This window comes from Coregonus clupeaformis, chromosome 25, assembly GCF_020615455.1.
Source record: "Coregonus clupeaformis isolate EN_2021a chromosome 25, ASM2061545v1, whole genome shotgun sequence".
Classification (NCBI taxonomy): Eukaryota; Metazoa; Chordata; class Actinopteri; order Salmoniformes; family Salmonidae; genus Coregonus; species Coregonus clupeaformis.
In genome coordinates, this window is record NC_059216.1 from 26,784,959 (window position 1) to 26,857,047 (window position 72,089).

A 72,089-nucleotide genomic window follows, 5' to 3' on the forward strand; every position below is an offset into this window, starting at 1 on the left:
AGGTAGGGGGGTATACAGAAGATAGCCCTATTTGGTAAAAGACCAAGTCCATATTATGGCAAGAACAGCTCAAATAAGCAAAGAGAAACGACAGTCCATCATTACTTTAAGACATGAAGGTCAGTCAATACTGAACATTTCAAGAACTTTGAAAGTTCCTTCAAGTGCAGTCGCAAAAACCATCAAGCGCTATGATGAAACTGGCTCTCATGAGGACCACCACAGGAATGGAAGTCCCAGAGTTACCTCTGCTGCAGAGGATACGTTCATTAGAGTTACCAGCCTCAGAAATTGCAGCCCAAATAAATGTTTCACAGAGTAACAGACACATCTCAACATCAACTGTTCAGAGGAGACTGTGTGAATCAGGCCTTCATGGTCGAATTGCTGCAAAGAAACCACTACTAAAGGACACCAATAAGAAGAAGAGAACTGCTTGGGCCAAGAAACATGAGCAATGGACATTATACCGGTGGAAATGTGTCCTTTGGTCTGGAGTCCAAATTTGAGATTTTTTGTTCAAACCGCTGTGTCTTTGTGAGGCGCGGTGTGGGTGAATGGATGATCTCTGCATGTGTAGTTCTCACCGTAAAGCATGGAGGAGGAGGTGTTATGGTGTGGGGGTGCTTTGCTGGTGACACTGTCTGTGATTAATTTAGAATTCAAGGCACACTTAACCAGCATGGCTACCAAAGCATTCTGCAGTGACACGCCATCCCATCTGGTTTGGGCTTAGTGGGACTATCATTTTGTTTTTCAACAGGACAATGACCCAACACACCTCCAGGCTGTGTAAGGGCTATTTTACCAAGAAGGAGACTGATGGAGTGCTGCATCAGATGACCTGGCCTCCACAATCCCCCGACCTCAACCAAATTGAGATGGTTTGGGATGAGTCGGATGGCAGAGTGAAGGAAAAGCAGCCAACAAATGCTCAGCATATGTGGGAACTCCTTCAAGACTGTTGGAAAAGTATTCCAGGTGAAGCTGGTTGAGGGAATACCAAGAGTGTGCCTAGCTGTCATCAAGGCAAAGGGTGGCTATTTGAAGAATCTCAAATATAAAATATATTTAGATTTGTTTAACACTGTTTTGGTTACTACATGATTCCATATGTGTTTTTTTTGTAGTTTTGATGTCTTCACTATTATTCTACAATGTAAAAATAGTAAAAATAAAGAAAAACCCTTGGAATGAGTAGGTGTGTCCAAACATTTGACTGGCACTGTGTATATATATATATATTTTATTTTTATTTTATATATATATATATATATATATATATCTCAAATGAATATGCAACCATTTAAACAACTGCATTAGAATGAGAAACAAAAACGTATTTTATTTACTGATCTAAAAGTGGATATTTTCCTTCCAAAAACATTTATTCTGCGCTGGAATCAAAACTGTGCTCCCTCAGAGAGTCCTCATCCATTCGTTCTGTGTCACTCTCCCGGTCAGTTTCTGTAATAATCTCATCCAAATTTGTATACTTAGACTTCGATTTAGCTTTTCCACTCTTAGTAGCCATGTTTTACTTTTTCCGTTTTGATAAATGTTTGTACAAGAGAACGAATCACTGCGTAACGTAAACTACTGTGCTTCCTGTTTCCTTTCACCCTTAGAATGAACACTGTTGTGCACAGCTCTAGCATGATGGCTGTTTGTCGTACAAAGGGCGTTCACATACTGCTGGCTAGCTAGGTGGTCATTGGACCAAGAAATTGTCAATCAAGTGAAGGCCGCTCGTTTCATTTGTGCGTAATGATGGCTGACCTTCATGGGCTAATGTAGAATGATGAAACACATTTGGCTGCCTTCTAAAGTGTCAGAGGATTGCACAGCAACCGAATTTGACTGGGTTAAACAACGTTTTTCCAATTACATTTCATAAATTGTTTTGTTGCAAGTTGAAAGAGTCGGAATTCATGCAAAACGCTGTATACAACATGGATCGTGTTAGGATATAAAAATGGATTTTATCATACAAAACTATGCTCCATTTTATCTCTGGGACCCTCAGGATGACAAATCAGAGCAAGATTACTGAATGTAGGTACATTATTTACCGTCAGAGGTGAATGTATCAAACCAGTTGCCTTTTGATAAAACAATAGCATGGTATTTTTCCGCTGTAATAGCTACTGTAAATTGGACACTGCAGTTAGATTAACAATCATTTAAGTGTTCTGATGATATAAGACATGTCTATGTCCCGGAAAGTTGGCTGTTCTAGTCACATATCGCATATTGAGCAGCAACTGTCCCGATTTAACTTATAAAATATTAAACTTAATTAGATTTTGGATCACAGGTAAAATGCAGCAATTACATTAACTTGTATTACTCATCAAAAGAAGGAAAGGAGGTAGGAGGAAAGGGAGTTCCGTCAACCAAACCCATCTAGACCCATCTATCCACTCTCTCCCCCCATGCCTACATCCCTCCATACAAGTGCCATTGTCATCTGTCAATAAAAACAACACTTGAAGCAAATTTTAAACATTGAATTAAACAGATTTAATAAAAGAGCAGTTTAACATGAGTGAGAAAAGTTTAGGAGGAGGGGGATGAAGTAGTTGATTTTGTCTTAGTTGACAGCATTGGACTGGTGCCAACAACAAAACAATTTCCCCTAATTTATCCTGGAGAGAAAGAGAGAGAGAACACAGGGCAGTTGAGGGATCATTCAAATTCTGTGAGAGGGATGCAGTATTTAATCACACAGGTAACAAGTAAATAGCCTGATGTGGACAACCATTCACAGGCAAACAATTTGAAAGTGTCTAGGGGTCATCTAATACCACACGACATGAGAGAGATGGAGAGACACACCTTGAGAGCATCATGCCTAACAGGAAGTGTAAAGAAGGGGCTTTCCTTGACTGATGGGGAAGGAACTGAGGGCCTCAGCTGAGGTCAAAGCATTATGATATCGTCTGTCCAGTTGTCCCTCAAACAGGCCTGCAGGTGCCATCAACCAGCCTAGATACCATCTGAGTGAGTGAACTGTGAGGATGGTCAAGCCAGAGAGAGAAAGGGAGAAAGAGAGGTATCAATAATCACTGTTGAGCATTTAATTCAAAATAGTGTAAAATTGTTCTAGAGTCATATTGTCTCAGCACAGTAAGGTACAGCTGGGTTAGAGAGATACAGTGAGGGAAAAAAGTATTTGATCCCCTGCTGATTTTGTACGTTTGCCCACTGACAAAGAAATAATCAGTCAATAATTTTAATGGTAGGTTTATTTGAACAGTGAGAGACAGAATAACAACAAAAAAATCCAGAAAAACGCATGTCAAAAATGTTATAAATTGATTTGCATTTTAATGAGGGAAATAAGTATTTGACCCCTCTGCAAAACATGACTTAGTACTAGGTGGCAAAACCCTTGTTGGCAATCACAGAGGTCAGACGTTTCTTGTAGTTGGCCACCAGGTTTGCACACATCTCAGGAGGGATTTTGTTCCACTCCTCTTTGCAGATCTTCTCCAAGTCATTAAGGTTTCGAGGCTGACGTTTGGCAACTCGAACCTTCAGCTCCCTCCACAGATTTTCTATGGGATTAAGGTCTGGAGACTGGCTAGGCCACTCCAGGACCTTAATGTGCTTCTTCTTGAGCCACTCCTTTGTTGCCTTGGCCGTGTGTTTTGGGTCATTGTCATGCTGGAATACCCATCCACGACCCATTTTCAATGCCCTGGCTGAGGGAAGGAGGTTCTCACAAAAGATTTGACGGTACATGGCCCCGTCCATCGTCCCTTTGATGCGGTGAAGTTGTCCTGTCCCCTTAGCAGAAAAACACCCCCAAAGCATAATGTTTCCACCTCCATGTTTGACGGTGGGGATGGTGTTCTTGGGGTCATAGGCAGCATTCCTCCTCCTCCAAACACGGCGAGTTGAGTTGATGCCAAAGAGCTCGATTTTGGTCTCATCTGACCACAACACTTTCACCCAGTTCTCCTCTGAATCATTCAGATGTTCTTTGGCAAACTTCAGACGGCCCTGTATATGTGCTTTCTTGAGCCGGGGGACCTTGCGGGCGCTGCAGGATTTCAGTCCTTCACGGCGTAGTGTGTTACCAATTGTTTTCTTGGTGACTATGGTCCCAGCTGCCTTGAGATCATTGACAAGATCCTCCCGTGTAGTTCTGGGCTGATTCCTCACCATTCTCATGATCATTTTAACTCCACGAGGTGAGATCTTGCATGGAGCCCCAGGCCGAGGGAGATTGACAGGTCTTTTGTGTTTCTTCCATTTGCTTTGTGTAGGTCTACAATCTTGTCCCTGACATCCTTGGAGAGCTCTTTGGTCTTGGCCATGGTGGAGAGTTTGGAATCTGATTGATTGATTGCTTCTGTGGACAGGTGTCTTTTATACAGGTAACAAGCTGAGATTAGGAGCACTCCCTTTAAGAGTGTGCTCCTAATCTCAGCTCGTTACCTGTATAAAAGACACCTGGGAGCCAGAAATCTTTCTGATTGAGAGGGGGTCAAAACGTATTTCCCTCATTAAAATGCAAATCAATTTAACATTTTTGACATGCGTTTTTCTGGATTATTTTGTTGTTATTCTGTCTCTCACTATTCAAATAAACCTACCATTCAAATTATAGACTGATCATTTCTTTGTCAGTGGGCAAACGTACAAAATCAGCAGGGGATCAAATACTTTTTTCCCTCACTGTATGCAGACCTACAGTCATGGTGCCAGGCTTATTGCTTCTCATCAGGGTGTTGTAGGAGGCGGTAGTGCAGGACCTTGAGAGCATCATGTCCACACTGTGTGTGTGTGTGTGTGAGAGAGAGAATGTGAGAGTGTGAGTGTGAGTGAGAGAGGGAGAGAGGGAGAAAGAGAGAAAAGAGGAAAGGGACAGAGGAGAGAGAGAGAGGGAGTGTGAGGGCCGTGGTATCAATAATCAAGTAATATCAGACTGGCTCCGTATCATTGATCCTCGGCCCCCCAGACAAATAAAATAAAATGTTATTTGCCACATGCGAATACAACAGGGTAGACCTTACAGTGAAATGCTTACTTACAAGCCCTTAACCAACAATGCAGTTTTTAAGAAAATAAGTTAATATGTTAAGTAAAAAATAAAACATAGCAAAGAATTAAAGAGCAGCAGTACAATAAAATAACAGTAGGGAGGCTACAGTGCCTTGCAAAAGTATTCATTCCCCTTGGCGTTTTTCCTATGTTGTTGGATTACAACCTGTAACTTAAATTTAAATTGATTTTTATTTGGATTTCATGTAATGGACATACACAAAATAGTCAAAATTGGTGAAGTGAAATGAAAAAAATTACTTCTTTCAAATAAATCTAAAAAATAAATAATGGAAAAGTGGTGCGTGCATATGTATTCACCCCCTTTGCTATGAAGCCCCTAAATAAGATCTGGTGCAACCAATTACCACCAGAAGTCACATAATTAGTTAAATAAAGTCCACCTGTGTGCAATCTAAGTGTCACATGATTTGTCACATGATCTCAGTATATACAGTGGGGAGAACAAGTATTTGATACACTGCCGATTTTGCAGGTTTTCCTACTTATAAAGCATGTAGAGGTCTGTAATTTTTATCATAGGTACACTTCAACTGCTAGAGACAGAATCTAAAACAAAAATCCATAAAATCACATTGTATGATTTTTAAGTAATTCATTTGCATTTTATTGCATGACATAAGTATTTGATCACCTACCAACCAGTAAGAATTCCGGCTCTCACAGACCTGTTAGTTTTTCTTTAAGAAGCCCTCCTGTTCTCCACTCATTACCTGTATTAACTGCACCTGTTTGAACTCGTTACCTGTATAAAAGACACCTGTCCACACACTTAATCAAACAGACTCCAACCTCTCCACAATGGCCAAGACCAGAGAGCTGTGTAAGGACATCAGGGATAAAATTGTAGACCTGCACAAGGCTGGGATGGGCTACAGGACAATAGGCAAGCAGCTTGGTGAGAAGGCAACAACTGTTGGCGCAATTATTAGAAAATGGAAGAATTTCAAGATGACGGTCAATCACCCTCGGTCTGGGGCTCCATGCAAGATCTCACCTCGTGGGGCATCAATGATCATGAGGAAGGTGAGGGATCAGCCCAGAACTACACGGCAGGACCTGGTCAATGACCTGAAGAGAGCTGGGACCACAGTCTCAAAGAAAACCATTAGTAACACACTACGCCGTCATGGATTAAAATCCTGCAGCGCACGCAAGGTCCCCCTGCTCAAGCCAGCGCATGTCCAGGCCCGTCTGAAGTTTGCCAATGACCATCTGGATGATCCAGAGGAGGAATGGGAGAAGGTCATGTGGTCTGATGAGACACAAATAGAGCTTTTTGGTCTAAACTCCACTCGCTGTGTTTGGAGCAAGAAGAAGGATGAGTACAACCCCAAGAACACCATCCCAACCGTGAAGCATGGAGGTGGAAACATCATTCTTTGGGGATGCTTTTCTGCAAAGGGGACAGGACGACTGCACCGTAGTGAGGGGAGGATGGATGGGGCCATGTATCGTGAGATCTTGGCCAACAACCTCCTTCCCTCAGTAAGAGCATTGAAGATGGGTCGTGGCTGGGTCTTCCAGCATGACAACGACCCGAAACACACAGCCAGGGCAACTAAGGAGTGGCTCTGTAAGAAGCATCTCAAGGTCCTGGAGTGGCCTAGCCAGTCTCCAGACCTGAACCCAATAGAAAATCTTTGGAGGGAACTGAAAGTCCTTATTGCCCAGCGACAGCCCCGAAACCTGAAGGATCTGGAGAAGGTCTGTATGGAGGAGTGGGCCAAAATCCTTGCTGCAGTGTGTGCAAACCTGGTCAAGACCTACAGGAAACGTATGATCTCTGTATTTGCAAACAAAGGTTTCTGTACCAAATATTAAGTTCTGCTTTTCTGATGTATCAAATACTTATGTCATGCAATAAAATACAAATTAATTACTTAAAAATCATACAATGTGATTTTCTGGATTTTTGTTTTAGATTCCGTCTCTCACAGTTGAAGTGTACCTATGATAAAAATTATAGACCTCTACATGCTTTCTAAGTAGGAAAACCTGCAAAATCGGAAGTGTATCAAATACTTGTATATATACACACACACTACCGTTCAAACGTTTGGGGTCACTTAGAAATGTCCTTGTTTTCCATGAAAACATACATGAAATTAGTTTGAATAGGAAATATAGCAAAATCGGCAGTGTATCAAATACTTGTTCTCCCCACTGTATTTGGATGAACAAAGTGCACACCAGCACCATCCTGACACACAGGCACCTTTCCAAACTGACTGACCCAGCATGCCCCAGCATAATCACATAAAGCAACTAATTTGAAAAACACTGTGTGAAAGACAGACACACGCACATCTGTTTGATATGATAGCTAGCTAGCTTTAGCCTTAATAGTATAAGTTGTCAAAGTGAATAGATGGGAGCAGCTTGGAATTGACAGAGGCAGGGAAAGGAGCACCACTTTATCATATCCTCCTTCAGAGTCACATGCAGGTAAAACATGTTGATTTCTATATAGTATCAGAAAGAGTATATTCTGCAGTTTCTAAGACACTTACTTTTCTCAAATAACTCTCAAAATTCAAGAGGTGCAGCTCTATTTACAAATATAACTTTTTTCAAGAATAACCACAATGTCCATGAGTTCAGCACATGAGCACTCCCGCAGCAGCATTGCTCAGACTACTAAGCAAAGACTAGTAACATAATAAACTTAAAATAAGCTATTCTGTTTTTTAAAATACATGTTCTTATTTCCACAATGTTCCTTTAGATACATTAAAATAAATTATAATGGAATTCTTTGTGATGGATTTAACTCGTTTTCATTTATAGCCTATAGACAGACCTCAAACTCAACTCTGGACCTCGAAGCCAGTTCCACTGCATTTTTTCATTGTTCCCATCTAATCAGGGACTGATTTAGACCTAGGACACCAGGTGGGTGCAATTAATTATCAGGTACAATAGAAAACCAGCAGGCTCCGGACCACGTAGGGTAAGAGTTGAATACCCCTGCATAAAAAACAGAGAAACATAAACTAATGAAAATGCTGTTATGTTCTTTGAAATAATAATGTATTTTCGTATTCTAATGGTACCTAAGACTTTCATAAACACAACCTTTTTACATTTAGCAGACGCCCTTATCCAGAGCAACTTACAGGAGCAATTAGGGTTAAGTGCCTTGCTTAAGGGCACATCTACAGATTTTTTACCTAGTCGGCTCAGGGATTAGAACCAGCGACCTTTCGGTTACGGGCACAATGCTCTTACCCACTAAGCTATCTAATTGTTCTTCCGATAGCATATAGGACATGTATTTATTAATGTTGACCCATCATTGGCTGGAAGGAGGGGTCCATCGAGGCCATGAGTATGCTAATGGAGCCGCCCTACAATGTTCTCTGGCCGATACTTATAGGCTGAAAGGCCCGGCCATTCTAGTGTTAAGTTTGGATATTAATTGAACAAACAGATCTATACACAGATCTGATCTGATATGTACAGTGAGGGAAAAAAGTATTTGATCCCCTGCTGATTTTGTACGTTTGCCCTCTGACAAAGAAATTATCAGTCTATAATTTTAATGGTAGGTTTATTTGAACAGTGAGAGACAGAATAACAACAAAAAAATCCAGAAAAACGCATGTCAAAAATGTTATAAATTGATTTGCATTTTAATGAGGGAAATAAGTATTTGACCCCTCTGCAAAACATGACTTAGAACTTGGTGGCAAAACCCTTGTTGGCAATCACAGAGGTCAGACATTTCTTGTAGTTGGCCACCAGGTTTGCACACATCTCAGGAGGGATTTTGTTCCACTCCTCTTTGCAGATCTTCTCCAAGTCATCAAGGTTTCGAGGGTGACGTTTGGTAACTCGAACCTTCAGCTCCCTCCACAGATTTTCTATGGGATTAATATCTGGAGACTGGCTAGGCCACTCCAGGACCTTAATGTGCTTCTTCTTGAGCCACTCCTTTGTTGCCTTGACTGTGTGTTTTGGGTCATTGTCATGCTGGAATACCCATCCATGACCCATTTTCAATGCCCTGGCTGAGGGAAGGAGGTTCTCACCCAAGATTTGATGGTACATGGCCCCGTCCATTGTCCCTTTGATGCGGTGAAGTTGTCCTGTCCCCTTAGCAGAAAAACACCCCCAAAGCGTAATGTTTCCACCTCCATGTTTGACGGTGGGGATGTCCCTGACATCCTTGGAGAGCTCTTTGGTCTTGGCCATGGTGGAGAGTTTGGAATCTGATTGATTGATTGCTTCTGTGGACAGGTGTCTTTTATACAGGTAACAAACTGAGTTTAGGAGCACTCCCTTTAAGAGTGTGCTCCTAATCTCAGCTCGTTACCTGTATAAAAGACACCTGGGAGCCAGAAATCTTTCTGATTGAGAGGTGGTCAAATACTTATTTCTCTCATTAAAATGCAAATCAATTTATAACATTTTTGACATGCGTTTTTCTGGATTTTGTTGTTGTTATTCTGTCTCTCACTGTTCAAATAAACCTACCATTAAAATTATAGACTGATCATTTCTTTGTCAGTGGGCAAACGTACAAAATCAGCAGGGGATCAAATACTTTTTTCCCTCACTGTATAATTGAATGTATATACAGTGTATATACAACTTGGATGCTGGATGTAACTCTGAGCTGAATGATGGATGCTGGATGTAACTCTGAGCTGGATGCTGGATGTAACTCAGAGCTGGATGATGGATTCTCTCCTCAAGACGTCCAGCTTGCTCTGCCTTCCGTCCGGCTCGTTTCACTTCCGCATCCAGTTCAACATACACTCGAAGGCTCCTCCTGGTGGGGACGTCCAGGTGAGACTCTACCGTCCGTCTGCGTCTTCCTGAGTGTTACAGCTTCCTCTCTGCAGAAGGCCGACATCGGCGTATGCGGTGGATTGGGGATTTATTATTATGCTAATTAGATTTCCATTAGGGGGGTGGATATCGACTCTTAAAAAATACTGTGAATGCTAAAATATTGTTATCCTAACTTGACGACAGCATATATGTGCAGGTCATGAAGAATTTGTCTACCTGACTCAAAAGACCCAGCTTCTGTCTCCCAGACTTGTATCTTCTTTGAGAACTTCTCCTTCATCATCCTTCAACCTTTCAATAGAAATCATACTTTGTCTGAGTGGCTAAAGGAAATGGACCAAGTGAAGGAACATTGTTTAGTATTATGTACAAATGATTGCAGTCTTTTCCTATAGTTTGTGCTGCATACACTTGATTCTATTTGCACATCTGTCAGCAGTTCAATTTACCAATCTGATATCCGCCACAAGTATTTTTTTGGTAGTCTGAATGTCATCCCGCAGCCAATTTAAGAGGAATCCCATTTTAAGCTGTAGCTGAATTACAAGTTCCTATTATATATATATATATTTTTTTTAAATCCACAAGCCTAACAATTTACTTAACAGAAAGATCTACTCGACCAAAACCAGGCTAGTAAGCAGCTGTTGATGCAACTGACACACAACAATGAACAAAGGCTCTTTTAGAAAATGTCCTGAGAAATAAAAAGTGATTTCCTAAAACCATCGACTATAGCATTAATCTTTACTCTGCCCTTAAAGAAGTGTTATGTGCAGGAGCGTGGCACATTGGTAGTGCTGCAGTCTACCAAACACATATTGTCCATGAGCTGTCAGGGGTGCTGAAGGTGGGTGTGGTGCAGGAATCAAGCGCAGGACGCAGAAGCTTAGTCCAAAAGACTTTAGTGAGTTATTCACGTAGTACACGAGAACCATAAGCCGGGAGGCGAAATAAAGGCGCACACAGGCGTCAAACAAAAGGCGCACAAACATGTGCGAAAACCTCTCCAAACAACGGAGGGAAGATACGTAGCTCAGAACACCAAACAGAGGAGCAATCACACACAACACACACAACGAGAACTAAATAGGACACTAACAAGGACTAACTAGACACAGGTGTACAACATCAAGACAAAACCAAACGAACATGAAACATAGATCGGTGGCAGCTAGTACTCCGGGGACGACGACCGCCGAAACCTGCCCGAACAAGGAGGAGGAGCAGCCTCGGCCGAAACCGTGACAGTACCCCCCCCTTGACGCGCGGCTCCAGCCGTGCGCCGACCCCGGCCTCGGGGACGACCAGGAGGACGCGGAGCAGGGCGCGCGGGATGGTCCCGGTGGAACTCCGACAGGAGAGATGGGTCTAGGATGTCCCTCCGCTGCACCCAGCACCGCTCCTCCGGGCCGTACCCCTCCACGAGATACTGGAGACCCCCCATCCGGCGTCTTGAGTCCAAGATGGACCGAACGGTGTACGCCGGAGCCCCCTCGATGTCCAGTGGGGGCGGAGGAGTCTCTCCTATCTCACCTTCCTGGAGTGGACCAGCTACCACCGGCCTGAGAAGAGACACATGGAACGAGGGGTTAATATTCTTATATTCAACAGGCAGATGTAACCTATAACACACCTTGTTCAGTCTTCTCAGGACTTTAAAAGGCCCCACAAACCGCCGACCCAGCTTCCGGCAGGGCAGGCGGAGGGGTAGGTTTCTGGTAGAGAGCCAGACTCGATCTCCGGGTGCGTACACCGGCCCCTCACTGCGGTGGAGATCGGCGCTCGCCTTGTGACGACGGATGGCCCGCTGCAGGTGGACATGTGCAGCGTTCCACGTCTCCTCCGAGCGCCTCATCCAATCATCCACTGCAGGGGCCTCGATCTGGCTCTGCTGCCAAGGTGCCAGAACCGGCTGGTAACCTAACACACATTGGTTGGGGGTTAGGTTGGTAGAGGAGTGGCGGAGAGAGTTCTGGGCCATCTCGGCCCAGGGAATGTACCGAGCCCACTCCTCAGGCCGGTCCTGGCAATACGACCTCAGAAACCTACCCACATCCTGGTTGACTCGTTCTACCTGCCCGTTACTCTCCGGGTGGTACCCTGAGGTAAGGCTCACCGAGACCCCCAAACGCTCCATGAACGCTCTCCATACTCGGGAGGTAAACTGGGGGCCTCAAACAGACACTATATCCTCGGGTACCCCGTAATGCCGGAAGACGTGGGTAAATAGGGCCTCTGCGGTTTGTAGGGCAGTAGGAAGACCCGACATAGGGAGAAGACGACAGGCCTTAGAGAACCGGTCCACAACGACCAGGATGGTGGTATTCCCCTGAGAGAGGGGAAGGTCTGTCACAAAATCCACCGAGAGGTGGCACCATGGTCGTTGTGGAACGGGCAGGGGTTGTAACTTACCCCTGGGCAGGTGTCTGGGCGCCTTACACTGGGCGCACACCGAGCAGGAGGAGACATAAACCCTCACATCCCTGGCTAACGAGGGCCACCAGTATTTAGTGCTAAGACAATGCACTGTCCGGCCAATACCCGGATGTCCAGAGGAGGGTGACGTGTGAGCCCAGTAAATGAGTCGCTCCCGAATCTCGAGCGGAACGTACTTCCGACCCTCAGGACACTGTGGAGGGCTGGGGTCGGTACGCAACGCTCGCTCGATTTTGGCATCGACCTCCCACACCACCGGTGCCACAAGACAAGACTCCGGTAGTATGGGAGTAGGCTCAACGGACCTCTCCTCCGTGTCATACCGCCGGGACAGCGCATCTGCCTTACCATTCTGGGACCCAGGGATGTACGTGATTTTAAATACGAACCTGGTGAGAAACATACTCCATCGAGCCTGGCGAGGGTTCAGTCTCCTCGCTGCCCGGATGTACTCCAGGTTCCGATGGTCAGTCAAAATGAGGAAAGGGTGTTGAGCCCCCTCAAGCCAATGCCTCCACACCTTAAGGGCCTGAACTACAGCTAACAGCTCCCTGTCCCCGACGTCATAATTACGCTCCGCCGGGCTGAGCTTTTTAGAGTAAAAAGAACAGGGGCGGAGTTTAGGTGGCGTGCCGGACCGTTGAGAGAGAACGGCCCCTATACCGGCCTCAGACGCGTCCACCTCGACCTGAAAGGGTAATGCGGGGTCCGGATGCGCCAGCACCGGAGCCGACGTAAACAGGTCCTTCAGTCTCCTAAAGGCCCTGTCCGCATCAGCTGACCACTGCAGGCGCACCGGACCCCCTTTCAGAAGGGACGTGATGGGAGCTGCCACCTGTCCAAAACCCCGGATAAACCTCTGGTAGTAATTTGCAAAGCCCAAGATCTGCTGCACCTCTTTGACAGTGGTTGGGGTTTGCCAATTACGCACAGCGGACACACGATCTCCATTCTCACCCCTGACGCGGACAACCGATAACCCAAAAAGGAGACCGACTCCTGGAAAAACAGACATTTCTCTGCCTTGACATATAGATCGCGCTCCAACAGCCTCCTCAATACACGACGCACCAGGGCTATATGCTCGGCTCGGGTAGACGAGTACACTAGAATGTCATCAATGTACACGACCACCCCTTGCCCCTGCATATCCCGGAAAATGTCATCTACGAAGGATTGGAAGACTGATGGAGCATTCATCAACCCATATGGCATGACGAGATACTCGAAATGACCTGACGTGGTACTAAACGCTGTTTTCCATTCGTCACCCTCCCTAATGCGCACCAAGTTATACGCGCTCCTGAGATCCAGTTTTGTGAAAAACCGCGCTCCATGCAATGACTCCGTCATGGTCGCAATCAGAGGGAGTGGATAACTGTATTTCACAGTAATCTGATTGAGACCACGGTAATCGATGCACGGGGGCAACCCTCCATCTTTTTTCTTCATAAAAAAGAAGCTCGAGGAGGCGGGAGAAGTGGAGGGCCGTATGTATCCCTGTCTCAAAGATTTGGCTATGTACGTTTCCATAGCTTTACTCTCCTCTTGAGACAAAGGATACACGTGGCTCCGTGGGAGCGCTGCTCCTGCCTGGAGATCAATCGCACAATCCCCCTGTCTATGAGGAGGCAACTGCGTCGCCCTAGCTTTACTAAACACGAGAGCTAAATCCCCATATTCAGGCGGAATGTGCAGTGCGGGCACTTGGTTTGGACTTTCCACCGAAGTCGCCCCTACGGAAACACCAAGACATCGCCCCTCACACTGAGCAGACCACCCATTGAGAGCCCTCTGTTGCCACGAAATAGCAGGGTTATGGGTGCTTAACCAGGGAATTCCCAGCACCACCAGGTACGCAGGAGAGTCGATCAGATACAACTGTATAGTCTCTTCATGACCCCCCTGCGCACACATCCTAAGTGGCGCTGTGACTTCCCTAATCAACCCCGACCCCAACGGGCGGCTATCTAAAGCATGAACGGGAAAAGGTTTGTCAACAGGTAGGAGAGGGATCCCTAAATCTAAACAAAACTTCCGATCAACAAAATTCCCAGCTGCGCCTGAATCTACTAGCGCCTTATGCTGGGAATGAGGTGCAATCTGTGGAAAACAAACAGGTATACAAAAGTGCGCAACAGAGAGCTCTGGGTAAGTGGGGCGTCTACTCACCTGGGAGGGCTCCCCAGTGCGTGGCCTGTTGTCTCCTCCCTCGGGGAACCCTCCCCAGCACCTGGCCGCAGTGTGCCCTCCACGACCGCACTTGGTGCAGGGGACAGGCCCCCTCGGGCTCCTCCTCCTCCTTTCTCTAGCGCCAGCACCCCCGAGCTCCATAGGGCTCGGCTCGGAGGTGCCGGAGGGTGGAATAGACGGACCCCACTCGGGACGTCCACGGGTGGCCAGCAGGGTGTCCAGACGGATGGACATATCGACCAACTGGTCGAAGGTGAAATTGGTATCCCTGCAGGCCAACTCACGTTGAACGTCCTCCCGTAGGCTACATCGAAAATGGTCGATGAGGGCCCGTTCATTCCACCCTGCGTCTGCCGCTAGAGTCCGGAACTCCAGCGCGAACGCCTGTGCGCTCCTCCTCCCCTGTCTCAGGTGGACTAGACGCTCCCCCGCCGCTTTGCCCTCAGGTGGATGGTCGAACACGGCCTTGAAGCGACGGGAGAACTCGGCGTAGGAGATGGTGGTGGCGTCCATCCTCCTCCACTCGGCGTTGGCCCATTCCAACACCTTGCCCGTGAGACAGGAGATGAGGGCGGAAACGCTCTCGTGTCCCGAGGGCACCGGGTGTACAGTGGCCAGGTAGAGCTCCACCTGCAGGAGGAACCCCTGACACCCGGCAGCTGTTCCGTCATATGCCCTCGGGAGCGAGAGCCGAATCCCACTGGGTTCCGGACCTGGGACTGGTGGACCGGCCGATGGGGGTGGCAGGGTAGGTGGAGGTGTGGGTACCCCTCTGGACTCCCATCGGTGCAGGGTGTTGATGACGTCCTGTAGAGCGGTCCCCAGTTGTCGTATCTGGTCATCCTGGCCGCGGACATGCTCCTCCAGCGACTCAGGCGTGACTGTTGCTCCTGCTGATTCCATTCATTAAGGTGTGTGATTCTGTCAGGGGTGCTGAAGGTGGGTGTGGTGCAGGAATCAAGCGCAGGATGCAGAAGCTTAGTCCAAAAGACTTTAGTGAGTTATTCACGTAGTACACGAGAACCATAAGCCCGGAGGCGAAATAAAGGCGCACACAGGCGTCAAACAAAAGGCGCACAAACATGTGCGAAAACCTCTCCAAACAACGGAGGGAAGATACGTAGCTCAGAACACCAAACAGAGGAGAAATCACACACAACACCCAACACACACAACGAGAACTAAATAGGACACTAACGAGGACTAACTAGACACAGGTGTACAACATCAAGACAAAACCAAACGAACATGAAACATAGATCGGTGGCAGCTAGTACTCCGGGGACGACGACCGCCGAAACCTGCCCGAACAAGGAGGAGGAGCAGCCTCGGCCGAAACCGTGACATGAGCGACAATTTGAATTTCCACTCCTGACACTTGGAAACTTTCTCTGTGCCCCATTCTTTATATTCCAAACTGTCTGTATAAAATAAAAAATACGTAAAGAGCACGAGTCCTCCTGCTCTTCCTTCAAAAAATATAACTTACTGTAGCTGCTGCTACTTACAACGTACTCTGAGTTGTTTAGAGAACGGTTTCGTCTGGATCATGAAACAAATAATGGATCTAAGTTGTAAAAGTTTCTCTGAACTGCCAGATCCAAGTTTGATGTAGAGTGTGATTTTTTCAGAGAGTAAGTGACGTGTCTCTGAGCAATGAAATTATGTTGAACGCGTACGGTACAGTTTTTTTTGTGAAGCGACTTTAAAATAAACAGTCAGGCCTGAGTTATACTGCCTGAGGACAAACAGAAAACCAACATCATGTCAAGAAGACATTTGGTTCTGCTCACCTTAGAGCTCTTCTTCTCAATGAAAAAACTATTTAAAGGACCAATGACGTTTTGCTTACGTTCAACTCTACCCACACAGTCACACATACTACACTGACACTGCAACACACACACACGCACATTGACACCAAACACATACTCACATATTCACACTCTTCACATATGCTGCTGCTACTCTTTTTATTATCTATCCTGATTGCCTAGTCACTTTTAACCATACCTACATGTACATATTAACCCAATTACCTAAATTACCTCGTACACCTCTCTGCACAGCACATTGACTCGGTACCGGTACTCCTTGTATATAGCCTCATTATTGTTATTTTATTGTGTTACTATTTCTTTTTTTTATTTTGCAAATTTGTCTAACTTTTTAACTCTGCATTATTTGGAAAGGGCTCGTAAGTAAGCATTTCAAGGTATAGTCTACACCTGTTGTCTTCGGTGCATGTGACAAATAAAAGTAGGTTTTTACATGCTATGTGCACACCTTTTTTTTAATGCAAAGTCAAAGACGCATGTCTGTCCTCTTATAAAGACACATTATCAAGCAAAATAACTCAACAATACAATTTAAAAAATGTTTATTTAATGAGAACAGTTCAGTCACAGGCATTCAGGTGTGAGAGAGAGAGACAGAGAGACAGAGAGAGAGAGAGAGAGAGAGAGAGAGAGAGAGAGAGAGAGAGAGAGAGAGAGAGAGAGAGAGATGGGGGAAAGAACATCACAATAAGATCACATTTCATATGTGCCTGACAATAACCTTTTAAAATGGGCCAGTTTTTTATCTTAATCTTTTAGAAGATGTGAAACTCGAAACTCTCGACTCAGAACCCCAAAGCGGTTTTTGCCGCCACTCCAGTGTGAAATAAGACTGTATTACCTTCAGTGAGAAAATCCTCATACATGCAAACAACAGTTTGTTCCCCTCAACAGTAGGCTGTCTGTGAAAAGACAGCCATGGAGATGGAGCAATGGAATGTGTCCTAAATGCCACCTTATTCCCTAATAGTGCACTGTTTTCGACCAGGGCCAATCTGTGGTCAAAAGTAGTGCACTATTATAGGGAATAGGGTGCCATGTAGGACGCAGATATGAAGATGAATTCTCGGCAGTGAAAGGCAGGATGGGAGCGGAGAGGCAGGCTGAGGCGGGATGTGTTTGTGTGAAGGTGTCGCTTCAGCACATCCTGTATGTTTCAGTAATGACCTCCAGAGTTTCTGACGATCCCAGCGTGTTAATCAATTTCTTCTCGTCTCAGATACTCCCCCTTGTGTTTTTTTCTCTATGCAGAGGAGCAGAATTCCTCAAAGTCATCTTTGCATCGCTTTTTCAATTAGTCAATCGTTTCTCCATGACACCTGGCACTGGTCCTTCAGGGTGGAAGGACCCTGTCTGTTTCTCAGTGTGTGTGTGTGTGTGTGTGTGTGTGTGTGTGTGTGTGTGTGTGTGTGTGTGTGTGTGTGTGTGTGTGTGTGTGTGTGTGTGTGTGTGTGTGTGTGTGTGTGTGTATATATATATATATATACAGTGAGGGAAAAAAGTATTTGATCCCCTGCTGATTTTGTACGTTTGCCCACTGACAAAGACATGATCAGTCTATAATTTTAATGGTAGGTTTATTTGAACAGTGAGAGACAGAATAACAACAAAAAAATCCAGAAAAACGCATGTCAAAAATGTTATGAATTGATTTGCATTTTAATGAGGGAAATAAGTATTTGACCCCTCTGCAAAACATGACTTAGTACTTGGTGGCAAAACCCTTGTTGGCAATCACAGAGGTCAGACGTTTCTTGTAGTTGGCCACCAGGTTTGCACACATCTCAGGAGGGATTTTGTCCCACTCCTCTTTGCAGACCTTCTCCAAGCCATTAAGGTTTCGAGGCTGACGTTTGGTAACTCGAACCTTCAGCTCCCTCCACAGATTTTCTATGGGATTAAGGTCTGGAGACTGGCTAGGCCACTCCAGGACCTTAATGTGCTTCTTCTTGAGCCACTCATTTGTTGCCTTGGCCGTGTGTTTTGGGTCATTGTCATGCTGGAATACCCATCCACGACCCATTTTCAATGCCCTGGCTGAGGGAAGGAGGTTCTCACCCAAGATTTTACGGTACATGGCCCCGTCGATTGTCCCTTTGATGCGGTGAAGTTGTCCTGTCCCCTTAGAAGAAAAACACCCCCAAAGCATAATGTTTCCCCCTCCATGTTTGACGGTGGGGATGGTGTTCTTGGGGTCATAGGCAGCATTCCTCGTCCTCCAAACACGGCGAGTTGAGTTGATGCCAAAGAGCTCGATTTTGGTCTCATCTGACCACAACACTTTCACCTGAGAAGAAGGTCATTCAGATGTTCATTGGCAAACTTCAGACGGCCCTGTATATGTGCTTTCTTGAGCAGGGGGATCTTGCGGGCGCTGCAGGATTTCAGTCCTTCACGACGTAGTGTGTTACCAATTGTTTTCTTGGTGACTATGGTCCCAGCTGCCTTGAGATCATTGACAAGATCCTCCCATGTAGTTCTGGGATGATTCCTCACCGTTCTCATGATCATTGCAACTCCACGAGGTGGAGCCCCAGGCCGAGGGAGATTGACAATTATTTTGTGTTTCTTCCATTTGCGAATAATCGCACCAACTGTTGTCACCTTCTCACCAAGCTGCTTGGCGATGGTCTTATAGCCCATTCCAGCCTTGTGTAGGTCTACAATCTTGTCCCTGACATCCTTGGAGAGCTCTTTGGTCTTGGCCATAGTGGAGAGTTTGGAATCTGATTGATTGATTGCTTCTGTGGACAGGTGTCTTTTATACAGGTAACAAACTGAGATTAGGAGCACTCCCTTTAAGAGTGTGCTCCTAATCTTAGCTCGTTACCTGTATAAAAGACACCTGGGAGCCAGAAATCTTTCTGATTGAGAGGGGGTCAAATACTTATTTCCCTCATTAAAATGCAAATCAATTTATAACATTTTTGACATGCGTTTTTCTGGATTTTTTCATTGTTATTCTGTCTCTCACTGTTCAAATAAACCTACCATTAAAATTATAGACTGATCATGTCTTTGTCAGTGGGCAAACGTACAAAATCAGCAGGGGATCAAATACTTTTTTCCCTCACTGTATATATATATATATATATATATATATATATATATATATATATATATATATATATATATATATATATATATTACTTGCTGCAGATGGCACGGAACCACTTCATTATCTGTAACATCACACCAAGTTTCCATACGGACGATTTTGCTCAACCCTTTGTTGTTCTATGAACATTTGAGTAGGACCCATCTAGCATCTAGATGCACAGTTCTCCCTTTCATCTTTGGCTTATTGAAGAGCATTTAAGGCCCTTGGCCAGTATTATATATGAGATGTCTGTGGAAGTGCGAATTACAGGGGGCCCAGGGGGGTCTCAGACCCCTTGAAGGAGACAGTTTCTTTCCTATGTGGCTGCACTTGTCATGATGGGGCAGTCCTGTACCTCAGCCCCTTTTCAAATGTCCAACCTGCTGCAGTCTACCAATCACATATTATCCATGAGCAACATTTCACATTTCTACCCCTGACACTTGTGACACTTTCTCTATGCCCAATTCTTTATATTCCAAACTGTCTGAATAAAACAAAAAATACGTAAGGAGGACGAGTCCTCCTGCTCTTCCTTCAAAAAATATAACTTTTTGTAGCTGCTGCTACTTACAAGGTACTCTGAGTTGTTTAGAGAACGGTTTCGTCTGGATCATGAAACAAATAATGGATCTAAGTTGTAAAAGTTTCTCTGAACTGCCAGATCCAAGTTTGATGTAGAGTGTGATTTTTTCAGAGAGTAACTGACGTGTCTCTGAGCAATGAAATTATGTTGAACGCGTACGGTACAGTTTTTTTTTGTGAAGCGACTTTAAAATAAACAGTCAGGCCTGTGTTACAGACCTGTAACTTCTTCTTTAAGAGGCTCCTCTGTCCTCCACTCGTTACCTGTATTAATGGCACCTGTTTGAACTTGTTATCAGTATAAAAGACACCTGTCCACAACCTCAAACAGTCACACTCCAAACTCCACTATGGCCAAGACCAAAGAGCTTGTCAAAGGACACCAAAAACAAAATTGTAGACCTGCACCAGGCTGGGAAGACTGAATCTGCAATAGGTAAGCAGCTTGGTTTGAAGAAATCAACTGTGGGAGCAATTATTAGGAAATGGAAGACATACAAGACCACTGATAATCTCCCTCGATCTGGGGCTCCACGCAAGATCTCACCCCGTGGGGTCAAAATGATCACAAGAACGGTGAGCAAAAATCCCAGAACCACACGGGGGGACCTAGTGAATGACCTGCAGAGAGCTGGGACCAAAGTAACAAAGCCTACCATCAGTAACACACTACGCCGCCAGGGACTCAAATCCTGCAGTGCCAGACGTGTCCCCCTGCCTAAGCCAGTACATGTCCAGGCCCGTCTGAAGTTTGCTAGAGTGCATTTGGATGATCCAGAAGAGGATTGGGAGAATGTCATATGGTCAGATGAAACCAAAATATAACGTTTTGGTAAAAACTCATCTCGTCATGTTTGGAGGACAAAGAATGCTGAGTTGCATCCAAAGAACACCATACCTACTGTGAAGCATGGGGGTGGAAACATCATGCTTTGGGGCTGTTTTTCTGCAAAGGGACCAGGACGACTGATCCGTGTAAAGGAAAGAATGAATGGGGCCATGTATCGTGAGATTTTGAGTGAAAATCTCCTTCCATCAGCAAGGGCATTGAAGATGAAACGTGGCTGGGTCTTTCAGCATGACAATGATCCCAAACACACCGCCCGGGCAACGAAGGAGTGGCTTCGTGAGAAGCATTTCAAGGTCCTGGAGTGGCCTAGCCAGTCTCCAGATCTCAACCCCATAGAAAATCTTTGGAGGGAGTTGAAAGTCCGTGGTGCCCAGCGACAGCCCCAAAACATCACTGCTCTAGAGGAGATCTGCATGGAGGAATGGGCCAAAATACCAGCAACAGTGTGTGAAAACCTTGTGAAGACTTACAGAAAACGTTTGACCTGTGTCATTGCCAACAAAGGGTATATAACAAAGTATTGAGAAACTTTTGTTATTGAACAAATACTTATTTTCCACCATAAATTGCAAATAAATTCATTAAAAATCCTACAATGTGATTTTCTGGATAATTTTTTCTCATTTTGTCTGTCATAGTTGACGTGTACCTATGATGAAAATTACAGGCCTCTCTCATCTTTTTAAGTGGGAGAACTTGCACAATTGGTGGCTGACTAAATACTTTTTTCCCCCACTGTATACTGCCTGAGGACAAACAGAAAACCAACATCAAGTCAAAAAGACATTTGGTTCTGCTGACCTTAGAGCTCTTCTTCTCAATGAAAAAACAATTGAAAGGACCAATGACGTTTTGCTTACGTTCTACACTACCCACACAGTCACACATACTACACTGACACTGACACTGCAACACACACACACACGCACATTCACGCCAAACACCCTATGATGTTGAATGCTGAGCTGTAGTCAATGAACAGCATTCTCACGTAGGTGTACTTTTTGTCCAGGTGGGAAAGGGTAGTGTGGAGTGCAATAGAGATTGCGTGATCTGTGGATCTGTTGGAGCGGTATGCGAATTGGTTAGGATTAAGGATAGGGTTAAGGTTAGGGTTAGGAGTTAGGTTAAATGGTTAAGGTTAGGAGAAGGGTTAGGTAACATGCTAAGTTATTGCAAAGCAGATAAAAAGTAGTAAGTAGTTGCAAAGTTGATAATTAGCTAAAATGCTAAAGTTGTCCGTGATGAGATTTGAACATGCAACCTTTGTGTTGCTAGACATTTGCATTATACATCTACCCATCCACCCGACCAGCCACCCTACTTTCGTTTTTGCCTTAAGTAACCTTCTGAATTATGTAACCACACCAAACGCAACATATCATACTAATTTGAATGTCCCCGGATCTACATTTACTATGTTACGTCTAGTCTATGAGACCAGGCTGCAATGTCATTACACTTTTTGTTGTTTTGTAACAGATGTCACTTTCCATTCATCAAATGGCACGAGTGCACTGTATGGATTCTGGAATTATTTTGGTGTGGATGAACATGCGCAGCTAGCCTACTTTCTGAAGTGATTTGTTTGACAATAAGATAAAAACATAATGACTGGTTGTGTTCATGCCAAATTAAAAGGTAATACATTTTTTAAAATGTTAAATGGCATGTCCTTACTACTAGGCTCATATTTTTTAAATATATTATTTTGTCACATGCACCGAATACAACAGGTGTAGACCTTACAGTGAAATGCTTACTTACAAGCCCTTAACCAACAATGCAGTTTTAAGAAAGAATACCCTCCCAAAAAAGAAAAAGAATATACAATGTAAAATAATACAAAATAAAAGTAACAAATAATTAAAAGCAGCAGTAAAAATAACAATAGCGAGGCTATATACAGGGGGTACCAGTACCGAGTCAATGTGCAGGGGCACCGGTTAGTCGAGGTAATTGGGGTAATATGTACATGTAGGTAGAGTTATTAAAGTGACTATGCATAGATAATAAACAGAAAGTAGCAGCAGCGTAAAAGAGGGAAATAGTCTGGGTAGCCATTTGATTAGATGTTCAGGAGTCTTATGGCTTGGGAATAGAAGCTGTTTAGAAGCCTCTTGGACCTTGACTTGGCGCTATGGTACCGCTTGCCGTGCGGTAGCAGAGAGAACAGTCTATGACTAGGGTGGCTGGAGTCTTTGACAATTTTTAGGGCCTTCCTCTGACACCGCCTGGCATAGAGGTTCTGGATGGCAGGAAGCTTGGTCCCAGTGATGTACTGGGTCGTACACACTACCCTCTGTAGTGCCTTGCGGTCGGAGGCCGAGCAGTTGCCATACCAGGCAGTGATGCAACCAGTCAGGATGCTCACGATGGTGCAGCTGTAGAACCTTTTGAGGATCTGAGGACCCATGCCAAATCTTTTCAGTCTCCTTAGGGGGAATAGGTTTTGTCGTGCCCTCTTCATGACTGTCTTGGTGTGCTTGGACCATGTTAGTTTGTTGGTGATGTGGACACCAAGGAACTTGAAGCTCTCAACCTGCTCCACTACAGCCCCGTCGATGGGAATGGGGGCGTGCTCGGTCCTCTTTTTTTCCTGTAGTCCACAATCATCTCCTTTGTCTTGATCACATTGAGGGAGAGGTTATTGTCCTGGCACCACACGGCCAGGTCCCTGACCTCCTCCCTATAGGCTGTCTCGTCGTTGTCGGTGATCAGGCCTACCACTGTTGTGTCATCGGCAAACTTAATGATGGTGTGTGAGTCGTGCCTGGCCATGCAGTCATGAGTGAACAGGGAGTACAGGAGGGGACTGAGCACGCACCCCTGAGGGGCTCCCGTGTTGAGGATCAGCGTGGCGGATGTGTTGTTACCTGCCCTTACCACCTTGGGGCGGCCCGTCAGGAAGTCCAGGATCCAGTTGCAGAGGGAGGTGTTTAGTCCCAGGGTCCTTAGCTTAGTGATGAGCTTTGAGGGCACTATGGTGTTGAACGCTGATCTGTAGTCAATGAATAGCATTCTCACATAGGTGTTCCTTTTGTCCAGGTGTGAAAGGGCAGTGTGGAGCGCAATACAGATTGCATCATCTGTGGATCTGTTGGGGCGATATGCAAATTGGAGTGGGTCTAGGGTCGGTATTCATTTAGGCAGGTTACCTTAGTGTTCTTGGGCACAGGGACTATGGTGGTCTGCTTGAAACATGTTGGTATTACAGACTCAGACAGGGAGAGGTTGAAAATGTCAGTGAAGACACTTGCCAGTTGGTCAGCGCATGCTCGGAGTACACGTCCTGGTAATCCGTCTGGCCCTGCGGCCTTGTGAATGTTGACCTGTTTAAAGGTCTTACTCACATCGGCTACGGAGAGCGTGATCACACAGTAATCCGGAACAGATGATGCTCTCATGCATGTTTCAGTGTTACTTGCCTCGAAGCGAGCGTAGAAGTAATTTAGCTCGTCTGGTAGGCTTGTGTCTCTGGGCAGCTCGCGGCTGTGCTTCCCTTTGTAGTCTGTAATAGTTTGCAAGCCCTACCACATCCGACAAGCATTGGAGCCGGTGTAGTATGATTCGATCTTAGTCCTGTATTGACGCTTTGCCTGTTTGAAGGTTCGTCGGCGGACATAGCGGGATTTCTTATAAGCTTCCGGGTTAGAGTCCCGCTCCTTGAAAGCGTCAGCTCTACCCTTTAGCTCAGTGCGGATATTACCTAAAATATATGGCTTCTGGTTGAGGTATGTACGTACAGTCACTCTGGGGACGACGTCATCGATGCATTTATTGATGAAGCCAGTGACTGATGTGGTGTACTCCTCAATGCCATCGGAAGAATCCCGGAACATATTCCAATCTGTGCTAGCAAAACAGTCCTGTAGCTTAGCATCTGCTTCATCTGACCACTTTTTTATTGACCGAGTCACTGGTGCTTCCTGCTTTAGTTATTGCTTGTAAGCATGAATCAGGAGGATAGAATTATGGTCAGATTTTGACAAATGGAGGGCAAGGGAGAGCTCTGTGTGTGGAGTAAAGGTGGTCTAGAGTTTTTTTCACATTTAACATGCTGGTAGAAATTAGGTAAAACTGATGTTTTGCTGTTTGCTTATGGCCGTATACAGTTAATTGAGTGCGGTCTTAGTGCCAGCATCGGTTTGTGGTGCTAAATAGACAGCCACGAATAATATAGATGAAAACTCTCTTGGTAGATAGTGTGATCTACAGCTTATCATGAGATACTCTACCTCAGGCGAGCTAAACCTTGAGACTTCCTTAGATATCGTGCACCAGCTGTTGTTTACAAATATACATAGACCGCCACCCCTTGTCTTACCAGAGGCTGCTGTTCTATCCTGCCGATACGGGACCTCCTATGTAACGGTGCCCCCCCACCGTCACTGTACCATTACATAGGAGGTCCCGTGATTTTTTTGGTCATGCTATAATTCACACTCTGGTCCTACCTCTGTAAAGGTACAGTGACAGTGGGGGGGGGCAATGTAATGATGCAGCTTGCTATGGTGCAGTGCCCTGGTCACCTTTGAGGTGGGCAGGGCTTTGAGGGAGAGTGAGAGAGGGCGTGTGTGTGCGTGTGAGCAGTAAGCACACATGAGCAGTAAGCAAACAGCAAACGCTTGTCCCTGAGTGGGTCCCCATAGCGATTGAGCGTAAGCTAGGAAATGAGTTTAGGAGGCATGGCCTTGTGTCCTTGTGAGCACACTCCAGATATCCTGGGGCCCATACCAAGCCTCCTATAATAAGACTCCCAATGACCTCTCTCTATTGCGCGATAAAAATAACACAATAATAATATTAATAACTTTATTTGTATAGCGCTTATACAATACATGCACATATAGATGCAGATAGATAATAGAACTATAAACAGAACTATGACATTTTACATTGTCTCTATGTTTTGTATTGTATACAGTGGCTGTTTCCGAATACCCATACTTGAGTTCTAAATAGTGGTTGTTTCAGGTATGCGAAAATATAACATTTTATAGTATGTGACATTTCTAACATTTTGTATGCTTTAAATGCCAAGATGTCATACTCATTTTGGCTTTTCATCTAGTGGAATTCGCTGCACACTATTGAGGAAGAGAATATTGTGTTTGACAACAGCTGATAATCAGATATGGTGACACGCTGTACCAAAATGAACGAATGGCGGGAATCAACGCAATTTCGTATTAGAGTCCTTTGTTAAACTTTTCCAGCTTGCACATTTGGTTCCTTGGAAGTTGTGGAAACTTACATTTTTGGTTTCCCATTGGTCCTGGAAACGAAATAAAACCCAACGTTTTTTAAAACATTCTGAGAACGGAAGTGAAAATGTTGCCTGTTAGGGAGAGGTCGAAATTTACACAATAGTTACCCGCAGGAAAATGGGGAATGGTCATCCTTTTACAATTTCAGTCAGGGGGAGGGTTTAGTATATACTTTTTTTAGTCCAGGGGAGGGGCATGTAATTTGTAATCAATTAAAGGAAATATTCCTCAGGGTTTAAGAATGAGTTGCTTATTATAGTATCTCATGTGTGCCCGATGATGCCCCTCATCCCTGATTCTCTGCTGGGCGAGCAATATCAAGTGTGCCTAGTGTGGTCTCAATAAAATGATCCATAGCCTATACCAGCCTTTCTCAAACCCCGGTCCGTGGCCTGGCGCCGGTCCATGGAGAAATGCTTGCTGGTCTGCAGCATATTTGTCTTGAATATGATTGGTGTTTTTTTGTGGTCTGCAGCATATTTGACTCAAATAAATCCTTGCCGTAGGCCTACTTGCGCAATGCACTGAACTATGCATGCCCTAGTAAACAAATTGTGTTGCCATGACTAAGTATAGCTACACCAAACACACACGCCTAGCCCTGCTGTGCAGCCTACACGCACTTAGCAAGTGAGCCAATCAGATGCCAGCTGAGCGCGAGAGTCTATAAAAAGTTCAGTTGCCTTGGCTGTTGAGTGAGTGACCAGAGAACATGTTTAATCGCATAGAAGAGGGAAAGGACCTGAACCTGTGTCACGCCCTGGCCTTGAGAGGCTGGTTGTCTTTAGTTGGTTTGGTCAGGTTGTGAGGATCTATGTTAGAATTTCTATGTTTAGGATCTAGATGTGTTGTTTCTATGTTTGGCCGGGTGTGATTCCCAATCAGAGACAGCTGTCGCTCGTTGTCTCTGATTGGGGATCATACTTAAGTAGCCTGTTTGCCTACCTTAGTTGTGGAATCTTGTTCCGTGTTAGGCTTGTATGTGTATAGCCTGAGGACGTCACGTTACATTGAGTTTAATAAACATGTTTACTTTTCACGCTGCACCTTGGTTTGACCCGTCTCTCAACGATTGTGACAACCTGACAGTGCGGATTGTCACGGTAAGTAAAATCTTTAAATTTTTTCCTGCATAATTATAGAATACTTCATAGAGGTTGTCAAACCTACTAATATATATTATTTTCTGAAACATGGGTTCAAAAACACACATTCGCTAGACTAGATACCTAGCTAGCTAGCTAACGTCAACCTAGCCAGTGCAGTGTACAGTAACGTTAGCTAAATTGGTTCACTAAGTGCATGAATTAGTAAAGTGGCTGTGGTTTGTGTGTATGCTGTCTTAACAAATGCACATGCAGTCATACGCATGTTGCAGAGAGCCTGACAACGTTCTGCTTTTGTCTCGGCGCAATAAGAATTTAGCCTCTTTATTTCTTAAGATTCAGTCCATTCTACATGAATCACGACAGGATTTTGTCAACAGCCCATATCTCTTTTACGCATCACACTCTATTTTCAGGTCTCTCCAGAGATGTTTGATCGGGTTAAAGTCCGGGCTCTGGCTGGGCCACTCAAGGACATTCAGAGACTTGTTCCGAAGCCTCTCCAGCGTTGTCTTGGCTGTGTGCTTAGGGTCGTTGTCGTATTGGAAGGTGAACCTTCAACCCCAGTCTGAGGTCCTGAGCGCTCTGGAGCAGGTTTTCATTAAGGATCTCTCTGTACTTTGCTCCGTTCATCTTTCCCTCGATCCTGACAAGTCTCCCAGTCCCTGCTACAGAAATACATCCCCACAGCATGATGCTGCCACCACCATGCTTCACCGTATGGATGGTGCCAGGTTTCCTCCAGATGTGACGCTTGGCATTCAGGCCAAAGAGTTCAATCTTGGTTTCATCAGACCAGAGAATCTTGTTTCTCATGGTCTGAGAGTCCTTTAGGTGCCTTTTGGCAAACTCCAAGCAGGCTGTCATGTGACTTTTACTGAGGAGTGGCTTCTGTCTGGCCACTCTACCATAAAGGCCTGATTGGTGGAGTGCTGCAGAGATGGTTGTCCGTCTGGAAGGTTCTCCCATCTCCACAGAGGAACTCTAGAACTCTGTCAGAGTGACCATCGGGTTCTTGGTCACCTCCCTGACCAAGGCCCTTCTCCCCCGATTGCTCAGTTTGGCAGGGGGGCCAGCTCTAGGAAGAGTGTTGGTGGTTCCAATCTTCTTCCATTTAAGAATGATGGAGGCCACTGTGTTCTTGGGGACCTTCTATGCTGCAGACATTTTTTGGTAACCTTCCCCAGATCTGTGCCTCGACACAATCCTGTTTCGGAGCTCTACGGACAATTCCTTCGACCTCATGGCTTGGTTTTTGCTCTGACATGCATTGTCAACTGTGGGACCTTTATATAGACAGGTGTGTGTCTTTCCAAATCATGTCCAATCAATTGAATTGACCACAGGTGGACTCCAATCAAGTTGTAGAAACATCACGGATGATCAATGGAAACAGGATTCACCTGAGCTCAATTTAGAGTCTCATAGCAAAGGGTCTGAATACTTAAGTAAATAAGGTATTTCTGTTTTTGATTTTTAATAGATTAACAAAATTCTAAAAACCTGTTTTCACTTTGTCATTATGGGGTATTGTGTGTAGATTGCTGAGGAAAATGTTTGATTTAATCCATTTTAGAATAAGGCTGTAAAGTAACAAAATGTGGAAAAAGTCAAGGGGTCTGAATACTTTCTGAAGGCACTGTACTTATTAAGTGACTGACTTAAAAAGATTGTCATGTTCACTTCACCATATTGATTTAATTTAACTAGTGTTTGTTATGTATGGAGGACTAAAAGTGCCACAATTAAATAAATAAATACACCATTAAATAATTACTTAAATGTGTCATTAATTAATTAAAATTAGAATTAAATACATAAATGTGTTATTAAATGTGTCATTAATTAATTCAAATACCGATTCATTTTATGTAAAATACATATATAATAATTTCACTATTTACATTTACATTTCATGGTCCTGCGTTGGAGTGCTTCCTGAATTACTTAAAACTGTCAAACTGACCCATCAAAAGTTGGTAGGCGGAACCTAACGCCTGATTGGTTACCCTCTGCATCAAGCCAAGACAAATCAATTCCGGATAATGGATTGATGCAGAGCTACTGAACACATTCCAATACACTGGGTGGCGCTATTCACCTCTACGTTGGTTTAGTTACACGGTTAAACAGAACTTTCATTGCAACGGCTAAAAATCAAGAGAAGACTCGGTCCTGCTAGCCCCAATGTTGAGACGCTGTGTGAGGTGCAGGACAAAATGTCTAAAAGTTGCCCGGAGCTGCTGAGAGAAGCAGCGAATTTGATTGAGGAAGCTCTGAGCAGAAGTCCAACGGCTCCCGCGGCACCGGTGACTCCGGCAGCTCAGTCACAGCAGATACCGGCCGCTCAATCACGTACACCTGTCCAAGGTAAGCTAAGTAATTTCATGTTAGCCAGGTGTGCTACTATTTAATGATTCGGGACACACGTGTAGGTTAAATTAGATCGACTCGAACATGTATTTGCATGCGGTATTATGATGCTTCGTGCGTGACACGTTTATTGTTAATGGGGGGGGAAGCATAAACCTAGCTAGTTCGCTAATCGGCTAAATGGTGTTAGCTGGCTTGAGCATCCCAAGATAGAAGTAGAGGCTGTTTTAGCTGACTGGTGACCATTGAGCTGTTACGTTTTTCTGTGTTGCAGCGGAGGTAGCAAGGCTCTTTGCGCCATATAACATTGGAGCCAGAAGGAATATGACGAGACGACCAGCACAAGTCCAAGTTAGCCGAAGAAGCTACACACACACTGTCTGTTGTTTGGCTGACCACAATGCGGATAAAATTCCAAGCGTACTGTTTAAAGCTGAACTTCTTACTTCAGGACTTGGAGAGCAAAAAGTAACATTTTCAGGTCAGTGCGAAACTAGGCATTTACCAAAAGTAAAAAAAGTTTGTACTGTCTGTGGCTTGTTGAAATTATTTGCATTTCTTTTTATAGTGACTCAAACTTAATTGGTGTTCATAGTGTCAATAATAGTTATCACAGGCTTATTTGCTTAATTTAAGGTGAGGTGAGTTATGATTTTGTTTTGTTTTTTTCTTCAGGGAATGACCACGATCCCATGGTTATAACAAATAAACTGATGGAAGTGTTTCCGAAGCTCCAACAAGGGGGAGGCTTTGAATTTCTAAAACTTGTAGGATCTACTCGCAGTCGAAATCTTGCGTTGCTTCAGTGTCCCAGCACTGGATACACCCCTTGCCTATCTGAAAGATCCATCGACGATGATTGGACAGGCTACAATCTACATACGTCCACTTCAACAGGATCTACCCTTAGATTGTGTACATACATTTACAGAGACTTAGTTTAATACATAATCAAAACAAAGATTACTGGTGACTTTTAATCATTAATTAAAAGCCATTTGTTGTTGTTGTTAGGAGAGCTCACGTCCTGCCTCTGGTCCAGTCATCCCCTGCATCACTTGTCAGAAGGAAGTTCCCTTTTCAGAGATGAAGCTGCACAGATTGAGCTGCAATGGGTATGTACTTCTTAAAGCAATGCAAGGGTAGCATAATTTATTTTCTTTGGGAATATGTCTCTCTTATTGTTGTGCACACAAATAAGCGAGTATGACCATCATTTCAATTGTGTTAACTTCAAGGACACCCATGCAGGAATCAGAAAGAGAACAAGAGGGAGGCCAAAGTGAAGAAAATGATAGTGAGACAGCCCTAGTCAGTGACAGTGTTCCAGTGAGGCCTGAAACATCAGCTGAGAGTGCAGTAGTACCGGCAGTGATTGTCAACGAGGAGTTGGATCGCAAAGAAACAGACAGTGGTTTGTGTCATCACAATAGTGTTGCTATAAGATTGTGTGTAACTGAAAAGTTAATAGAAAGATAACACCTGTAGGATATAATTAGATAAGATAATACAGTTACAGACAATTAATAACATGCAACTGGGTTTTTCTATTTTTCTAATATTTAGTTGTAGTTGTTTAGTAGTGCTGTTTTTATGTCAACTCAGCGTTGTGACAGGTTCTGAAGATGTTGGGTCTCACGTTTTGTCAGTGAAATGAACAGAATTTTCCTCCTGTTCTGTAGAGTGAGAGGATATCTGTATATGCAGGTAACATGCCAACTCACAATATGTCTCTCTGTAATAGATAACTTTATTGTTGTTGTTTGTTTAGAATGGAAGCTTATTAAAGAACCCACTCAAGCTGCCAAAGTTTTCAAAGAGAATCTGCTAAGGGAACATGCAACTGGGAAACCACTTAGAATGAAGATGGATGTAAGGGACTCTGAAGAGGACAGGGAACGGGAGCTTCTCTTATTATATAAACAGCAGCAAGAATGGGCATGTCCACTTCATTGTACTCTGGTTGGTAAGTAATATAACATTTATAATATAAATACATCAGTACAGTTTATACCACTCAAGTAGCTTATATGGAATTGTTAAATGGGAGAATGGAATGCACAAAATTATATAATTGATAAAAATGTTATATGTATGTATGTGAATATTGTGCACAATATACTCTTGTTATCTGGAATAATCAATATTAAGGATGCTATTCTAGAATTACAGCCAATAGAAGTTTTTCTCCCTTTCTTGTTAAATGTTACCAAATCCAGTTACCTGTATTAGGCGCCACTTTTTTTCCAGTGTTATTATCAGTATTTTATTTCAGGTGATGTTGCTATCGGAGAGGGAGTGATGCGGTACTTTATGACAACAATCATATCCAAACTCCAGTTTGGATTCAGTCTAGATCTTGGTAAGTATCTTACTAATTTTTTGAAGGTTAATCCATCTATAAATTGCAGAAATGTCTGTCTGTAGCGCATGTCTCTCAGTTAGTCCGATGGATTTCAAACTTGACAGGTGTCTTGCTCTGGTCACGAGTAAGTGCAGTGCCAAGTTTGATGACGTTTGGATAAACGCAAAGATAGCGTTACATATATAGGTAAAAGAAGCACACATTGGCTTTTGCCGCTCTTGCTGCTTGCCATTCTCACACTGCATGCAACGCTGACTGAGCACCTGTTTGTGTCGTGACTCACTCTACACCGCCTCTCTCTATGCGCGCGCACACACACACACGCGTACACGTACGTTCTGGTGGTTGATGAACGCGGATATGTGCTGTTTAGCGGAGGGCCGGTGGGCAATGTTTTGTGTCAGGTAAGTCTGTAGTAGGGTATACAGGGGAATTGAATTTGAAGTGGTTTGGGGTCCTTCTGTAAGTCATTTTGGAGTAGGCTACAATTTGGTTTAAGTGAATTCTACAAGCAGCAATACCACAGGCCAAGTAATCGCCACTAGTATGATGTAATCCTATCTATCTATCTATCTATCTATCTATCTATCTATCTATCATACATTTTTATTTAATGTATTTAAGAGGTTAATTGTTGTGACTTTATTCCCTGCTCTCTTGGTACTTTACAGGAGGAATGGGCCGAACACTGCTATTTGAGGGGTGAACCTGACCATCTTGTTCCAGCAGCATCAGAGGCACTTATTGAAAGCAACCTCTTCCGGGTTGCAGGAAGGATGTTGGGCCACACCTTTCTGCATGATGGTCCCCATGTCACAGGACTAAGTCCTGCTGTAATTCATGTACTGTTCAATGGGGACCCTGAAATGGCTACTGTTGTTACAGAAGACTGTCCTGATCTGCACATCAGGAGCATCATAGAACTGGTATGTAACCTAAAAGAAACTTTGCCATGTAAACAATATTGCTTGGGCAGATATAATAACTTGTATGGTCTTAATTCTAGCTTGAACATGAAGATCTTACACCGGAACAGAAGGACACAGTTTCAGATCTTTCCATGTCTTGGGATCTTCCGGCAGTCACCAAAACAAATCGGAGATGGCTACATAACAAACTTCTACTCCATGCAGTGAGTTCCTGCTGGTTAAGTGACAGAATTCATCGCTGTACTTGTTGAAATTATAGAATGTGTTGTGAACCCTGGCTTGTTATGTTAACACGAGAGTTTAAGTACTAGAGTTTTAATGGATTTTTATAAAGCACTTTATTGTGTTTATTAACATTTTTCCTACTGTGCCAACTTTTGTCAAATTTGGGTTAAGGATTTGGGCTGTAATATGGGTCGGTCTGTCTCTTAGGTCGTTGGGAGGACCATGCGCCAAATTAAACAGTTGAGAAAGGGACTGAAAGATGTGATGGTATGGCCCCTGCTGACATCTAGGCCGGATGTTGTACCACTTCTTTTCCCCAAAATGGCTGAAATGCAGTTCACACCCCAGGTAAGTCAGTAATTTAGTTATATTTGTGACTTAACTTGATGAATTTACTTGTATTTTCAATGACTGAGATGGATATTTTTCCATTTTCTAAGAATTTGATCTGCATAGTCCTTCACCAAAATAAGTTCTCCCTTTTTTTAAATTACAATTTTTGTTTTCTTTAAGATGCTCCTAGAAAAAATCACATGGCCAGTTGAGGACAGTGATGATGAAGACTTTGACTTAGACACCACCTGCCGCATCACTGGCTTTCTAAGGATGTTCATTGAAACAGGTATAAACCTTATTTTCTCTCTTTACAAATGCTTCTATGTCTCATGGATAGATATGATCAATTACAGTTGAACTAAATGTCTTTAATCCATTTTATGACTTTTAGCTTCATCAGGTACCCTGGCCCAGCTGCTGACATTCTGGGTTGGCTGGGAGATGCTTCCTCCTGAACTGAGAGTGGAGATTTCTGGGGAACCCTTCCTACGTCCTCCACATGCTTTGAAACCCTAAAGCTGCCAGCTCATTTCAAACTCTACATGGACTTTGAGAAAGCACTTGTCGCTGCCATAAAAAGTACTGGATTTGGGCTTGTTTAAGTTTTTTCAGACGTCAATTAGGGCTGGGCAATATTTTAATATTATATCTATCGTGATATAAGACTAGATATCGTCTTAAGGTGCTTTTCCATTACCAGTACCTACTTGACTCGCCTCGACTCGCTGTGCGTCCGTTTCCCATTGCAGATTTTAGGATTGCCTCAGCGTGGCTGGTCGTCATAGCGACTGCCGTGGGCGTGGCTTAGTAGCTTGCTTTCCCATTGACAAATCCCCGCCGCATTTCCTGGTTCTCAGTCTCCGTGAACAACATGATATCAAAGAGATAGTTAACGTTAACTGCTCCAGATTTCCCACCGTGATCACATATATATGACTCTAGAGTCGCTACTCGCTTTGTTTCTCTCACATATATATGACTAGAGTCGCTACTCGCTGCGGAGATAATCGCCGTCACTCTCTCACTTCTCCCTCGCTCACTAGCTACACACACACACACACACACATATGGCGACTCGACACACACACATCACACATTACACACACCAGCGCACCAGTATAACCATCAGGCCACTTGTATGCTACGGAGAAAGCTCTGCGTGGAGCCTCCGGCAGTAAAAACCACCGCTGGTGTCGTAGTAAATATATATAATGTTATAGCTTGGTCTGACTAAAATCTTGTGCATGACCCATCTTGTGTTGGGCCTTTGTATTTAATACAATGCACAAAGACTTCTATCTTGTCGGCCTTATCAGCAGGTGGCTATGGACAACACCCACGCCATAGGTCTCTCAGTTCTCCCAACTCACGACTTCTTGCTCTGAGGACATACACACACACACCCACACCCACACACACATATACACACACACACACACACACACATCATCATTGTTAAACATACACACACACACACACACACACACACACACACACACGCACACACACACACACACATCATCATTGTTAAACATACACACACATACACACACACACACACACACATACGCACACACACACACACACACACATCATCATTGTTAAGCACACACACACACAAAAACCCCCTTCTCTTAGGCTGAACATCTGAAGACAGAGAACCCGACTCAGAGCCAATGCAATGGAGGTGACCTCGACCAACTCATCAGGACCAATCAGAAGATCAGAACTACTAGAATCAACCTACTTTATTTTATTGTATAAAATGTCAGCACACAATGTTTAGGGGCTCGCTCTCAGATATCTCCCTACGAGGTTGACGAACGGGTCCGTGCACGCGATTTACAGATATCTTTACCTCTGAATAAACTGCCTTATATTATACAATTATCCACCTTGTCCAAAAGTCTCTACTTGGTCTCCGTTCTCCAGTAAACTTGTTTTATCAACAAAATTGTGATTTAATTTCCATATCCTGTTATTCTTAAGGGTGATTATACTCTGTTTAGAGTGACACCATAAAATTGTTGGGTTTTATTTTTTGGATCTGTATGTGATGAATAGCTTGGAAGGAATGCATTAATGAGGAGCACTATACTGATATGGATTGTTTCACATAACAGGCTGATAAGAACACTCTCTCTTTGTTGTCTGTGAAACTGTCCTTGAACATGGGTACATGGAGTACAGTTTTTGGGGGCTCGTCCTTTTGGGTGCTGACTGTTGTACTATTAATAAAAACGTCGATAGAATTAACTGCATACATTAATGTTAAAATTAGGCAATTGGACACAACAAGGTTTTGAGGCGGTGCATGGCCAGTTGGCTGCAACCTCTCTCATGGCTTTCCAAAATCGTATTGCTGTCGACATGCTCCTGGCTGAAAAAGGAGGAGTATGTGCTATGTTTGGTGAACAATGTTGTACCTTTATTCCCAACAATACAGCCACAGATGGCAGTTTGATAATTGCCCTGGAAGGGTTACTGAACTCTTAATGGTAAGATGAAGAGCCACTCAGGGGTGGACACTTCAATGTGGGACTCTTGGATGGATGCGTTTGGTAAATATAAAACGCTTGTTTCTTCTATACTTGTATCCATCTCAATTTTGCTGCAATTCTAGTGCTTTGTGGATGCTGTTGCATTCCATGCATACGGACGCTGACAACCAGGATTATAACCACCGCTATTGATCCACATCCTGCAGATAACGGTCAGATGTTTCCTTTGCTTGCTATTGACGATGCTGACCAAGGATATCTGGATGATGAATAGCATTTAAGCTTTTTGTCACGTCTCTTGTGAGACGTGAAGAGGGGGAATTAAAACTTTATCTTCTGATAAAGTTTTCCCTATTTTGCCAAATTGCAGCATTTCAGCTTTATGTCACGTCTCTTGTGAGACGTGAGGAGGGGGAATCAAAACTTTATCTTCTGATAAAGTTTTCCCTATTTTGCCAATTACACTGTTAGCTTGTGTCACGTCTTAAGTTTTCCTTCTTTACTGTTACTTGGTCACGTCTCTGGGGAGACGTGAAGAGAGGGATTTGTCGTAGTAAATATATATAATGTTATAGCTTGGTCTGACTAAAATCTTGTGCATGACCCATCTTGTGTTGGGCCTTTGTATTTAATACAATGCACAAAGACTTCTATCTTGTCGGCCTTATCAGCAGGTGGCTATGGACAACACCCACGCCATAGGTCTCTCAGTTCTCCCAACTCACGACTTCTTGCTCTGAGGACATACACACACACACCCACACACACACACACATATACACACACACACACACACATCATCATTGTTAAACATACACACACATACACACACACACACACACACACACACACATACACACGCACACACACACACACATCATCATTGTTAAACATACACACACATACACACACACACACACACACACACACATACGCACACACACACACACACACATCATCATTGTTAAGCACACACACACACAAAAACCCCCTTCTCTTAGGCTGAACATCTGAAGACAGAGAACCCGACTCAGAGCCAATGCAATGGAGGTGACCTCGACCAACTCATCAGGACCAATCAGAAGATCAGAACTACTAGAATCAACCTACTTTATTTTATTGTATAAAATGTCAGCACACAATGTTTAGGGGCTCGCTCTCAGATATCTCCCTACGAGGTTGACGAACGGGTCCGTGCACGCGATTTACAGATATCTTTACCTCTGAATAAACTGCCTTATATTATACAATTATCCACCTTGTCCAAAAGTCTCTACTTGGTCTCCGTTCTCCAGTAAACTTGTTTTATCAACACTGGCTAAACTATTTTAAAATGCTGTCTGTCGCTGGCAATGCAGTGATCAGTGACGATTCTTTCCGACCAATCAGCAGCCTGCAGGGTTTCACGTCACCTTCTCGGCTCGCCTCAGCTCGCTTGGAACCTCGACTGAGCAGGTGCTAAAAAAAGTATATGTTAGCAGGTACCAGGTACTTTTTTTCGTAATGGAAAACCAAAAAAGGCGAGGCGAGGCGAGTAGGTACCATGTAATGGAAAAGCACCATTAGATTTTGAAGAAGTGTAATATCGTTACATGGTAAGTTTAGTCTTTTCCTGGTTTCAAAGGCTGCATTACAGTAAAGTGATGTCATTTTCTGAACTTACCAGACTGTTCTAGCTGTTCTATTATTTGCCTTTTACCACTTAGTCATTATATCCACAATATGATAGTTATTTATCCGAAATCTAAATGTGGAAGATATTTTGTGAATGCACCAATTGTCAACCTTACAATATCGTTGCAATATCGACATCAAGGTGTTAAAAAAAAAATGTGATATTTGATTTTCTCCATATTGCCCAGCCCTAATGTCAATGCATACACAGTTCAGATGAATTGACACAAGTTCAGTGTCTTTGAAAACATTAACACACTGTGCAGTAGTTGACTTTTTTTCTTCCATTTACTAAAATCAAACTGTTCTGCACCTTCAGTGCTAACAGTACAGCATTCATGTTAGTCATTCTGTGGACCATAATGAGACAGGAAGCTTCAAAGAAACAGCTTTTTTTCCTTTCTTTTAAAAGGAAAGTAAACTTTCAGTTTTTCCTTGCTTGTTCTAACACAACAAATAAAAACATGGGTTGGACATCAGTCTAAGATTCTTGATAACACTTCCACAGTCTCTACATATAGTCTAAGTGCATCAGTAACAGAAACTCCTGGAGCTGGCAAAATTGCAACCTCTTCATCTGAGAGCTCACGGGCCAGCTGAACCTCGGGGACTGACACAGTGCCTCGATGAAGGCAGTGAGGTCCGTTCCAATCGATCCCATATTCTTCAGGAACCTGAATGGATGACAAGCATAATCAGTCTTGTACTTAAAACTAGTTTGACATGTCCTTACACAAGATTGTTATTTTTGGTCACCAAGGCAGTGAGAAATGAAATGTTACTTATTCAGTTTTTTAAAATAATACAGCTTTGCATAGTATGCACTGTAGAAACTACAGCTCACAGGTTGATCTTTAAAAGCTCGGGAGATTTTAAAGAGACAATAATCTATAGTAAATGTTTCATTTAAAGTATCACATTTAGCACCATTTTTTTCTCCCATAATTCCTTTGGGGAAACAATTTTAAGAAAGTGTTTAAAGTTAATTGTTAACCTCAGTAGGATCCTCCTCAGGGCCTTGCTCTCTGTAACTTCTCCAGAGTTGCTGTGGTGACTGATTCCTTTCAGTTCTAAGACCGTGGAAGTTCCAAGCATCTCGAAAAGAGTCGAGGCTTTGCTGAACCAGTGGAAGGAAAATCCGGTGCAGAGCGAAAAGATGGACTTCATTGTCTGGATTCAGTGTCTCCTGATCTTCCAATGAAGTAAAGATCTGATAGAAGAGGTCCAGGGCATGTTCATAAACATCTCTCCACATCCTCTCTATTCTGTGTTTAGGATAAAATTGAGAAATTGTTAATTTATGACATATGCTAAAGTACATTCAACTAGTATGTTAGTTGTGTGAGCCTAGTTGCCAAACATATTTCTTTACCGCTGATTGTGGACACTTCTGCCTGTGATGTGTGAATTCCTGTCGGTACCTCTGCTTCTGATCATGAATTCTGCTACATCTGCATTCTCCCCCCTTTGTCAGACCGTACCCTTGATGGCAGCCCATACTGCTCAACAGCGGCGATAAAGCTCTGTAAGACCGTATGAGCTCTATTATTGCCGGCCACAGTCAGGTAGACCACTAAACGACTGAATCCATCCACCCCACCGTGGACAACAAATCTCCACCTGTTGCAAACACATGAAAAAATATAACTTTATTGTATAACAATTGTAATGAAACATATAGAAAGATGCATTGTTTATCTGCTAATATCACTGACCTGATAAGCTTATGGTGGCCATCTATATGCCACAAAGAGTTTGGGCCAGGAACAAAATACTGCCGTCGCCTTAATACACGCAGCCTCAGAAGTCTCATGTAGACTCCCTCTGCATTGACTCTGCGTAAAGACTCTTGCAGTCTTGAGACTGAGGGGAGGAATTTAAAATGAATAACCACACACTCACTGGCTACTTATTTTGAGGATATAGTGGTGTCATAATAAAATAAATAATGTGTGTAAAACTGTCAACTATTACAGAACCACCACAGCTTCAAAAATGTACTTTACTGTCAGATATTGTACATATACATACATACATATATATATATATATATATATATATATATATATATATATATATGTATGTATATATATATATATATATATATATATATATATATATATATATATATATACATACATATATATATATATATACATACATATATATATATATATATATGTATATATATATATATATATATATGTATGTATATATATGTATGTATATATATATATATATGTATATATATGTATGTATATATATATACATACACATATATATACACATATATAAAAATTATATATGCATATACATATATATATATATATACACACATACATACATACATATACATACATATATACATACATACATATATTTATATATATATATATATATTTATATATATATATATACATACACACATATATATACATATATATACACATATACATATATATACACATATACATATATATACACACATATATAGATAGATAGATAGATAGATAGATAGATAGATAGATAGATAGATAGATAGATAGATAGATAGATAGATAGATAGATAGATAGATAGATAGATAGATAGATAGATAGATAGATAGATAGATAGATAGATAGATAGATACCACATGCTCGAACAGAGATGACCTGAGATTTTTGCCTCCTATGATATTTTGCTTTTCTATGATTATATTATACCCTTTACAGCAGGGGCACATCCGGACAGCTGAGAATATTACTGTCAGATATTGTTCCACCTCTATTAAACAGGAGGCTAAAAATCACAGGACATGTCTATCCTGATGATACAAGTCAGCCGTCCTGAAATGTGTGTTTCTCTTCACATTTCTTCTACACATTCTACATCTCAGAGGCGATGTCTTTCCATAAGCGGGCTTCCTTCACCTTTCAAAGGGGCAGAGCTCCAAATTAAAAATACATTTAAATAATGCCCATATTATTATCTACTCACTTGGAACATGCACACCTCTTGCATTCAGGTGACCACGCATTAGCTTGTAGCCGGTGTTTGGATGACTTCTGTGAATTTCACTTACAATACGGTCTAACTCCTCATCATTCACAGCTGAATAGAGATCTGTCTTTCTGTACAAACAAGAAAAACACAACATCAAGTAATGTTACCTTAAACGTCATATTCTTTCCGAGTGTATGAGAGCAGCAATTCATAAACAGAAAACTCATGAATTTAGTGTAAATACCTTAAACTGTATTGTTGCATGCGCCTCCTGATGGTCCTCTTTGACACACCGAACATCGCTGCAATTTGAACTGCGGGAACTCCACAAAGAAGTTGATGCTCCAGAACTGCACTCGGTATGTCAAACGCCAAACGCCCGGTCCCTGTGTGTGTTGGGCCTGAAGTGCCCTGGTACCAGAGAAGCGGTGGACAACTTCTTCTAGATTTGCAATCACTCTGTGGTCGATATCTTCGTCGGAAAGTGCGGAAATGACTCCAACAACTTCAATAAGTTCCTCTGCTTTACTAGCTACATGCTCTGGGTCAGCAGGTCCTGCTTCTACATCCTCTGCTAAGTTTAAAATGTCTCTAACCAACTCCCTGGAAAGTTCACGGAGATCCTCCATTGTCTCTATCCAGGTTGGCCTACTCTACTTCAGACCAAAGCAATGGATCAGACTAGATTCGCGTTAGCCCCGCCCCACTGACTTTGATGGGTCAGTTTGACAGTTTTAAGTAATTCATGAATCACTGCAATGCAGGATCATGAAATGTAAATGTAAATAGTGAAATAATTATATATGTATTTTACATAAAATGAATCGGTATTTGAATTAATTAATGATACATTTAATTACACATTTATGTATTTAATTCTAATTTTAATTAATTAATGACACATTTAAGTAATTATTTAATGGTGTATTTATTTATTTAATTGTGGCACTTTTAGTCCTCCATAGTTATGTAGAATAACTATATTTAATTATACCTTACTCCAAAAACAGCATTTGTATTACTCATGAATGTAGTACTGTTCACTTCAGCTATTTAAGTTTCTTAACTTAATTATTTTGAGGTAATCAGTTTCCCCCCCAAAAAAACGATACTGCTGCTCAACCTATCCATGCAGGGACGCGTAAGGGACATTTTCCAAGCAAACGATAAAATTGCAGATTTCAAGAAAATGCTGGGCGTTTGGAGAGGCCGAGTGGATAGTGTTCCCCCTATTCTCAACTCTGGCTGACGTGGGTGATATATAAACGGATCACATTCGTAAATTGATTGGGTCACATCTGAGTAAACTCTGCTCAAAATCGAGGATCACTTCCCCTCGCAATCTAATCCACGCCCGGGAAAGCAGTGGATGCGTAATTCGTTCACCAACACTGAAGATACTCAGCTTGTTACCGGTTCTTGATAATAAACTATTGAAGCTGTCCTGGGACCAAGGCCTGCACGCTCGTTTTAATGAGATGAGCCTGTCCACATTCTTCCTGTTCAGCAGGGGAGAATAACCGCAACTCTTTGAGATGGCAGTGAAGACGTTAATCCCCTTTCATTCTACACTTAAGTGAGATCAGCTTCTCCTCTTTTGCTGCAACAGCCTGACTGTTGAAGAAAAAAAAGTTTGAGAAAGGCTGGCCTATACTATATTCTGTAGGCCTAGGCTACACGAAGAGCATGCTCGGAGAAGCACAGGGCAAAGTAATACACTACACGACCAAAGGTATGTGGACCCCTGCTCGTCAAACATCTCATTCCAAAATCATGGGCATTAACATGGAGTTGGTCCCCCCTTTGCTGCTATAACATCCTCCACTCTTCTGGGAAGGCTTTCCACTAGATATTGGAACATTGCTGCAGGGACTTGCTTCCATTCAGCCACAAGAGCATTAGTGAGGTCGGGCACTGATGTTGGGCGATTAGGCCTGCCTCGCATTCGGCGTTCCAATTCATCCCAAAGGTGTTCGATGGGGTTGAGGTCAGGGCTCTGTGCAGGCTAGTCAAGTTCTTCCACACCGGCAGCGTATGGGTGCTGAAAGTAGGCTAAGGCATTGTTGGCAGAATAGATGGATGCTGTTCAATGCACGATTTAATATAATTCACCAATACATTTCATGGTAGTCCCAAAAATATTGCTTTCAGGTTGAAAATCACAGCTGGCCTGGTACATTGTTTGCTGCCTCCATTCAGGATGCACTGTTTCAGTTTCAATGACTCAATATTTTGGATGAATGTAACAAAGGCTGGGAATGTCAATACAATCAAACTAGCAAGGGCAATAACGTGGCTAATAGGCTAGTGTATCTATATACAGTACCAGTCAAACGTTTGGACACCTACTCATTCAAGGGTTTTTCTTTATTTTTACTGTTTTCTACATTGTAGAATAATAGTGATGACATCAAAACTATGAAATAACACATATGGAATCATGTAGTAACCCAAAAAGTGTTAAACAAATCAAAATATATTTTATATTTGAGATTCTTCAAAGTAGCCACGCTTTGCCTTGATGACAGCTTTGCACACTCTTGGCATTCTCTCAACCAGCTTCACCTGGAACGCTTTTCCAACAGTCTTGGAGTATGGCCTCCACATTCAGTTGTAACTGGTTCTTTTGTGCTACATTTTTACAGTTGATAAACAACTTTAGCACGGTTCCAAACTTAGACTATCCTCTTTTTTAACAATAGCCTGTATAGAAATCAAAACGTCTCCGTTGCTGCAGCATGCGCTCATTTGTTGTCATGCTCTGTTGTAGTATAAAAAATATTCTGCTTGTCTACAGTCATGTAAAATGATGTAGAATTGCATTTATAAAAGGCCATTTTTTCTCAGACTGCAAATATGATATATTCATGCAGTGCTTTTATTATAATGGATATATTTTCACCCTTGTATGCGGTGGTCTTCGATCCACAAACTTCTGGCTACTTTGCCATGTAATGCTTACAAAATGAAGAACAGTTTCTAAAACTGCATATCTAAGGCTCTGGTCTGTCCTAGTAGTGAGGGTGTAACGATCCCGGCAGTCTGAGTCGGGTCCTGTCGGTGGACTAGTTTTTTCTGCTCGTGATCTCCAGTTTCCCGAGGGTTCTGGAACGCTCCGGGGAGCTCTCTTGATTTCCGCACCTGCATCCCATCAGCAATCTGCACACCTGGTCCTGATCATCACCCTTCTTAGGCTCTGGCCTAACATCCATTCCCTGCCGGATCGTTAGCCATTAACAGTATGTTTTGTCAGCGTATCAGCCTCTTAGTACTAGCGTTAGTTTTTGTTGTTTTGCACCTTGTTGACCTGCCTTGTACTCACCTCAGTTTTTTTCTGTCTACAGTCATTCTCCCGGAACCTTCACCCAACCCCTGCCGTGCCATCATTTAATCTGCCACTTCACCTCCACCTACTCATCTCCGCCACCCGCTCCGTCTCCTGGATTATTCTGCACCTTTTGAATCTGTAATAAACACTCACCTTCGTTCAACTCTCCTTGTCCTGGTCTGCTTCTGGGTTCTGTTTTAGGGAACCGTGACAGAGGGTAAATGGTAGGCATGTTCTCTGCTATCCACTTTATGTTTTAATTATTATTCTGGGTATAGGGGAGGGTCACTTGTCGTTTTTTTCTCCAAGCGTTCAGGGTCGGGTAAAAATAGATTTTACTGAAAGGAGGGCCATCCATTTTCATTTCAGAGAGATCCGATTGTCTCCAGGTATCCCTCATTATAAATAAAGTACAGACCCTTAGCTTACATTTTTAGGTTGCAGGGGGTTCTGAGAATGTTTTACTATGGTTCCCTGAACATTTTCCTGGGAGGTTTTATAAAGATTTTGAGAACATAAATTATAGGTTATTTGAAGGTAATTAAATAACATTCAGATAATTTTTCAATAAGACTTTTAACAACCCTGCTAGCTTAGGTTAACTGTTTTGAACTCTAAGCACAGATAGGACACATTGAAATAAATTTGCTTAGGCATTAATCATGCAAACACATAGTCCACTGCGCCACCAAGATGGAGCTAGAATGCCATGTTTTTTTAACACATACAAAGCTGTTCATTTTAATCTATTCAAACAAACCCCATTTTCAAAGGAAGGCCAATTAGTGGGTGAGGCCAACATACCTGAACACACATTTAGTAAGGGTGTGTTTGTAAATTCACTCTGGAGTGCCAGAGAGCACTCAGAGTGTGATCTGGGCATTCGTAAATTCAGAGCGTTTTGCTCTCGGAGTGTTCAGAGCGCACACTGGATGCTCTGGCCAAGGAGTAGGGTTGATCCGAGAGTCTGCGAGAGTTCTATTCAATTTCAAAATGGCAGTGTCTGTAACGTTAAGATGTGATGGATGTGGCTATTTTGATACACTTTAAGTTATAATTAAACATATTGCCAAATGTAATGGCAAAACAAGCCAAGGAGGTAATTTAGTTATGTAGCGTATGTATGTGTTCATGAACATTTGAAGGAGTATGTCATTTATTATGTTCACTTACTAGGTAAGCTAACGTTAGCTAGCTAACTTAGCTAGCTAATTTAGCTAACGTTAGCTAGCCAAGTTTCTCCATCCTCTAATTGATCTACATTTTAGTCATTTAGCAGACGCTCTTATCCAGAGCGACTTACAGTTAGTGAGTGCATACATTTTCATACTAGGGGTTGTTATCTTCAACCTAGTAATTAAATCAGCCGAGTGTAGCCTGATATTGTTGTATTTATTTTTATTTTGTAGAGTCAGGATCACTGCAGGAGCCAACCAGTGAGGGAGCAAGGGATTCAGGGAGCCAGTGAGGAAACCTCAGCAGTCAGTCAGGGAGCCATTGAGTCAGGGGTAGCAGGGTTCACCTGGGACCAGGCAGTGGTCCTTCTCCTCATTGCACGTTCTGAACAATACAGATCGAATTTCGATTCTTCAAAAAAAGCTGCCTGGGAGCTCATAGTACTAGAAATGCAGAAGAAAGGCCATCAGGTCACAGGCCCCCAATGTGACAAGTGGAAGGGCATGTTAAAAGTGTACAAGGAGACCCTCTCTAATAACAAAAAAATGAGGCTCAGGAAGGGCAACATGCCCATATTTTAATGCGCTAGACACCCTCCATAGACACATCAACCCTGTGAATCTGAGAGAGAGGGAGAGAGCTGCAGTGGAATAGTAAGTGCTGGCTCCATCACATACACACATCAGCCCAACTCTGGTCCAGGGGCTTGGGGTGGGTTTGGGTTTTAGCCTACAGCTCATGAGACAACAGATGAGCAATGTAGTTCTGCTTCTGCGATGCAACAGGCATCACCCTCCATCATTGACATCCTGCTCTTCTTCCTGTTCACCATGTAGCATGCCACAGAACACACCATCTATGGTATCATCATTGCAGAGGCAAATGTTGTGTAGCACACAAAATGCAAGTATACAGAGTGGGATCAGGTCAGTGCCGTTCATATCAAGGTACTTCAGGCGCACAAACCTTCCCTTCAGATGGGCGAAGGACCTCTCTATTGTGCACCTTGTGGTGCAGAGTGAGTTGTTGAAGTTTCTTTAAACTCCTGATAGGAGGCCGTTGTCTTTGAAGGGAACCAGCAGCCATGATTGTAGAGGGTATGCTGGATCCCCCAGGATGTGGGCATCGTTGGGCACCATAGACTGCGGGTTGGCGGTAATCATCTGGTGCAGGTCTGAGTTCCGGTACGCTTTCGGTTGACATTTGTCTCAGGGTATTCTCGGGGGGCCTTGATGGGAATGTGTGTTCTATCAATGGCTCCGATCACCCCAGGGAACTTAGCTGCCTTTGCGAAGCCACAGATGACCTCTTGTGCTCTGGCCCCTGTTGGCCAGACAATGACTTGTGCAGAGAGATGAGATACTGCTTCGATCACCCTCTGGAAGCAGGCCTCGACCGTAGATTTAGAGACATCGAACCTGTCGCCGATTCCCCTGCACTAATGAATATCACTTATATTATGATATATACATTATGATATAACTGTTATAATATTATAACACTACTCTGAACATAAATTCACTCTTTGCCAACTAGGCCTATCAGTCGTGATTCGAAATCAAATCCAAATGATGCTGCAGTAACATGCAGTTCGTCATTACCACCACAAGGCGTCAGCGCTACTATGTGCCTTTTAATACAGTGCTTTATGACAGTTGAATGGTCACGTCAATATAATGTAAACAAAACCGATTGCCAATTTAGCAGGATGGATTTCTGGTGAGTTTTATTGCAGATCGCTTGCCGTTTATTTTATTATATATTTTGAAATATGCGAGTAACAGTCTGCGGCCCTGTTTACCTGTTGTCTGAGCATTATGACAACTTATTAGTGTTTGAAGTAGCTAGGTCTATAATTGTATGTTGTTGGTCTGTGCACGTGTATGGACTACAGTAGCTAGCTGTGATGGAGTTGGCTAGTTATGACGTTGCTTATCAATGGTGTGGTACTATAGTTTTGTACCTGATCACATCCATGTTCATGATTAGTTTATAATGGCACGACAATATTCACCTGAATGACTCCTGATTTCCTAGTAACCACAGTACAATCATGAGCTACTAGAATGAATGGCCGACCGACTGCCTGTTTGGTTATTTGGGTTTCCTCGCAGAGGTGCTCCTTTTCATTCCGAAGTGCATTTTGAAGTCGTCATCAATGGTGGTAGCTACAATTTGTTCGGTATAGTCTGGAATCCGTGTGTGTGTGTGTAAACTGCGGATTGGGTGTTAACATATTCAGGATTTCCATGTCAATGTTGGCAGTGTCATACTCCTATTTTTTTTTTTTTTAAACAAATAAAAAAAGACATTGTACTGTAGCAAGCTAGCTATCTGTATAGAATAGCCTGCTATGTTACTAGCTAAGTAAGTTCCGTTATACTACTCTAGCTATTGCCATTCCAGCTGACAATCAACTGATTGCACTACCTAACGTTAGCTAGCTAGCTAGAAAACTAAAGTTTTCTTGTGGTTTTTATGGAAAGTTTTCTTAATCTTGTCGTAACAATTTTGAGAACATGACTTTAAATAGAACCATGAGGAAAACTGTAGGAAAGTACTGAAATTCCCACAGAAGAACGTTCCTAGAACTTTCTTTTAAAGTAATGAAATACTAAGAAAATTGCTTTTTTTGTCAAGTTCCCTAAATGTGCTGAGAATGTTCCAAAGCCAAGCAACTATCCTGCACCATTCCCAGAACGTTGTGGGAAGGTTGTGTGCCAAATAACAATAAAACAACAATGCTCTCGCCAAGCTCTAAGAAACATATGGTTCTCAGAACGTTATGTGCTAGCTGGAAAGTAATATAAGCAGTGAACAGAGGAGTGAGGTCAGTTCTGCACTGCTTCCTCTCTTTAAGAACAGTCCCCAGAGTCCATGCAAAGGGTAATGCTGATCAAACAAAGTTCACAGCAAAGAACAGGGTTTTGGTTGGATTTTTCTCTTCAAAGAAACGTAAGACCTTAAAAGAAGGTAGTAAGAGATGTTTTTGTGCGTATGGAAAATTTCTGGGATCTTTTATTTCAGTTCATGAAACATTGGACCAACACTTGTTGTTGTGTTTATACTTTTGTTCAATATACTTATTTTGGGGAAGAAATGATTTAATTGTTGACAACACACTATATTGCAACATAAATTGGTTAAACCACATTTCATGACCCATGGGGTCAATTAGTCAATAGGATGGCTATAAAATAATGCCTATAATGGTAATAAAAAAACAGCACTGTCATATATTTTCTCAAAATGTGGTCCGAACATGTGGGAAACATGGATCACTTGAAATTTAAGAGCCATTTTGAGGGACATTATACTATATACCACCTGAAAATGCATTCATTTCAATGTAATTAAATATTCATGTTTGTACATACAAAATTACCATATTTTTTAAATGTACCGTCAATCCTAATCTAACAATGCTTACCTACCTATAAAAGCCATTGAAGCAGACCTAAAGTCATGTTTGTAATATTGTTGAGATGAGTAAAAATCCAGTGCATATGTACTTCTCAACTGCCTGGTAGAGCTCTGTTATTTCCAAAATAAACATCATGTTGAAAAAAGGTCCTTAGAGTTGTTAGTAATAGGAATTTAATGTGAAATACTTTTTTAAACATGTTTTTCATGAAAAGACAGTTAAAAGGTAGACAGTGATATGACATAGATGCAGAAAGTAAACAGCATAGTGAGTTAATTTCCACAACAGCTAAAAGCGTTGAGGCGTGAGGCTCATCTTCTCTGCTGGGTACCACCCTGTAACAGCGTGAAGCGAACCCATGCACATGCGCAGATACTGTGTGAGTCTTGCATCTCGCTCATCTCAATATCTGCGGTGCTGCTCGTGGCATTTGAAGTTGGCCTTGTGACTTGATAGCGTGTATTATTAATCTATTTCATGTTGCACTGTATGTGACGTTCCACAAGTAAATTTACCAATTCAAGATGAGGTTGAGTAGTGGTTGACATTGTACACGCCGTTCCACAGACCTTTAAACCTAATATTGCAGTAATAATTAATGGCTGGGGCCATTTTTTGTTCGTTTTTGCTTTCTAGAAATAGCATTTCAGAGTTTTTAAATTGTGTAGAAATGCAGTAAATGGGAATTTGCCATACCCTAGGTTTAGCTAAATTGACACCACTGGGTTCAAGTAATACCACTCCATCTCTGCTAGGTTAACTATGACTTGGGCTGGGTAATAGGAAACACTGGGCTCCACTGCTCTTTGACAAAGTCATTTTATGAAGACAGATGGCTGAAGGGGCTGCCAGATTTGTTGTGTAAAATCACATTAAAACAAATTTTCCAGCATGATATGATGAATGGGGCTGAACCCCCCTGGCCCTGACCATTGACCTCTTCATATGACCTTGAGATGGGGCCAGGGTTCCAGTGGCGGGGGATAGGGAACCTCCATCACTAGTGGTTGTAGAGCCGCCGTTTCCACCGTTCCGTGTGACTAACTGCTTGGAGTGATAAAACCTTACAGTATAAGTATTTATACTAAAACCTTATAATGTACAGGTAAGTACACACCGCTATTTCACATTATGCCAAGGCCATCTTCAATGATCAGAGTAAAGACCAAATATTTTACATAATTGACTAAATATTTCCTGAATATTTTGAGTTATTATATTTCAACACACAGTAAATAAATATATATATATATATATATATATATCAACTCGGCAAAAAAAGAAACGTCCTCTCACTGTCAACTGTGTTTATTTTCAGCAAACTTAACATATGTAAATATTTGTATGAACATAACAAGATTCAACTACTGAGACATAAACTGAACAAGTTCCACAGACATGTGACTAACAGAAATTGAATAATGTGTCCCTGAACAAAGGGGGGGTCAAAATCAAAAGTAACAGTCAGTATCTGGTGTGGCCACCAGCTGCATTAAGTACTGCAGTGCATCTCCTCTTCATGGACTGCACCAGATTTGCCAGTTCTTGCTGTGAGATGTTACCCCACTCTTCCACCAAGGCACCTGCAAGTTCCTGGACATTTCTGGGGGGAATGGCCCTAGCCCTCACCCTCCGATCCAACAGGTCCCAGATGTGCTCAATGGGATTGAGATCCGGGCTCTTCGCTGGCCATGGCAGAACACTGACATTCCTGTCTTGCAGGAAATCACGCACAGAACGAGCAGTATGGCTGGTGGCATTGTCATGCTGGAGGGTCATGTCAGGATGAGCCTGCAGGAAGGGTACCACATGAGGGAGGAGGATGTCTTCCCTGTAACGCACAGCGTTGAGATTGCCTGCAATGACAACAAGCTCAGTCTGATGCTGTGACACACCGCCCCAGACCATGACGGACCCTCCACCTTCAAATTGATCCCGCTCCAGAGTACAGGCCTCGGTGTAACGCTCATTCCTTCGACGATAAACCATCACCCCTGGTGAGACAAAACCGCGACTCGTCAGTGAAGAGCACTTTTTGCCAGTCCTGTCTGGTCCAGAGACGGTGGGTTTGTTGCCAGTGATGTCTGTTGAGGACCTGCCTTACAACAGGCCTATAAGCCCTCAGTCCAGCCTATTGTGGACAGTCTGAGCACTGATGGAGGGATTGTGCGTTCCTGGTGTAACTGGGGCAGTTGTTGTTGCCATCCTGTACCTGTCCCACAGGTGTGATGTTCGGATGTACCGATCCTGTGCAGGTGTTGTTACACGTGGTCTTCCACTGCAAGGACGATCAGCTGTCCGTCCTATCGTCTCACAGTATGAACATTACAATGTATTGCCCTGGCCACATCTGCACTCCTCATGCCTCCTTGCAGCACGCCTAAGGCACATTCACGCAGATGAGCAGGGACCCTGGGCATCTTTCTTTTGGTGTTTTTCAGAGTCAGTAGAAAGGCCTCCTTAGTGTCCTACGTTTTCATAACTGTGACCTTAATTGCCTACCGTCTGTAAGCTGTTAGTGTCTTAACAACCGTTCCACAGGTGCATGTTCATTAATTGTTTATGGTTCATTGAACAAGCATGGGAAACAGTGTTTAAACCCTTTACAATTAAGATCTGTGAAGTTATATGGATTTTTACGAATTATCTTTGAAAGACAGGGTCCTGAAAAAGGGATGTTTCTTTTTTTGCTGAGTGTTTATTTATATATTCCTGTTATTACACAGAAAGACTGATGACAACGAGATCGAATTAGATGTTTTATGGTGTACAGAATACATGTGTGTGTATATAGTTCATAAATATTTTACCTGTATGATCCAGTGCTGGGGGGAATTCCACTATTCACACTGATGTCTGTGGTAATAGAAGTAGACACTTCTGGTGCACTTTAATTCATGTTACAAAGCAGAAGACAGCATCAGGGAGTCCTAGTAGTACATTGGAACCCAGCTAAAAATGTATATTTAAACACTTGAAAGCCACCATTGATGAATTATAGATTAAAACTAAAATGTTGTTACTTTACACATTTCACCACATAGTATAATATATGTTCCTTGTCAAACTCCTCACATTTTTGCTAATCTGTATTGAAGGGAAATATGCTTTTGAAAGTCATTGAATATTACATTCTGTAATCAGTGATTTGATAGCGCATAGACTGATGTTTAGTACTGCCGTAATTATAGCTTATATGATTACTAATTGGCTATGTGAGAAGATACAGTGGCTTGCGAAAATATAATCCCCACTTGGCATTTTTCCTATTTTGTTGCCTTACAACCTGGAATTAAAATTGATTTTTGGGGGGTTTGTATGATTTTGATTTACACAACATGCCTAACACTTTGAAGATGCAAAATAAATGTTTTTGTGAAAAAAACAAGAAATAAGACAAAAAACAGAACTTGAGCGTGCAGAACTATTCACGCCCCCAAAGTCAAGACATTGTAGAGCCAACTTTTGCAGCAATTACAGCTGCAAGTCTCTTGGGGTATGTCTCTATAAGCTTGGCACATCTAGCCACTGGGACTTTTGCCCATTCTTCAAGGCAAAACTGCTCCAGCTCTTTCACGTTGGATGGGTTCCGCTGGTGTACAGCAATCTTTAAGTCATGCCACAGAATCTCAACTGGATTGAGGTCTGGGCTTTGACTAGGCCATTCCAAGACATTTAAATATTTCCCCTTAAACCACTCGAGTGTTGCTTTAGCAGTATGCTTAGGGTCATTGTCCTGCTGGAAGGTGAACCTCTGTCCCAGTCTCAAATCTCTGGAAGACTGAAACAGGTTTCCCTCAAGAATTTCCCTGTATTTTGCGCCATCCTTAAATTCTGACCAGTTTCCCAGTCCCTGCCAATGAAAAACATCCCCACAGCATGATGCTGCCACCACCATGCTTCACTGTGGGGATGGCGTTCTCGGGGGGATGAGAGGTGTTGGGTTTGCGCCAGACATAGCGTTTTCCTTGATGGCCAAAAAGCTCAATTTTAGTCTCATCTGACCAGAGTACCTTCTTCCATATGTTTGGGGAGTCTCCCACATGCCTTTTGGTGAACACCAAACGTGTTTGCTTATTTTTTTATTTAAGCAATACCTTTTTTCTGGCCACTCTTCCGTAAAGCCCAGCTCTGTGGAGTGTACAGCTTAAATTGGTCCTATGGACAGATACTCCAATCTCCGCTGTGGAGCTTTGCAGCTCCTTCAGAGTTATCTTTGGTCTCTTTGTTGCCTCTCTGATTAATGCCCTCCTTGCCTGGTCTGTGAGTTTTGGTGGGCGGCCCTTTCTTGGCAGGTTTGTTGTGGTGCCATATTCTTTCCAATTTTTTTAAATAATGGATTGCATGGTGCTCCATGGGATGTTCAAAGTTTCTTTTTTTTCTTTTTTATAACGCAACCCTGATCTGTACTTCTCCACAACTTTGTCCCTGACCTGTTTGGAGAGCTCCTTGGTCTTCATGGTGCCGCTTGCTTGGTGGTGCCCCTTGCTTAGTGGTGTTGCAGACTCTGGGGCCTTTCAGAACAGAGGTGTGTGTGTGTGTGTGTGTGTATATATACAGAGGGGAGAACAAGTATTTGATACACTGCCGATTTTGCATGTTTTCCACTTACAAAGCATGTAGAGGTCTGTAATTTTTATTATAGGTACACTTCAACTCTGAGACGGAATCTAAAACAAAAATCCAGAAAATCACATTGTATGATTTTTAAGTAATTCATTTGCATTTTATTGCATGACATAAGTATTTGATCACCTACCAACCAGTAAGAATTCCGGCTCTCACAGACCTGTTAGTTGTTCTTTAAGAAGCCCTCCTGTTCTCCACTCGTTACCTGTATAAAAGACACCTGTCCACACACTCAATCAAACAGACTCCAACCTCTCCACAATGGCCAAGACCAGAGAGCTGTGTAAGGACATCAGGGATAAAATTGTAGACCTGCACAAGGCTGGGATGGGCTACAGGACAATAGGCAAGCAGCTTGGTGAGAAGGCAACAACTGTTGGCGCAATTATTAGAAAATGGAAGAATTTCAAGATGACGGTCAATCACCCTCGGTCTGGGGCTCCATGCAAGATCTCACCTCGTGGGGCATCAATGATCATGAGGAAGGTGAGGGATCAGCCCAGAACTACACGGCAGGACCTAGTCAATGACCTGAAGAGAGCTGGGACCACAGTCTCAAAGAAAACCATTAGTAACACACTACGCCGTCATGGATTAAAATGCTGCAGCAAACGCAAGGTCCCCCTGCTCAAGCCAGCGCATGTCCAGGCCCGTCTGAAGTTTGCCAATGACCATCTGGATGATCCAGAGGAGGAATGGGAGAAGGTCATGTGGTCTGATGAGACAAAAAAATAGCTTTTTGGTCTAAACTCCACTCGCCGTGTTTGGAGGAAGAAGGATGAGTACAACCCCAAGAACACCATCCCAACCATGAAGCATGGAGGTGGAAACATCATTCTTTGGGGATGCTTTTCTGCAAAGGGGACAGGACGACTGCACCGTATTGAGGGGAGGATGGATGGGGCCATGTATCGCGAGATCTTGGCCAACAACCTCCTTCCCTCAAGTAAGAGCATTGAAGATGGGTCGTGGCTGGGTCTTCCAGCATGACAACGATCCAAAACACACAGCCAGGGCAACTAAGGAGTGGCTCCGTAAGAAGCATCTCAAGGTCCTGGAGTGGACTAGCCAGTCTCCAGACCTGAACCCAATAGAAAACCTGAAGGATCTGGAGAAGGTCTGTATGGAGGAGTGGGCCAAAATCCCTGCTGCAGTGTTTGCAAACCTGGTCAAGACCTACAGGAAACGTATGATCTCTGTAATTGCAAACAAAGGTTTCTGTACCAAATATTAAGTTCTGCTTTTCTGATGTATCAAATACTTATGTCATGCAATAAAATGCAAATTAATTACTTATTAACATCATACAATGTGATTTTCTGGATTTTTGTTTTAGATTCCGTCTCTCACAGTTGAATTGTACCTATGATAAAAATTACAGACCTCTACATACTTTGTAAGTAGGAAAACCTGCAAACTCGGCAGTGTATCAAATACTTTTTCTCCCCACTGTATATACTGATATCATGTGACACTTAGATTGCACACAGGTGGACTTTATTTAACTAATTATGTGACTTCTGAAGGGAATTGGTTGCATCAGATCTTATTTAGGGGCTTCATAGCAGAGGGGGTGAATACATATGCACGCACCACTTTTCCGTTATAATTTTTTTGGAATTTCTTGAAAATAGTTTTATTTTTTTATTTCACATCCAAATAAAAATCAATTTAAATTACAGGTTGTAATGCAACAAAATAGGAAAAACGCCAAGGGGGATGAATACTTTTGCAAGGCACTGTAAATGTCAATTTGTCTCAACATAAATCAAAAGAACAGTTTAAAATGTTAAAATGCGTCCACACAAAGATCTAAACTTTCCCTTGCAGTGTGAAATTATCAATACTGCAGTAGTAAAACAAACTTTTTGAGAGATTGTATTCATCATGAAAATATCAATAACATCGTCCTTCTGGAATATTTCATAAAGCTCTTTGAACATCTGTTAATTAGATTGGTCACATCTCAGGAAAATCTGGAGAGTGCAATGAGGGGTTATGCCTGCCTGATGTGTATGTACATGCCAGTGGCCTTTTAAACATAATGGAAAGGAGGAAGAAGGGAAGGAGGGAGGGAAGCAAAAGATGGAAAGATCTGTTCTGTGTGACAGCAGCACCGGGATGGAGACGAAGACGGTCCTTGTTAGCTCATTAATTAAAATGTTTACTTCACTGTGGAATGATGCATTGTTTATCATAATGCCAGACTAACACATGGCAAACTACAATTGCTCTGCATATGTTTAAGTTAATAATAATGAAGCTGAATAATATATGATGTCTGTGCAAAGCTTAAAAACTACCAACTGGGATCTCCATGCGGTAATGAGGGTATATATTTCTAAAGGATCTTCCAATTATCTGTAAACCTACAGATGTAGGCAACTCTTAAAGATGTAGTAAAGCCGTTTCTGAACATATAATTGCTGTGTTGATAACGGCTAATGTGATCAAACAGAAATAGATAAACTGGTTTGAATCCGGCTTGAAGGACCACAATTTAGTAGAGATCTAGGTGGACTGTATATCCTTAGATAGTTGGCTTGCTCTGCATGAACTAACAATATGGGTGAAAAATAGGCTAAGGAACCTAGCTAGGTAACTGGTGGGGTAGATGTCACCAGGGGTACTCCACTCCGGTCAGAGAACAAGCAGACAGAGACAGTGCCAAAGTTCACATTTATTAACCTTTTCACACGTGAGTTCCAAATATCTTTACCGGTCGCCCCAGCATGAGTTATTTTTATGTGGGTGTGCACTCACTGTTCCAAAATGTGATAGTTACACAACAGGACAGTTAACCCACACTGCCCTCACTCCAAGGCACGCTGCCTGCTAAGGCTATGTTTCAACTTGTCAATTTCAAATTATTTTCTAACAAGTTTTATTTTCTAACAGTTTGAATTGAGGTGTGTTCTGCCTCCTCATTAATTCACGTAGAAGTAGCCCATTTCACTGTTGCGGACAATTTACTTTTGAGGCATTACTGAGCTGGACAAACTTCTCTCTTCGAAGAGAGCCCAAGCACAAACTTTTTCCTCCCTGGCACATTTTCCCACTGGCGCCCCATTGCCTTCACTACTAATAATAACTTTGGACGTGTGTGTTCTGATCAAAGTAAGTGCCTTATTACGTTATCATTATAGTTTCTGTATATTGTGTTGTTATTTCTACTGTAGCACACCGTATGTATCCATGGAGCATAATGTATTTACTGTTTTATTCACGTTTTCAAGTACTGGTGACAAATCATGCATTCCAATTCTTGCATAGATTGTAATGGACACATACTGTGCATTCGGAAAGTATTCAGACCCCTTGACTTTTTCCACATTTTGTTTACGTTACAGCCTTATTCTAAAATGGATTAATACTATTTACATAAGTATTCAGACCCTTTGTTATGAGACTTGAAATTGAGCTCAGGTGCATCCTGTTTCCAATTATCATCCTTGATATGTTTCTACAACGTGATTGGAGTCCACCTGTGGTAAATTAAATTGATTGGACATGATTTGGAAAGGCACACACCTGTCTATACAAGGTCCCACAGTTGACAGTGCATGTCAGAGCAAAAACCAAGCCATGAGGTCGAAGGAATTGTGTCGAGGCACAGATCTGGGGAAGGGTACCAAAACATTTCTGCAGCATTGAAGGTTCCCAAGAACACAGTGGCCTCAATCATTCTTAAATGGAAGAAGTTTGGAACCACCAAGACTCTTCCTAGAGCTGCCCCCCGGCCAAACTGAGCAATCGGGGGGAAAAGGGCCTTGGTCAGGCAGGTGACCAAGAACCCGATGGTCACTCTAACAGAGCTCCAGAGTTCCTCTGTGGCGATGGGAGAACCTTCCAGAGGGACAACCATCTCTGCAGCACTCCACCAATCAGACCTTTATGGTAGAGTGGCCAGACGGAAGCCACTCCTCAGTAAAAGGCACATGATAGCCTGCTTGGAGTTTGCCCAAAGGCACCTAAAGGACTCTCAGACCATGAGAAACAAGATTCTCTGGTCTGATGAAACCAAGATTGAACTCTTTGGCCGGAATACCAAGCGTCACGTCTGTAGGAAACCTGGCACCATCCCTATGGTGAAGCATGGGGGTGGCAGCATCACGCTGTGGGGACGTTCTTCAGCGGCAGAGACTGGGAGACTAGTCCGGATCGAGGGAAAGATGAACGGAGCAAAGTACAGAGTTCCTTGATGAAAACATGCTCCAGAGCGCGCAGGACCTCAGACTGGGGAGAAGGTTCACCTTCCAACAGGACAACGAACCTAAGCACACAGCCAAGACAACGCAGGAGTGGCTTCGGGACAAGTCTCTGAATGTCCTTGAGTGGCCCAGCCAGAGCCCAGACTTGAACCCGATTGAACATCTCTGGAGACACCTGAAAATAGCTGTGCAGCAACGGTCCCCATCTAACCTGACAGAGCTTGAGAGGATCTGCAGAGAAGAATGCGAGAAACTCGTCAAATACAGGTGTGCCAAGCTTGTAGCGTCATACCCAAGAAGACTCAATGCTGTAATTGCTGCCAATGGTGATTCAACAAAGTACTGAGTAAAGGGTCTGAATACTTATGTAAATGTGATAATTTAGCAAACATTTCTAAGATCCGGGTTCGATCCTGGGCTGTGTCGCAGCCGGCCGCGACCGAGAGACCCATGAGGCGGCGCACAATTGACCCAGCATATTCCTTGGTTAGGGGAGGGTTTGGCTGGCTAGGATGTCCTTGTCCCATCGCGGTCTGGCGACTCCTTGTGGCGGCCGGGCGCATGCACGCTGACTTTGCTCGCCAGCTGTACGGCGTTTCCTCCGACACATTGGTGCGGCTGGCTTCCGGGTTAAGCGAGCAGTGTGTCAAGAAGCGGTGCGGCTTGGCCGGGTCGTGTTTCAGAGGACGCGTGGCTCTCGACCTTTGCCTTTCCCGAGTCCGTACGGGAGTTGCAACAATGGGACAAGACTGTAACTACCAATTGGAGAAAAAGGGGTAAAAAGTCAAGGGGTCTGAATAGCTCAATCCAGAAAATAAATACCGGACAAAACCAAACTTTTTAAAGACCCCACCAAATATGCATATTCCACCCTATCGAATGCTTTTTCAGCATCTGTTGTGTTCTATTGGAGCGTTCAAGTTCTTAAAACAGTTTATGATCAAATGTTTTAAAGATGGAGTTCATTTAAGAAGGATCCATTTTTATGCTACCATCTGGGGTTTGAACGCTATGGATGGTATGTTCCTCTTCCTCTGTCTTAATTTGCCAAGCAAGCATTTTCACTGCACTTTCAGCTTGTGCAACATACAGTGTTTCATCCCCCTTGGTGTTTTTCCTATTTTGTTGCATTACAACCTGGATTTTAAATGGATTTTTATTTGGATTTCATGTAATGGACATACACAAAATAGTCCAAATTGGTGAAGTGAAATGAAAAAAATAGCTTTTTTTTTAAATGCTAAAAAATAAATAACGGAAAAGTGGTGCGTGCATATGTATCACCCCCTTTGCTATGAAGCTCCTAAATAAGATCTGGTGCAACCAATTACCTTAAGAAGTCACATAAGCCACCCGGCACAGCCAGAAGAGGACTGGCCACCCCTCATAGCCTGGTTCCTCTCTAGGTTTCTTCCTAGGTTTTGGCCTTTCTAGGGAGTTTTTCCTAGCCACCGTGCTTCTACACCTGCATTACTAGCTGTTTGGGGTTTTAGGCTGGGTTTCTGTACAGCACTTCGAGATATTAGCTGATGTACGAAGGGCTATATAAAATACAATTGATTGATTGATTGATTGACATAATTAGTTAGATTGCACACAGGTGGACTTTATTTAAGTGTCACATGATCTGTCACATGATCTCAGTATATATACACCTCTTCTGAAAGGCCCCAGAGTCTGCAACACCACTAAGCAGGGGGCACCACCAAGCAAGCGGCACCATGAAGACCAAGGAGCTCTCCAAACAGGTCAGGGACAAAGTTCAGGGTTGGGTTATAAAAAAATATCAAACTTTGAACATCTCATGGAGCACCATTCAATCCATTATCAAAAAATGAAAATAATATGGCACCACAACAAACCTGCCAAGAGAGGGCCGCCCACCAAAACTCACGGACCAGGCAAGGAGGGCATTAATCAGAGGCAACAAAGACACCAAAGATAACCCTGAAGGAGCTGCAAAGCTCCACAGCGGAGATTGGAATATCTGTCCATAGGACCACTTTAAGCCATACACTCCACCGAGCTGGACTTTATGGAAGAGTGGCCAGAAAAAAAGTCATTGCTTAAAGAAAAAAATAAGCAAACACGTTTGGTGTTCGCCAAAAAGGCATGTGGGAGACTCCCCAAACATATGGAAGAAGGTACTCTGGTCAGATGAGACTAAAATAGAGCTTTTTGGCTATCAAGGAAAACGCTATGTCTGGCGCAAACCCAACACCTCTCATCACCCCGAGAACGTCATCGGCAGGGACTGGGAAACTGGTCAGAATTGAAGGAATGATGGATGGTGCTAAATACAGGGAAATTCTTGAGGGAAACCTGTTTCAGTCTTCCAGCAGGACAATGACCCTAAGCATACTGCTAAAGCAACACTCGAGTGGTTTAAGGGGAAACATTTAAATGTCTTGGAATTCCCAGACCTCATTCCAATTGAGAATCTGTGGTATGACTTAAAGATTGCTGTACACCAGCGGAACCCATCCAACTTGAAGGAGTTGGAGCAGTTTTGCCTTGAAGAATGGGCAAAAGTCCCAGTGGCTAGATGTGGCTAGATGTGCCAAGCTTATAGAGACATACCCCAAGAGACTTGCAGCTGTAATTGCTGCAAAAGGTGGCTCTACAAAGTATTGACTTTGGGGGGGTGAATAGTTATGCACGCTCAAGTTTTCTGTTTTTTTGTCTTATTTCTTGTTTGTTTCACAATGAAAGAAAATTACATCTTCAAAGTGGTAGGCATGTTGTATAAATCGAATGATACAAACCCCCAAAAAATCAATTTTAATTCCAGGTTGTAAGGCAACAAAATAGGAAAAATGCCAATGGGGGTGAATACTTTCGCAAGCCACTGTATTGTTGCTTGGATTTCATGGCAGCAATCTCTGCCGATCAGCTGTTTTATTGTGTTATATTCAAGCTTCAAAGTGTTCAATTGTTGAAGGGTGTCAACATTTCTATCTAAACTGTGTTTTTTTTCTGTCGTGGATTTTCAGTTCTACTATTTCAGTTCTTTATGGGTTTTCTTTTTCATATGTGAAGAGTAAGACATGATGCAATCTCTCATATGGTTTAATTGCTTCCCAGACAACAGTTGGGCATACTTCATTGTCTACATTTATTTCCAAAAACATGTCTATATGTGTGTTGAGACATGAGGTAAACTCCTTATCTCCAAGTAACATTGTTTTGAATCACCATGTCTTTGCTAGTGGGATAGGAGGTTTGAGCTTAAACAGGAAGGTATTTACATTCAGAAACAGTCAATTAAAGAAAAATGTCCTATATATATATATATATATTTTTTTTTTTGAATATGAGTTGTGGACGTGAGAGTAATAGGAGTATTCTCTTTCAGTTCACATAGGCCCATCTCTTTTGACGTTGTGGTTTAATACCTTAGACAAGGAGGATATAGTTTAGTTGATGACTTGTCTCGAGTTGCATCCCGCATACAGTTAAACCTCTCTCCCCCCCCAATATAATTGTCCCATTACATTGAGATAGTTTTAATATAAGGTCATTAATTAACTTTGGGTTGTCTTCACTTGGGCAATAATTAAGTAAAGTGACTTTTTCTTATGCCAGGCTTCATTTTACCATTATAAAACGTCCATTTGGGTCTGTAGTAATTTCTGTACACTTAAATGTGATTTTTTTTCTTATCAACGAGAATTGATACTCGTCTGGATCTTGAGGAGTAGGTGGAGGAGAATGCCAACCCATCCTAAGCGTGCCCAAACCTTTCACTTTGTTTTGCTGATAGGTGAGTTTCTAGTAAAAAACAGATGTTCTTATTCAAATAAGAAAATACCTCAATTATTTTTGCTGGCTGCACAATTCCATTGACATTCCATGTCACACATGTTAATGTGTTCATATCTTAAGTATTATCCACAACGTGATATTGAGATGGGTCTTTACATATTGACTCCATACGTTATGTAAGGTGTTGATACACTACATAAACAGCTACAATGACAATAGTGTTGATCAGTCCTCAATCTTCCTTGTGGGCATGTATTCACAAGACATAAAAACAAAACAATAAATCCCTCATATTTCTCTTTCCCCTTTGATGCTTCCCGCATGAATCTGTCCTGTACTGTTTGTTGCACAGGTGAGAGAGCGACCTTATTGGTGCCTCCGTAGTGGTCATTCCCTTTAATGTAGGTTATTGGGAGTGCTCCTAATCTCAGCTTGTTACCTGTATAAAAGACACCTGTCCACAGAAGCAATCAATCAGATTCCAAACTCTCCACCATGGCCAAGACCAAAGAGCTCTCCAAGGATGTCAGGGACAAGATTGTAGACCTACACAAGGCTGGAATGGGCTACAAGACCATCGCCAAGCAGCTTGGTGAGAAGGTGAAAACAGTTGGTGCGATTATTCGCAAATGGAAGAAACACAAAATAACGTCAATCTCCCTCGGCCTGGGGCTCCATGCAAGATCTCACCTCGTGGAGTTGCAATGATCATGAGAACGGTGAGGAATCAGCCCAGAACTACGCGGGAGGATCTTGTCAATGATCTCAAGGCAGTTGGGACCATAGACACCAAGAAAACTATTGGTAACACACTACGCCGTGAAGGACTGAAATCCTGCAGCGCCCGCAAGGTCCCCCTGCTCAAGAAAGCACATATACAGGGCCGTCTGAAGTTTGCCAATGAACATCTGAATGATTCAGAGGAAAACTGGGTGAAAGTGTTGTGGTCAGATGAGACCAAAATCGAGCTCTTTGGCATCAACTCAACTCGCCGTGTTTGGAGGAGGAGGAATGCTGCCTATGACCCCAAGAACACCATCCCCACCGTCAAACATGGAGGTGGAAACATTATGCTTTGGGGGTGTTTTTCTGCTAAAGGGACAGGACAACTTCACCGCATCAAAGGGATGATGGACGGGACCATGTACCGTCAAATCTTGGGTGAGAACCTCCTTCCCTCAGCCAGGGCATTGAAAATGGGTCGTGGATGGGTATTCCAGCATGACAATGACCCAAAACACACGGCCAAGGCAACAAAGGAGTGGCTCAAGAAGAAGCACATTAAGGTCCTGGAGTGGCCTAACCAGTCTCCAGACCTTAATCCCATAGAAAATCTGTGGAGGGAGCTGATGGTTCGAGTTGCCAAACGTCAGCCTCGAAACCTTAATGACTTGGAGAAGATCTGCAAAGGGGAGTGGAACAAAATCCCTCCTGAGATGTGTGCAAACCTGGTGGCCAACTACAAGAAACGTCTGACCTCTGTGATTGCCAACAAGGGTTTTGCCACCAAGTACTAAGTCATGTTTTGCAGAGGGGTCAAATTCTTATTTCCCTCATTAAAATGCAAATCAATTTATAACATTTTTGAAATGCGTTTTTCTGGATTTTGTTTGTTGTTATTCTGTCTCTCACTGTTCAAATAAACCTACCATTAAAATTATAGACTGATCATGTCTTTGTCAGTTGGCAAACGTACAAAATCAGCAGGGGATCAAATACTTTTTTCCCTCACTGTAGGAGAGTGCACTTTTTGTAAAACACAAAGGGCCAGTTGTTTAGTGGAGGCTATACGCAGGTATAAGCCATAAACCCACTTTTTTTTTCACTGGGCATTGCGTATACTCACTACTTAATCCCTACTGATGCGTATCAAAGTAGTGTAGTGGAGGTATACGACTTACGTAGTACAATCGAGAAATCATGCACAAAGTAGCCGATATTTACATGCGATCCAGGTGTGGAAAGCGCTTAGAGACTTACCCAGAAAGACTCAAAGCTCTAATCGCTGCCAAAGGTGCTTCTAAAAAGTATTGACTCAGGGGTGTGAATACTTATGTAAATGAGATATTTCTGTATCAAACATTTGCAAACATTTCTAAAAACATGTTTTGACTTATGGGGTATTGTGTGTAGATCAGTGAGATTTTTTTTTTAAATCCGTTTTGAATTCAGGCTGTAACACAACAAAATGTGGAATAAGTCAAGGGGTATGAATACTTTCTGAAGGCACTGTGTATGTGATTATGATCTAAAAACTTTAACCTGTGTTCCTCAGCTTATAGGCATGAATGCATGTCTTGGGTGCGTCTGAAATACCACCCTATATAATGCACTACTTTTTACCAAAGCCCTAGCGACCCTGGTCAAAAGTGGTGCACTACATAGGGGTAGGGTGCCATTTCAGATGCAGACTTGGTTCAGACCTAGAGAAAAAAATAATACTGCTGTCTGTCAGCCAGGAGGCCATTCTTGTTCAGTAAAGCAAGGCACTCTGGGTCCCTTCCTTACTTTATTCATTTCCTTTTATCAGTTTCACGCCTCAGAAAAGCTTAATCTCAGGTTGAGCTGCCTGGGAAATGTTTCACCCCGTTCTTCTCTTCCCCTCCTCTCTAAATAGAATAATGTGACCTAAGCCTCCTTGAATGGGTGATCCTCTTTATTCAAAAATTCTGGGGGAGGCTGTGATGTCCTCATCAGTGCTGCTACAACATATTGTTTACAGACCTGTGCCTCTAAACACCTCTGAGGCCTCTGACTGGGTTTTTACCTCATACAGGTAACTGCCAAAATAAAAGAAACACTTGAGTAAATGAGGGCTACAAGCAGGTGCTTCCACACAGGTGTAGAATTTACATCCTATCATGTATAAAGATTCTGGGCTGGCCCAGTTGCCCATTATTTTGGCTACCATGGCTAGAAAAAGAGAACTCAGTGACTTTGAAAGAGGGGTGATTGTTGGGGCACGTTTGGCAGGAGCTTCAGTGACGAAGACTACTCAACTTGCTGATGTTTCAAGGTACGCCATGGCCGTCTCAATCACCAGATCTCAACCCAATTTAACACTTATGGGAGATTCTGGAGCGGTGCTTGAGACAGCATTTTCCACCACCATCAACAAAACCCCTAATATTGATGGAATTTCTCGTGGAAGAATGGTGTCACTTTCCTCCAATAGAGTTCCAGACACTTGTAGAATCTATTCCAAGGCGCATTGAAACGGTTGTGGTGGTCCAACGCCTTATTAAGACACTATGTTGGCGTTTCCTTTATTTTGGCAGTTACCTGTATGTACTGTACGTACAGTGCCTTCAGAAAGTATTCATACCCCTTTACTTATTCTACATTTTGTTGTGTTACAGCCTGAATTCTAACGTTTTTAGAAATATTTTTATTGACAATGAAACACATATATCTCATTTACGTAAGTATTCACACCCCTGAGTACATGTTAGAATCACCTTTGGCAGCAATTACAGCTGTGAGTCTTTCTGGGTAAGTATCTAAGAGCTTTGCACAGTGGATTGTTAAAAAGAAGAAAAAAAATCTTCAAGTTGGTTGTTGATCATTGCTAGACAGCCATTTTCATGTTTTGTCTTAGATTTTCAAGCCGATTTAAGTCAAAACTGTAACTAGGCCTCTCAGAAACATTCAACGTTGTCTTGGTAAGCAACTCCAGTGTATATTTGGCCTTTTGTTTTAGGTTATTGTCCTGCTGAAAGGTGAAATTTGTCTCCCAGTGTCTGTTGGAAAGCAGACTGAACCAGGTTTTCCTCTAGGATTTTGCCTGTGCTTAGCTCTATTCCGTTTATTTTTATCCTAAACTCCCTAGTCCTTGCCGATGAGAAGCATACCCATAAGATGATGCAGCCAACACAATGCTTGAAAATATGAAGAGTGAAGAGTACTCAGTGATGTGTTGTGTTGGATTTGCCCCAAACATAACGCTTTGCGTTTTAAAGTCACCATTGGCCTCATGGTGAAGTTTCTGAGCGGTGACCTTCCTCTCCGGCATTGAGTTAGGAAGGACGCCTGTATCTTTTTAGTGACTGGGTGTATTGATACACCATCCAAAGTGTAATTAATAACTTCACCATGCTCAAAGGGATTATCAATGTCTTCTTTAAAAATTTTACCCAGCTGCCAATAGGTGCTCTTCTTTGCGAGGCATTGGAAAACCTCCCTGGTCTTTGGTTGAATCTGTGTTTGAAATTCACTGTTCGACCGAGGGATCTTACAGATAATTATATGTGTGGGGTACAGAGATGAGGTAGTCATTCAAAATCATGTTAAACACTATTATTTTTACTTCTGAACTTATTTAGGCTTGCCATAACAAAGGGGTTGAATACTTACTGACTCAATTGACGTTTAGGTTTTTGATTAATTTGTAAACAATTCTAAAACATAATTCCACATTGACATTACAGGGTACTGTGTGTAGGCCAGTGACACAAAATCTACATTTAATCAATTTTAAATTCAGGCTGTAACAGAACAGAATGTGGAAAAAGTCAAGGGGTGTGAATACTTTTTTAAGGCACTGTACCTCTGTGGTTGGTTACCATTAGTACTGATGTCACTTTACATCTATCTACTCTAGGTCTCAGTACAGCCAGAGAGCAGGGGAGGCAGATTGTGAATAATTATTATCAATGTATTGAATTCCATTCAATTTAACCTGGACAGGAAACCGCTTCTGATCAAATAAGGCCATGGGTCATCAAGAAACACCAAATTCAGTCAATATCCAACGTCCGGATCTGGTGGCCTGTAGCTCAGTTGGTAGAGCATGGCGCTTGCAACGCCAGGGTTGTGGGTTCGTTTCCCACGGGGGGCCAGAATGAAAATGTATGCACTCACTAACTGTAAGTCGCTCTGGATAAGAGCGTCTGCTAAATGACGTAAATGTAAATGCATGCATCGAAACATTTGGCCTTCTCGAGTCTTTTCTTTTACAAAATAACTATAAATGAACTGATTTATTTTCAAGTAATTGTCAACATTTAACATCACATTAAGGTGTGGGATGTTTACTGTATCACAAGGAACAATAGCAGGTCTATTACGCTCCAGTAGCTGGCATATTCTGTTCGTTCACAATTCACCTGTGGGAACATGGTGGCTCTCAACACACGACAACAGTGTGTTATTTCATAGTTTTGATGTTTTCACTATTATTCTACCATGTAGAAAATTTGAAAAATATAGAAAAACCCTTGAATGAGTAGGTGTGTCCAAACTTTTGACTGGTATTGTATACGGAGAAGAGGATCAGCATCTACCCAGATCTGAGTACCGAACTGCTGAAACAGAGGGCACCCAATAACGAGGTGAGATCCCAGCTACGCAAGCTAAACCTGAGATGCGGCTTCATCCACCTGGCAAAACTCATCTCGACCTTACAGAATACAACACACACACATTTACCACTGCCAAGGAAGCCCAAGACTTCATCGATAAGCACATCAAGTCCAACACACAAGGGGATGAGCCAACAGATACTAGGCTAACCCCAATTTTGCAGGGGGGCAAAAAGGGGTGGTTTCCTTGTGGATCCTGCTTTTTGTTTCACACCCATGGGCTTATTAACACTAAAGATAACAATGACATCATTAATACTACATCAAAAAACAATGGCAACGCTAGCTATTCTCTCTTAGAATTTGAAAGGCCTAAACTTCCCTATTAAACGTTTCAGCTGTCTTGATATCCTAGCAAAAAACCTAACCAACTAAAAGTGTAATCATAATGATACATAAGAAGCTCAAATTACCATCTTGGGTAAAGGTGAAGACCAAGAAGGCAGAATCACTTTCCTTAAATGTATCCACAATGGAAAGAAATGTGATTTTATTAATGTGTGTGCTCCAAATTCATATGATCCTGCGTTTTTTGATTCTCTGAACAGCATATTGTTAGAATTAACTGAATTCCATCTGGTTATTGGTACAGACATGAATGCCATTTTGGACATGCGAGACAAATCTAATAAGACCAACTACAATCCACACACAACCAAGGCTCTCCAGCATATACTCTCTGATTACAACCTCATTGATGCCTGGTGAGCACATAATCCTATAGCAAAATACTACACTTTCTACTCAAACAGGCATAAATCTTTCTCACAAATCAATTTCATACTATTATCTACACCACTTTCTACTCAAACAGGCATAAATCTTTCTCACAAATCAATTTCATACTATTATCTACACCTCTATTTCCTTTAATCAAGAAAATAGAAATTTGACATATGAGCTTGTCTGACCACAACTGCCAACTTAACATTGCAGAATCTCCTAAAAGAGCCACAAGATGGCGTTTCAACGTTTCATTACTACAAAATCCTTCATTCTGTGATCAATTTGAAATGTAACTAAATTAATTAATTGTGATCAATAAAAATGTGGTTGATGACCCCTATGGGATACCACCAAAGGTTTTATTAAAAATAGTGCAAATGCATTTGCATCTGGGTTGAATAATTAACAATTAAAGAAGATATCAGAATTGGAAATGTTGTTAACTGTGTTAGTGTTCTCACCAGGTAGCTATTACTCTTTACAATGTCAAGACCGATCTTAATTTATTGTTAAACATTTTTCCTCGGATAACCTCCGTCGACTATTACATATCTTAGATACTTCATCAGAAACAACTTCTCCTTGGGCATCTCTCAATGCAGAAAAAGCTTTTGACTAGAATGGTCATGTCTTGGCTCCAATTTCTTTAATATGATTAAAATACTATATGCCAATCCCTCAGCCATAATTACAACAGGCAATATCTGCTCTGCTCTGTTCAGAATCACTAGAAGCAGCAGACAAGGCGATCCAATTGCGCCTCTACTATTCTTATTATCCCTGGCAATTCATCAATCGAAGACAAATAACACAAATGTCTCAAATGTACTGATCACTTCATCTCATTATATGCAGACGATATTATATGCACACATCGAAGATCATAGATAAATTCAGCTTCATCTCAAGTTATAAAATCAATCTAACCAAATCAGCCCTACTGTTACTCAAGACCCTGATGGAGGACTCCACCACTACTTATGCAATCTCAATCGTTTCCCATTTTAAATATTTGGAAGTAGATATATGTGACCGACCGGCTCGATTCGGTCTTATGTAGCAACATTTGAAATGTGTGTTTTTTTTACGTTGGATAAAAGTAGAGACTCAGAGCTAGAAAATGGTATCTCAAACACTACAGTCGTGGTCAAAAGTTTTGAGAATGACACAAATACAAATTTTCACAAAGTCTGCTGCCTCAGTTTTGGTGATGGCAATTTGCATATACTCCAGAATGTCATGAAGAGTGATCAGATGAATTGCAATTAATTGCAAAGTCCCTCTTTGCCATGAAAATGAACTTAATCCCCAAAAAACATTTCCACTGCATTTCAAAGGACCAGCTGCCATCATGTCAGTGATTCTCTCGTTAACACAGGTGAGAGTGTTGACGAGGATAAGGCTGGAGATCACTCTGTCATGCTGATTGAGTTAGAATAACAGACTGGAAGCTTTAAAAGGAGGGCGGTGCTTGAAATCATTGTTCTTCCTCTGTTAACAATGGTTACCTGCAAGGAAACACGTGCCGTCATCATTGCTTTGCACAAAAAGGGCTTCACAGGCAAGGATATTGCCTCTAGTAAGATTGCACTTAATCAACCATTTATCGGATAATCAAGAACTTCAAGGAGAGGTTCAATTGTTGTGAAGAAGGCGTCAGGGCGCCCAAGAAAGTCCAGCATGCGCCAGGACCGTCTCCTAAAGTTGATTCAACTGCGGGATCAGGGCACCACCAGTGAATAAAGAATGGTACCAACACATCCTCAGAGAGCAACTTCTCCCAACCATCCAAGAACAGTTTGGTGACGACCAATGCCTTTTCCGAGCAACTAAGTGGCTCGGGGAACAAAACATCGATATGTTGGGTCCATGGCCAGCAAACTCCCCACACCTTAATCCCATTGAGAACTTGTGGTCGATCCTCAAGAAGCGGGTGGACAAACAAAAACCCACAAATTCTGACAAACTCCAAGCATTGATTATGCAAGAATGGGCTGCCATCAGTCAGGATGTGGCCCAGAAGTTAATTGACAGCATGCCAGGGCGGATTGCAGAGGTCTTGAAAAAGAAGGGTCAACACTGCAAATATTGACTCTTTGCATAAACTTAATGTAATTGTCAATAAAAGCCTTTGACACTTATGGAATTCTTGTAATTATACTTCAGTGTAACATCTGACAAATATCTCATAACACTGAAGCAGCTAACTTTGTGAAGACCAATACTTGTGTCATTCTCAAAACTTTTGACCACCACTGTACAGTTGGAGGAACAATGGGAAAGTAATTTTGCTTTGAAGGTTGGTAAACTTGTAACCTCACTGTTGAGAAAATGGTCCTTGAATGTTTTGGTACCTACTGGAGAGCTCCTCTTTGTCTACACCCATTCAGCATCATTCACACCCTCTTAAATTGTTAAGGATTTACATGTGAGGCTATGTACTAAACAACCAAATATTTAAAGACTAAAGACTGGTTTATACTACGGGTGTGTTCGGAAATTTAATCTGGAGTGCCAGAGTGTGCTCTGGGCATTCGTAAACTCTGTTGTCAGATTGTCCATTTGTAAATTCAGAGCGTTTAGCTCTTGGAGCGTTCAGAGCGCACACTGGACGCTCTGGCCGAGGAGTAGCTAGCAAGCTAACTGGCTAACGTTGGCTAGCTTGCTAGCTACTTCCAGACACAAATGAGAGAACACCACACTCTGATCATTTTACTCACCCTAGCAGAGCTGGTTAGGCTGTTTTTATGTTATCCAGAGCATTTGTGTCTGGAAGTAGCTAGCAAGCTAGCCAACGTTAGCCAGTTAGCTTGCGTGCTTGACTGCCGTTGTGAGGCCAGAATGCTCGGACTGCAACTGTGCTGCTGGCAACAATTTAATTACGCTTTTTTGCCAACGTTTACTGACACCGGCTATATTCAACAGGTGTTGATCTATCGACAGTTGTGGAGTCTTTTGTGTAGGCATGTATGCTAGCTAGCTAAACAATGAACCATAACCCCAACTCATAACGTTACTACCCTGCATGAATCTGCAGGTAGCTAACCAACCAGGTTCAATGTTAGCTAGCTAACATTAGGCTATAACTAGCAATGAACATGGCTCTGAGATACGAATAATATTACTACACAGATCATACACGTAACATTAGCTAGCTAGCCAGCCAGCTAACGTTAGCTAGCTAGCGAACAGTACACTTTAACTTGAAATGAAAACGACTTTCTGACAAAATTAGAAACATGTAATATATGAAAATGTAGCTAGCTAGACTCTCTTACCCGTATACATGGATGGACGCTTCTCCCTCTCTGTCACAGATGCCATGGTTGCCCTTAATTTGAAGATGTAATCCGGAGACGGGTGTTTTATACAACAGCCTTCTGTGTGTTCTCTTTTCGACTCAGTCTGCATATTTGCAATCAAACGCCAGAATTTTCTCCATCTCCTTAGCTATCATACTCTAATTTCAAAACTCGGTCCTCTAGAAAGTGGAGAGCAACACTTATGCAGTTCTACTACGTGATATTTTTCAAAAAAGCAGAGTTAGAAGGGATTACCTACACATACTGACTAGCTCATATTATAGATAGAAGCGTGCTACATGGCAGAACAATCCGAACTCATCTCTCGGCATGTCCAGCCCACTCATTATCTCAGCCAATCATGGCTAGTGGGAAGGTTTGTCTTTTTCCGTGGCTAAACCAACTAGGCTCGTAATTTAACAATTGTATTCATATTTTACATATGGCATACAAGTTTGTTATTAAGGCACATGAAAGTTCACATGTTCCAGAAGGCATTTCTGCCAAAAAATGAATTTTTACGTTCAAATGGCGCTTCTGTGAAGTAGTGACGCACGACATATGCCTAGTTTCCTGAAACTAGTCACATATTTCCTTCTTTAGATAAAACCATTGCCAGAAACTTTGAATTGATTTGAGCATTCTGTTAATCTGACCTCAGTAGATGGAATAATATCCCAGTTGCTTTAACCGGCAGAATATCTATTGGCAAAATTAATATATTGCCACTGCTCAATTTCTGTAGTTCAATGCTTCCCATGGGTTCTCCTTCTGACTATTGTGATAAAATTCATAGTGCCGTTTAAAAATGTATATGGCAAGGTAAACGATCCCGGTTAAAATGTATACATTTACTAAGAGGGAAAGACGTAGGAGGACTATCTGTACCAAACTTTAAATTGTATTTCCAGGCTCTAGCATTTTGCCCCATCCTAAATTGGTTTAGAAATGATTATTCGGCCCCTTGGCTAACTAGAGAGAGAAATATGGTGTCTCCTATTGCCCGGGAAGAGGTGGTCTTACTGATATATCCCTTAAACAATGTAAACTACGCTTTGGTCATATTATTGCTCACACAATTTCTATTTGGTACAAAATTGAACTGGGAATCAAAATGGCATGCACATACTCCAATATTTCACAATAATGTCTTGCGATCTTGAGGGCGGCCTTTTGCATCCCCCCAATGGTCCAAATGTGGAATCTGTACACTTACCGATTATCATGGACAGTAATGGTTTGAGAACATTCCAAAATCTGAAAGATACATACACATTACCCAAACTCCCAACTGTTCACTGTCTCCCCTAAATCAGGTAGGCACATTCCTTCATATGATGTGGGAGTGCCCTGCAGTTAAATGCTTCTGGGGCAAAGTTACACAATTCATTTTCGAGGTGCATTAATTTAATAATTCAATGCTTTCCATCTATTATGTTCCTTAACGATGAAACCCCCTTGAATCTCTCAATTTATCCGAGAAGTTTACTGCTGGCAGGCAGCATAGCTGCAATTTTTTTGAAACTCA

General features: G+C 42.5%; 2 protein-coding genes and 1 long non-coding RNA gene across 3 annotated transcripts; all 3 read left to right on the forward strand.

The window, feature by feature from the left end:
- Positions 1–29,225: 29,225 nt before the first annotated feature.
- Positions 29,226–30,450, forward strand: LOC123481877. The gene is made up of 3 exons (XR_006657415.1): positions 29,226–29,624; positions 29,902–30,108; positions 30,303–30,450. It is a non-coding gene; the product is annotated as an uncharacterized LOC123481877 (long non-coding RNA).
- An 8-nt stretch (positions 30,451–30,458) lies between these two features.
- On the forward strand, positions 30,459–32,698 carry LOC121566655. Its single transcript, XM_045207424.1, has 6 exons — positions 30,459–30,542; positions 30,642–30,742; positions 30,866–31,041; positions 31,399–31,593; positions 31,903–31,989; positions 32,664–32,698. Exons 1-6 carry the CDS (start codon positions 30,483–30,485, stop codon positions 32,696–32,698), a joined length of 654 nt encoding a protein of 217 aa, XP_045063359.1. The 5' UTR covers positions 30,459–30,482.
- LOC123481866 lies at positions 32,699–33,998 on the forward strand. Its single transcript, XM_045207425.1, has 5 exons — positions 32,699–32,918; positions 32,999–33,124; positions 33,354–33,494; positions 33,660–33,768; positions 33,874–33,998. The coding sequence occupies exons 1-5, from the start codon at positions 32,769–32,771 to the stop codon at positions 33,996–33,998; spliced, it is 651 nt and encodes a 216-aa protein (XP_045063360.1). The 5' UTR covers positions 32,699–32,768.
- The last annotated feature ends 38,091 nt before the right edge of the window (positions 33,999–72,089 follow it).

Bases quoted from the DNA above. Each gene is read 5' to 3' on its own strand.
- LOC121566655 (XM_045207424.1), top strand. From the start codon at position 30,483: ATGATTGGACAGGCTACAATCTACATACGTCCACTTCAACAGGATCTA. The intron at 31,042-31,398 runs GTTTGTGTCATC...TTGTTTGTTTAG, and splicing joins TCGCAAAGAAACAGACAGTG to AATGGAAGCTTATTAAAGAA. The intron at 31,990-32,663 runs GTAAGTATCTTA...GGTACTTTACAG, and splicing joins TGGATTCAGTCTAGATCTTG to GAGGAATGGGCCGAACACTG.
- LOC123481866 (XM_045207425.1), top strand. From the start codon at position 32,769: ATGTTGGGCCACACCTTTCTGCATGATGGTCCCCATGTCACAGGACTA. The intron at 33,125-33,353 runs GTGAGTTCCTGC...TCTGTCTCTTAG, and splicing joins ACAAACTTCTACTCCATGCA to GTCGTTGGGAGGACCATGCG. The intron at 33,769-33,873 runs GTATAAACCTTA...TATGACTTTTAG, and splicing joins AAGGATGTTCATTGAAACAG to CTTCATCAGGTACCCTGGCC.